The following is a 72089-nucleotide window of genomic DNA, read 5'->3' as shown; positions in this document are numbered from 1 at the left end:
ATTCGAAAGATGATTCTTTGCCATTTTTATTTAAATATCATTTTCAGCATATGTCCACCTCGACTGGCTTGTAGAAAGTCGAATTTTCTATCACTTTTTGCAGCAATGGAGGCCGTATGTCAGTGATAACGTGGCGAATGTTCTCTTGCAAGGGGTCAATCGTCTGTGGCTTATTGATGTAGACCAGAGACTTCACAAAGACCCACAAAAAATTGTCCGGCGGTATTAAATCACATGATCTTGCAGGCCAATTCATGGGCACGACCATAAAATAAACCAAGAGCGGGATGAGTTTCTCGAACTGAATCATGCTTTTCGTAAAAAAATCAATTTGTTGGAGTTGTTCCGGTGTCAGTCTATTCATGATGAAATGAAATACAAATTAGACACAAAACAAGTGACAGTTATCTAAACGACGAACATATCAAACAGTGTTGCCAACTTGAAGTTCTATACCTCTAAAAAAAAAAAAAAGCACATATCAAACAGTGTTGCTAACTTGAAGTTCTATACCTCTAAAAAAAAAAAGCACATATCAAACAGTGTTGCTAACTTGAAGTTCTATACCTCTAAAACAAAAACACTGGTTATTTTGCACGTAGTTCTGCCTTAGCCCAGGCTTAAGTGCGTGGTAACTTACTGATAAAATCATTGTGTTTCACATAATGAACACAAGGTCATGAACGCAAGGTAACAGAAGAATGAACATAGTTAAAATGTATTTTAAGTTATTCTGTTTGATATCGGTGATGCACACTCAAAAATGATTACAAATGCAGCCGATTTAGCAGTATTAATGTTTAAAGTACGGTAGAAATTGAGAAAAGGCTAAGCGAAGTGTGATGAAGGCTTCAATCAGAATACATAATTATCTTTTTAACAGAATATTATTTCAGCATATTGATTTTAACTTTTTTTTACTGCAAGCAATCAATCTCCTCAAAGAAAATCCCCTTCTATACGATGAAATGAATTGTATGCACGAATATGCATATTTGTGATGTATTTGGGGAATGAAATAGGTAAAGTCACGCGAAGATCTTTGACACGTCCAGATATCCTTGACAGCCTCCTGACTATTTGACGGTTTTCGTGCGCTACTCAAGGACTAATGACTAATTATTCATCGGATTAATGAACTCTTCAACATGTTGATATTTTTTGTTTCGCACGTCATTTTAAATCACAGTTTGATTGATACAGTTAAAATGTAGCGGTGAGCTCTTGCTCAGAAATGCATTGACTAAAAAAAATCTTCGATAAAGGAATTATTTTTCCAAGTGATATAATTTTCACTTTGATCGTTTAGATTTAGTTTTTCCCCACTTAAACTTTGAATCTCATATCTTATTAGGAAGCATCACGTAAATTGGCCGTTTTAGTTTTACACTCGATATATGTAAACCAGCAAAACAAAAAATAACAATAATAATAATAATAATAAGAAGAAGAAGAAGAAGAAAAAACAGTCATTAATTATTTGTTGCTGCATTTCTTTGTACAGCATTAACGCATCCTTGATTTCTGGCATCATTTCCATAACGGGGGATCTCCCGTCCCTTACAAATCAAAAATATCATTTGTCATTGTCGAGGAATGTCTCAAAGTTTTCAATGTGGTAGCTTTTTATTGTTTCATCGATGTCGGTACCATCGGTGGTTTCGTCCTCCTTTATTTCTTTGAAAAGCTCTTCAGTGAGCTCTGACTTGTATGAATCGAATAACATTGGTTCCAGACATTTTTCTTTTAAGAAGTAATCCCCGCAAAAAAATGTCTTCATTGACCCAAGCTCGCTTATTTGCTCTCAGAAGTACTGTTCATTGCATGTAGTTGTATTCTCTGGGGTTTAGGTATCGAAGTAGGGGAAAATTTTCTCTGTCTGCTACGCATCCGCGTAAAATCAAAACTCATCACGCAAAACAAAATAAAGACGTCAAAACTTTAACCGCAAATAATAAAATCCGCGCAAAATAAATACGCTTAAAATGATGATCTACTGTATTACGTGTCTTTCAAATAAAACCCAATTTTTAAATAAAATACTTGTGTGGTTCTCAAAAAACCTGACATTTTCCAATCAAATATTTTTAAAATAAAAATGCTTCAAAAAATTTGAAAAAAATTATATTTACTCCTTGTTAGGAACTTATCAAGGGGAAAATGGAAGGTCAAATGGAACTCACTTTAACTATGCTAGACCCCCTAAAACAGGGGGTTAAATTTTTCACACACCAGGAAAGTGACAAGCAGTAAGTTTATCATCGAAGGCTAATAAAAATTAATTATAGAGAAAAAATGTAACCTAAATCCAATTTTCCGATTAAGTTCTAGTTTTTGTTATTTCTAATCCTCTAGCTCAAAAAAGCATTTACCTAATTCTAGAAAATAGTGCTTTAATTTATCTAGTCAGAAATTTAAGGCAACTTCATTTACCTATTCGAGAAACATTAAAATTAGGAAAAAAAAATGTATAACCAAGAAGTTTCTTTTTGAAAGATTCGTCTGAACAAGAAAAAAGAAAAGAAAAAAAGATTAAATAAATATAATTTCTCTACTGCTACATGTTTTATTTATCGTTTGCCAAATTCAGTTTTTTTTTTTAATCATAATCTTATTTTCTAAAACATGTTTCGGAAATAAATTATATTCTACTAAATGTATTGCGTTATAAATAATGCTATCAGAATGACTTTGCTGCGCCAGAAGTATGACATTTTTAGGGACAGGAGAATGACATTTTCCTTGTAATTTTTCCTGTTGCGTAAGCCCAGGATTATAATTAAGCTAACTATTGTTAGTTTTCGATTATAACCTTTTAATCAACTACACACTATATGAGTAGAATTATTACTTTTCTTTTATTTAACACAGAAATTTTTTCCAGAAGAATGACAACAAAAATGTTACATACCCATATTTTAGCTCAAAGTTTTAGTAAGAACACCACACAAATCATGTAAACTTAATACTCTAGGAATCTAACAAAATGGATGATAAAAAATAATAAACAACGTTGTAAGCACACAAAATCAAAAATTCCTTTTTTTAATCTATACTATTTGAACTCATTCCTAGAATATGAAACCCGGGGACAAACTTAAAAATGATATACCTTCATTATTTAAATAATTAAATTTACTTAAAGGATGTCATTTTGCACCTTTATGTATGCGTAATTTAGTACTGCAATATAAATTTGTGGAATGTTGATATAAAATTTTAAATATTTTTTAAATTATCTTTGAGAAGCGAATGGGGACACGCCAAAAGAGTGACTTTCTGCTTATTCAAAAAGTTTTGTAGAAAAAAAAATAAATAAGTTATTGTTTTGAGAAGAATGGAATAACATCGGAATAGTTATTTGTAACTATTAAAAAAAAAGAAAGACAAATCTAGGTCAAATAATTCTTGTGTTAGGCTCCTGAGACATAATATTGTTAGGATTTCGGAGAATCATCCATTTGTCCTTTTATTAGCAATATAGTCGAACCTCCCTATATCGAACTTCCACATATCAAAATTTTCTATCTATCGAAATCCCAGTAAATTTCTATGTTCATTACATAGAAAAATTGTTTCTATATCGAAAAACTCTCTATATATATCGAATTTTTTTTTTCGAGACATTATTAGTCTTTTTTTCTTCTTTAGACTGTTTATCTCATGAAAAATAAAGGTTAGGGGAGAAAATTCTGTTCACTAAAGGTTGCTACGAAACTCATAAGGAATCTGGGGTTGAGGGGTATGTAGATAGGTCTTTGTTTCGTTCTGGAGTTCCTAAATTCCCTCAAGCTGATTTCAAATATCTTGGTTGCAACCAGTAATGCAGTAAAATCAGTTTCAAGTTATCCCTATTGCCTGTTGATCATCATTCCTACTCTTTTTAGCTTCAGTGAAAATCATTCAAGTTAAATAGATTGATTTTTTACTTTTCTCTCGAATACACTGAGAAAAATGAAGTTTTCAAAAATGAGTACATTCATGATTTCAAATTTTCTTGAAACTTTTTGTTTCAAATATGAGTACCCATGTTTCAAATAGTGTGCTGAATTATCTCATACTCAAAAATGAGTACATAATACTCAGTTTTGAAGTTATTTCATATTAAACAATGAGCACAAATGCCTCAAAAATGAGCACATATGTTGTTTTGAGTATTTGAATGTTTCAAATATGAATACCATGTAGTCGGAGCCATTTTGACTCGCGATATGTTCAAATGTGAGTACTTTTTCGTCATTTTTGAAATTGTTGTTTTTAGAGTATACATTCTCAAAACGAAAATCCCCTATTGTTGCGGATCAAGTTGAATTGCCGAAGAATGAAGATGTATGAAGGCGCAAATATGTAATTTCTGTTATTTTTTTTATTATTAACTTTCATTTAATGCTCGTATAACTAGGTTTCATACACGAAAATTAGCTTTAATTTTAATGTTTTAGGAGATTTTTAGGATAAAATAAGATCGTTTCTATGTATCGAAATTTCTATAAATCGATTTTTTTTCCGGCAATTTGCTACTTCGATATATGGAGGTCCGAATGTATATTCATTCGAAATTTTTCCGACCAGCAACAAAACAAGGTTGAACGCCCCGACTAGAAGAAAACTAATAATATTGTAGGGTAGACCCAACCTGTGAAGAAACAGTTTGTAAGTTTATTTATTTTATTTTTTTTTAAATAACGTTCAAACATTTTTCTTAGATGATTCGGCAGCAGTAAACTTCCTTCTGTTCGTAAAAAAAAGAAGAAAAACGACTAAAATGCTGTTTTGTCCACTGGTTTCGGGTGTTTATTTACTGGGTTGGTGCACTTCTTGCATTTCAACAACAGAAAAACTTGCCGCTGAACCGTAATAGTTCTCTCCATTATTAAAAACTAATTAAATACATTAAATGAAATGCTTTTACCGTCATGTGTGCCAAATGCTGCAGGTTTTATCAATTTTATGAATACTCGAAAATGAAATTGCGTTCGAGGGTTCATTAACTGGTCGGTCTACATCATAATTGTCATTTATAATTGTTCTTTTAAAAGTTATTTTGAGCAAATATAATCTGAATTAAACGGAAATTAGATTTATTTGAATTAACTATTACTATTCTACGCTTGACCTAGTTAAAGGATCTTTCGAGATTGAATTTTGTTCACATGTTCCAAATCTACGAAAATCATACTAATATTTGACTTAAATTTAACTTGGAATTGCTGTTGAACACGTTTCGAGCAAGTAAACTATAATCACCGGAGACTAGAATTAAAAAATATGCCATTCATGTTTTCAATTACAGATATAGAATCCAAAAGAGTTGGATTTTCACGCATCCATTTAAAACTTCTCCTAAACCTTGACAAAATGCAGTTATTACGCGTCTCAATTATTCGCCAAATATCTTTTCTGAATGAAATACGCGTTGGTAATTATTTTAGTATTCAAGTTTTAATGTTCAATTTAAAAAATAATTAAAATACATTAAATTTCAATACACAAATCTAATTTCAAAATTCATTGCAAAGCGAGTGCTTTTCGTTTACAAAGCTAAAAGCAACATTTCCCACTTGTATGTTTAGTTTTTCGGCTTTAAATTTGCTTTTTTAGAAGCAGTGCGGTAAATGACTATAGTCCATTTAGCGAGAGCTGATAGTGGACGTAAACAAAGCAACGTGACAATTGGCGTTACCGCTGTCTGCTTGGCGGTGGGATGATTGAAAGCAGCGCCAATCAGATAAGCGAAATGTCCGCGCTTTCAATGCGAACAGCATTGCCAATCGGGCGAGTAAGTCATGAAAGTAGTAACCCTCTTCGTTTACTTCCCTATTAGCTCTCGCTGAATTGAGTATAGTTATGGGCTCCAACCAGCAATGGGCAGGTTTGTAATCGATCTTCTAGGCACACCATTAGTAAATTCTTGAAACCGCATCTTTCGGGAAACACCTTATCATATTTTTCAGTTTTATCTTCGTTTGGGGAAAATGTTAAAAAGGGGAAAAATGCAATTTTCTTCGCATTTCAGCTTTTAATGGGTTTCTTTTTTTTTTTTTTAAGGATCTGACAATGCTGTTTCTCTTATCAGATCGCAGTGTTAATGTTACGTAATCATTTCTTAGCTTTTTTCTATCATATAAGTATATTTTTGCCATTAATTAAGATCCTTAAGATCCTATCAAGCTGATGTGCCCATAACTAGTCGATTAAAAGGAAGTGTTTTAGCTATGGGTACATAACACCATAATTAAGTTTTTGGCCATTCTTTCTCAAAAATATTACTTAGCATTGATGATAAAACATAAGCTAAATTCGGCACACGATAATAAAAAATGCAGCAGTAGAATAGTTCTATTTATTTTATTTATTTATTTTTGTTGCTGCTGTGCAGAGGAACTTTTCAAAAACGATTTTTCAGCTATCCAGGTTTTAATTTTAATGTTGCTCGCATTGATAAGTTAAAATTTGGATATATTAAAAGAAAAATAAGTGCTTTTAAAATGGTTCAAGACTGCTTTTGTGCATTTTCTGAGAAAAATTGAGTTAAGTTATCATATGACCATTACTAGTTTTTAGTATGACCATAATGAAGCGAGTGTGACCATAACTGGTTGAACCAATGTATTCTAACTTATATACAGTTGGCTCTCTGTTTAATAACTTTCAATGGACCACAAAAAATCGCTCTTAAGTAGAAAGTGTCCTTAAATAGAATACATTTAACACTATTGTGGACCATGTGGAACCGGGAAAAGCCGTCGTTAAATAGAGAAAGTCGTTAAACAGAGAGCCAACTATATATATATATATATATATATATATATATATATATATATATATATATATATATATATATATGTATGTATATAAACTAGCAGTACCCACACGGCGATGCCCGTGCTGAGAAGTTAAAGGAAGTCCGTCGAACGAAAAAAATCCACTGCCCCTTCTGACGTGAAATGATCATTTTTCTTCAATAAAAAGGCGTACACACCTTTTCAAAAGACATATTAAAGTCTCTTAGGAATTTAAAACTATTCGCCAAAACACATAAAAATATTAACAGTTGCTTTAAAACTCAAAATTAATCCATCAACTACATAGTTCATTGCTTAACTCGCCAAGCAACCACGCTACCTTAACCCTAGCTTTTAGCGAGTGAAGCGGGTTTTTTCCCCTGCAATTTAAAGTGCTTCGCCAAATAAACAATGCTACAATAAAAACGTTATAAAGAATAACGACAACTAAATAATACAACAAATCAAATTATTCACTTAGATAAGTAGCTGTCTTCAACTATAAGAGTAAAAACAAACGTTGAAGAAATAAAAATAAAGAAACCCAATAGAAAAATCCTACAAAATCAAATTATGTACCTGAACATCGAAAAAAAAACGCATTCAAAAATCTATTCGCTGATCAAAACAGCGTAGCATGGGCATGGTTCCTCGCAGCTATCGACACTGTCGGCCAGCGCCTTCTCGAAGAGTTAGTTAACTTACCCCGCTATCTATTAGGAATTCATAGAACTAAACTTACCCCGCCATCTATTAATAATTCATAGAACTAAACTTACCCCGCCCTCTCTTAGGAATTCATAGAACTAAACAATCAATTAAACGTTTAATTTGCAATTACAACTATTTCGGTCGATCTGAGTTTTAAAAATAGCCTATAGCCTTCCTCAATATATGAACTATTCAACACAAAGATAATTTTTCAGTTCGAACCATTAGTTTCTGAAATTAGCGCGTTCAAACCAACAAACTCTTCCGCTTCATAATACTAGTATAGGGTAAGTTAATATAGATATAAATTTTCCCGTTTTCATATAATTTTTTATTGCTGCTGCACTCCTATTAGTCATAGCGTGATGTTATATAGCCTATAGCCTTCCCCAATGAATGGACTATTCAACATAAAAAGAATTTTTCAATTCGAACTAGTAATTAATGAGATTAGCGCGTTCAAACAAACTCTTTAGCTTTATATTATCTAGCTAAATATAATATCTTAATTAATAAGAAAAATAAAAATAAATATCTTAATTAATAAGAAAAATAAAACAATGATACGTATATATATATATATATTTTTTTACAAATCAATTTTAGCATCGCTTAGGATTATCTCTGAAAAGTATCCTAGAGATTTGACTCATGGCTGACTCGAACCTACGCCCACTGGATCACGAGCCCCGCACGTTCAGGTCGAGCCACCGTGACTACTCATATTGTGCGGTACAAGCATTTTATATTATAATATAAATTTTCCTGTTTAATAATATCAACCTATGTATGAAATTTGATTGCATTCTGATCATTAGAAAAGAGGATATTTGCAAATGGACCACTTTATTTTTTACGTGAGGTTCACGATGCGATGCAGACAACATTAAGACGATTTAAAGATATATGGCTTATAATATTCGTTATGCCTCATAAGTCTTGCATATGTTGCGAAATGCAGTGGTATGTCAATAATTTTCACATTCATTCAGCGGTGGTTTTTGGTTCCTAAAAGGGTACTAGCTAAATTAACGGTACTAGCTATTTCTTGGCCATTAAAAAAACTATACTGAAAATTTTAGCTGCAATTTTGGACATCCCTATTAAAACGTCACCTGATAATTTTTTATCGACAGATAATATTGTTTCAGATCATAATTTTTACAAGTATTTAGCTCATAATTCATCACAAAAACTATTTTAATATTTCCGGAAACGTAAAACATGTTTTTCGTTGTTGAGTAAGAGCACAGTTTTAAATCGGAAAACAAACAGTGCCGTACTCACGGTGCAATTCTCTCCAAATAGGCCAAGTTAATGTCCACGCCTGTATCTAATTAGTTAGTCAACGTTTTAAAACTAAATTTAACCAGGCATTATGATTTTTAGAAGTTATTTTCGTAGTGTTTATAATTTAGATATTTATAAATTAATTAGTTCTGCAATTCAAACCAATCATTTGTACCTCCCTCCTTCTGTCCCCACACAAGATTTCAATTTTTCAATTTTTTTTTTAATCATTTGATTTTATGTTCAAATAAGGACTAACATATCGTCGACTCAGAGCAACAGTAGGATATCTTGGTGTTATTTCTGGGATCAGATATCTTTCTGTTGTTCTGAAGCGACGATATGCCAATATTAAAATTTATTATTTTAAATTATTAACTTTAACATCATTACTGAATGTTGCTTCCACCTTCTTACGTCACTCCCTCACTAACCAATCAAAGTTCCTCTAACTGCAACTAGAGGGCACATAGAACTAGTTGACGGAATTAGCATGTTTTGGGAGCCATTACAACACATTGCATAAAAAAAAAAGTTATTTGATTTTAAGTTCAACTGTTCTCAGAAGGACAGAGAGTTTTTTTTTACCTCATCACTCCCTCATTAGTACCTTACTATTAATTAACAAGTACTCAGGTATAGTGAAAGCTCACTAAGCGTCATCTCTATTCAGATAATTGTAAAAAAGTAAATGGCCATTTTATTTAAACTCGTCACGATACCTTAAAATCAAATTTGGGTAGACAAACAAATTCAGTTGAAAATTGTTCCTAATGATGCCAGCCTCAATGAAAATAGTTACAGTGGATGATTTTTAAATGATTTTTTAAACTAATTACAAGTGGATTTTTAAAAAAATCATGATTTTCCCCCAAGTTAATTGTTTTCTATCCTTCCCAAGAGCACGGAAAACCTTGAAAACTATTGAACAAAACAAAGGTTGATTGAAACGTAATTTAAAAACCCTTGCTAACAATGATTTCAAATAATTTCAACCCATATTGATCACCTACACTGTCATGAATGATTCCATCTTTTAGATAACTGATTGTTATTTAAATTTTAAAGCTGATTCTATCTAGTGTTGCCTAGACCTAGGTACCTAGGATTGCATTTCACTCTCAGTAGCAGAAAAGTACAATTTAAGAATCCTGGATTCAATAAACAGTAGGGGAGGGTGTTGTACCTCGGAACACTTTTCATATTTTAATTTTTACGTCGATTATTTGAATCAAATTTAAAATCTAAAAGTCACATTAGAATACCCCAACCTATTTCTATGCAATATATTTTTTTAAAATTCAGAGAGTTTGAAAATAAAATATTGCCAGCCATTTAAAGTAAAAGCTCCTAGCTGTCCCAAGGTACAACATCCTATTTTACCTTGGGACACATCCGGTTGTACTATGGGAAAGTCTTCATGATTCAGGAAACAGCCAACTTGAACCAATTTTTCACCAAAAAAACAAAGAAACAAAAATATTTTTTTCATGGTAGGGAATTAAATCATGAATAATTAATAATAAATTATGAATTATTATCTGACATGAAATGTGTTTAAAAGACTACATAAGATTAGAACATTGTTCCGTGTTCCTAAACATGTCTTAACTATTAAGAATCATCTTATGTTGTACCTTGGAACGTGTCCTAAGGTACAATATGTTTGGCTGTCCCAAGGTACAATCACCACGTGGTTTAAGAAAAACCAAAATGGTGGTCAATCTAGATGCACTATCATTATTTTCTCATAACCAAAACATTTAAAGTACTTCTCTTTTATAACAAAATAAAATTCAAATGATTAGCTTTATAAATACAAAGACAGAAAATTAAATAAAAATGAAGAAAATATTTACTTTTGAGTCATAAAATTTTTTTCTCTCACAAAATCGTCAATTTTACTTATTTGATGCTGATTTTTACTATGGCACCATTTAGTAGTGAAGGTTACTATTAGAGATTACAAAAACCTGGCTGCTAAAAGTAGATTCTTAGAAGTTAACAGTGTCCCAAGGCCCTCTTCCCTAACAACAGTTTCAAAAAAGAAATAACAAGATACAGCAACGCCATTTATTAAGGTAAAAGAAAAATCAAAGCAGATGTTCAAAGTCACAAGGGTTGCTGTTGTTATTCTGAAGACACTTGGGAGAATCAAGCCCCATTCGCGAAGTGAGTATGGACTTTATTCAGAAAGGAGCTGCTCTCAAGAAAGTGATGCCCTTAAATTCGGACTGTAGCCTCGATGAATAGCAGCACAACCTCCACAATTTGGGCATAGTACTAAAGGGAAGGATAACAACTCTGCAACTACGTTTACTGCTTGCGACCGACCACAGGACTTTCGAATAAAGGACTGGCGTTACGAGAGTGGGCCTTGGATTCCATCATCTTATCTAGAGTCATCTTATTTTCATTACATCATTCATCTTATGTTCTGAACAAATACCCTGCATAACATTAAATGAATCACCTGAAGGCAGAGATATCAGTAAAAGTTGATTTAATTCCTTTCCTTTCTTTTCTTTTTGAATTTTTTTCCGTATTTATTTAAAAGTACGCGATCATTTTAATTTTCTAAAAGTTAAAATTTTAAATGACTGTTACAAACAGTCATAAGTTAACATTAACAATTATATATTTAATATTACATAATATGTAGACATACGTCAAATTATACTTGTTTACCTAATTTTTAAAAAAGTTAAGTGACATTTTTCAGTGTTTTCTAGAATTTTATTAATTTGCTTTAATTCTTTTTATACAAAGTTTACAAAAGAAAAAGAAACAGTAATTCTGTGTAACGCAACATCCATAATGAACAATTTTTTTTAAAAAAGATGAATATTTGTTAAAACTTTTATTTGAAAAGCATAAACGCCGCTGACCCATTCTCTAGCCTACAGTTTTAAAATAAAAAGGTATAATGTAAAAGATATACAAATGGTGAGACGTGTGAACGGTGCTTTACTGCGTTACTGCATTAAAATTCAATACTTTTACAAAGCATTTTAAAATTCTAACAAAGGTCACTTAACAGAAAGTCCTTGCTTTTTATAAACTCGTTTTCAAGATTCATATCAAAATTTCAAAACAGAAGTCTCACAGCATAAACATCAACTCTTTGGCTTGTAATGCATATCGAGTGCTATCACCTACGCTCGTTTTCCACTGTTCTGGAAGGATGGAATACAACGAACCAAAAAAAAAAAAAAAAAAAAACAGTCGCGGGACAGGCCGGCAAAAGCTATGTTTTGATTGAGTTACAGAATCTTATAATATTGAAGGTATATCAAGAAATTGAATTAATTTTCATTTAATGCAGTTAAATTCATGAATTCAATACTATCAACTTCTCAAATACACCTGCGAATAAAAGTGACATTTTTGAATGCGCTCGTAAGTAATAAAGAATAAAACTAGATATCCACTTTTTTTTATAAATGGCAATGCATATGATCTTGTAGTATATGGTAGTTTAACGGAAGTTCTGGAAGTCTTGGATTTTTTTTCAAGCGCGTGAAATGTCGGACCTCTCAAATTTTTAAAGAGACCAAATTGTTGGAGCGCATCTAGCTGGAGCAAATGTAACTGAAACATCTCAAGTTTTTGGCGTTTCTAGAGGAACAGTATCCAAAGTCATGCTAGCATACACACATCGCGGTAAGACAAGCTTGGCAAAGCAAAACAGTGGAAGGAAAGAGAAGCTCAGTAAAAGAAACCGACGGGTGTTGATGTGGATTGTAGTGTCTAAAAAGTGAACAACAGCAGCAAAAGTGACCACAGAACTCAACCACGATCTGAGTTCACCAGTGTGAGTGATTATAGTTAGAAGGACTTCTTTATAAACAGAACATTTACGGCAGATTCCGAACTTTTTCTTCCAAGTGTTTCCATTATTTTGATAACTACCTGTAGATCAGCTAATGTTATTCTATAAAAGCATTGCTTCGGTCGGCCAGTCCTGCGACTGTCACGTTTTTAACCAAATGGCAAAAATTGAAAATTTAAGTTAAAGCGGATTCATGAAATATTTTTGTAACGGTTTAAACTATGCCTTGATTATAGCATACATACACATTTTCAAGTAGATACGAGATCTAAAAGCATGTAAAAATTCAAGAAATACAAAATTAAAAAACATACCGTAAAGTGGGGCTACTTGAGCCTACAAGGGATACTTGAACCCATGAGAGAAAAAAAGTGTTTAAAATTCGTCTTGGCCCTATAAAACTCAATGTATAGACTTAAAAATCTTTCTCCGGGACAGGCAGCAGTACTAAGTAGTGGCTGGAGCATGAAACAAAGTTTTTGCTATTCCCGCCTTTTTTCTGATTGAGGTTCTGATTGCAAGTTGTTTTTAGTTTCTGAAAACTTTCACATTTAAGTTCATGGAAACATCTGATATTATCAGATGTTTCCATGATACTATCATCAAGGTAAAGACATCTTTACCTATCATCAAGGTAAAGATAGTTTTATGTTTGCATTCTATTTCTTAATAAAACAACAGTGTTTCAAGGTTATAGCTATATAATTAACACAGTAACTAATATAAGTTAGTAAAAGTGCACTGGTTGCCTTAAAATGGGGCTACTTGAACCCAGCGTTCAAGCAGCCCCGGACCACATTTCATAACTAAATTATGTTAAGTAAGGTTTGTAATTCTTTAAAACAAAGAGGTTAGTTACTATTATACCCGTTTATTTGCAGATCTGGGGATAAAAAGAACCTGAAAGTAAGAGTAGGAAATAATTCGGATTATTAAGAGGAAAAATTACAATTGTGTCCAGATTCAACTAATTCCGGAGAAATACCTTATAGAGTGGTATCAGCCCATTTTGACTTAAGTATATAAAGTCTAAAAAGGAAATTAAAAGATCTTCCACAAAACAAGCCTGGGCAATTATTTAACTAATTTCTTTTAAAGTCCAAGTCAATCACTGTGTTTAAATAGAAAGTGAAAGAAAAAGCTTAGAAGAAAAGTGTGCAATAGCCTCAACTAAAGCTTTTAATAGTTTGCTTAACTATTAAAATATGTACATTAGATACATTTTTGTGTCATTTCCTAGCTAATTTTGAGATTTAATAGACTTTTTAAGTTTAACATGTACAACAGAAATGTGAATTTATTGCTTAGTTTCCAAAACATGAAGTTAATGTTTTCTCTGCTATAGTGAGTATTCAATTTTATGAAGAAGTTTATTAACTGAACAAAATCAAAAACTTACGTATCTTATTAGTTGTTCAATGTTTTCAACTTTTCTCGTTGCATTTTTCTATATTTTGTTAAAACATGTAAGAGTATAGGCAATTTTTTAATTATATTTTTAATTATAATTTATTATTATATATATATATATATATACATATATATATATATATATATTATTTTTAATAATAATTTATTTTCAGTAAGAAAGAGCTTGATGATTATAAGCTTAGATTTTCCATTCTATATTTTTTCTTCTAACAACTTTTCTTTATTAGGCTTAAATTAAGTGTTGGTGAGCAAATTTCAGGCAGCAAAGGCAAAGTGAAAGCTCCAAAACTTCGAAAACAGATTTGATTTTCCCAAATGCATTTTTCTTTAAAACTATAGTTAAAAACTATATCTAAACCTTCAATTTAGCTCCGATAAACTATAGCATGTTTTTTACTAGATACTGAATATAAACTGTATTGTTTCCAGCGGAGTTATTTATTGATTTTACAGCATTCAGAACAGTTTTTTTTTTAATGGGGAATGTGGGAGTGAGAGTTCAAATAGTCATTTCCCTGAATCATTTTTGAAGTAATTTTTGAAGAAATAAAATACATGCAAATCAAATAAATAATTTCTCTTCAATCAAAATTTTCAACTATATTTTAGGATTATTTTTTATTTATTTTTGCTGATATTCATATATATATATATATATGATATATGATATAAATGCTGAAATTAATATTTCTCAAATATAAATGTCCCCATAAATATATTTTTCCTTGATAAAAGTTGTCGAAAAAACAGGGTTCTTTTATGCCAATAGTAATATTATTTATTCTTCCTTTTAAAAACAGCCACAGAAATTACTTTTTGCTCAGTAAAATGTGAAATAATTATTTTTGTCAAGATTGGAAAAAAAAAAGAAAAAGAAAAAATCGGGTAACAATATTCAACGAAATATTTTCATATATGAACTACCAGAGGAGTAGCGAGCGAAAAGTGTTCGGTTTTAGAGCAATAAAACCAATCCCTTAATCAGCTAGTGTCATTTTTGTCCTAGTGCACATTTTTTGAAGGTGCTGTTTTAGTATATAAAAAAAAACTGAAAATAATGCCACAGGTATGCCTTTCACAGGTATGCTATAAATAAATTCGCGTAAGTCGCACATAGAGAATTCTTTCGAAAGTAGAAAGAAAGTCGGGAAGTGGGTAAATTCGTGTTTTGTTTTGGCGTCGTTGTGATCAAGATTAGACGAAAAACGCTGCCTTTCAAGGCTGTCATCTGGGGGAAGAAACCTGTTGCTCGCCGAACGAATGCAACCAGAATCGGGCCGGCCGCGTGTGGGATGAGACGGGCTTTCATCTCCCGAAACGTGGGAAGAAATTGCGTCAAAGGATTACAGTGGCTTTTGGACGAGCCAAAGGGACCTGCCGAAAAGACGTCATGAGGTAAGCTCTTTCATACCATTTTTACTTTTGGACAACCAAATTGCTCTCAGAACATCTGCCATTTTTAAGTCTTCTGCATATTTGGTTTTCACTTTCGATTTCAGTATTTAAGTTTTGAGCAAACTGTATGCTCGTTTTTTGTTTTTAATTGAAACATTTCTGAGACAGATTTGAGTGGCAAAGATTTTATTTGGAGCGAACTATTTCATTCATTTCAATACTGTATGCCAATTACTGCCGAGTTTTAGGCATCTGTGTCAAGCCCCGCTCAGTGCTATATGTATACTGGGGGATGGAGGAGAGCTATTTATTTAACTCTAAATTTGTTACTGTTGCACCAAGGCCCCAAGCGTATTTACCGTTTGGTATTGATTAAATTGTATTCACATTTATAAATCTGCTATTTGGTCACTCTTCAACGAACATGTTTGAAATCAATCTTCCATGTAAAAAGGCTAACTTTCACTGGAGATTTCAAAATTGGCGCATGGTAACAGCCCACTGTGATGGATTTTTTGCTCTTGAAGCTTCTCTTAACTGTCTGCTTGGATAGCCTTTAAAATGAAGCACTTTTCATAGCTCCAGCACTGCAATCTTAAAAAAGATGGGGGAAAAGATCCAATAAAAAGTCCCGAAGCAAACTGTAGGAAAAGTATTTGCAAATTATGCACTGGGATGCTCAGTCTTAAATATCAAGGTTGGAGCAGCTTTCAACGCAACCCCCCCCCCCCGACTATTGGTGTTGTTCTTATTTGGTTACCCCCTTTCTTCGTCCTAAGAGGAGAGTTCTTTTTTATTTTTTTTTTAAACCCCTTGTGTAATACAACCTTTGAAATTGAATATTAAAGCTTGCAGTTTGTTCAAAGACAAGATTTTTAAACAATAACTCTTTTTTGTTAATATTAATATTATGTCTCAATTACATGAAAAAAGTATAGTTTTTGAATTATTTGTATTCGATGTCACTTATAAAACTGACTTGAACTTAGAGGACACATATGTCCCATAGCGGTGCTTAAGGGGGTCCGGGACACATTTTGAAAAAAATTTTATTATGTACTTTAGAGTTTTGAAATTTTTTGAACTGATTCATCATTTATTTAATAAGCAAAATCATAACATAAATATGAAAAAAAATTATTTTTTTATTTGAATTTAATTAGTTTTTTTCAAAAAAATGGGGTTGCTTTAAATTGCTATAACTCAAAATATTGTTGGTCAATTTTCAATTTTTTTTCAAAAAAGTATGCACAAATATCTAAGCTTTAATTTTCATTCGGCGATTTTAAAAATATTGATTCAATAAAAAATAAAAAATGTTTGAAGAAAAATTTCGAAAAATTCGAAGATACTTTTTTTTAAAAAAATCATAATTTTTGCAGTAAACGTTTTTTTCAAATTAAAAATAAAAATTAAAGTAAATTGCTTGAAAAAGATATGCTCCAAGTTTCATTACTTTATCTCTATCGGTTCCTGACTTATAAGAGTTTGAATGCAAGAAATCGGGAAAAATTGCATCATGGAGAAAAACGCGTTTAAAGTTTTAAAGTTATGTACACATTCGTTAGATGCACGCAACAAAAATAACTATAACTTTCGTTCTATTTAAGATAGAAACAAGATTCAAACGTCCTCTTAAGCAGAAAAAAACGGAGCAATTTTTCAAATTAAAAAAAAAATTGCAAATTTTGAGGATTTTTGTGTCCCCCCCCCCCCGACCCCCTTAAAGGGTTAGTGGGGCACTTCTGTTAAGCATTTGGTAATCATTTATTTCGGCTTCTTGTTTTATTGTGCACGCAAATAAAAAAAAGAAAAAAAGAACATCACCGGCAGTGTTTAACATTTTTCTAGGCGATGTTGCAAACTTATGTAAAAAGACTGCTAAAAATAGAAATGTAAAATAAAATATAGAGTTTTAGGGAAGATGCTTCGATTGCTCTGAGCAATTTGTGGAAGTACTTTTGTTCGACAGATCAAGAACATCGTCGAATGATTTTGTTTCGACGAAGAAACTTTCTTTTCATTTTTTTCATTTCATTATTGGTAGAACCTTTCACTAAATTATTAAAGTTTCTTTTGCTTCAATTAAAACGACGAAATTATTTTATATATTTTTCTTCGTATCACTCTTTTCTATTTTATATGATACAAAGTAGATTAAATCTTTCGAAAAGGGAAATGCTTAGGTTAAAAAAAAAAAAAAGTTCTTGTGCATAAAAACTTAATGCAAATCTAAATACATGGATGTGTAAGCAGAATTCAATAACAGTTCATGTTTCTATATAACTTTACGTTTTCAAAGTAAAATTATCGTTTAGTTTCTGTTACTGAGAAAAATCGACTTTCAGCCATCATCCAATCATATAACAGGGAATGCCTATCCCACCAAGAACATCGGCGCACCCCAATTAAACTAAAAAAAATCCGAAAAGTCACTGATTATTTCCGTGGAATATTTCGAGATTTCACAGGTTTTCATACACTTCCGGTGAAAATCAAGTATCTTTAAAAAATTTCCTGAATTGCTACGAGTTTCACGAAAGCAGACTTCTCCTCTGTTTTGAAAAAAAATTTTAGCTTCCAGTTTAAAGATCAACTGAACATATTTATTAAAAGTATCGGTTTCAGTTCGATCACGACCCGTACTAGCTTCCAATGAGAGCTAATACGTCTCTGGATTCCATAGCTTTGCAAGAATGGCAGGCGAGTTAGATTTTTGATACTTACTTGTAATTATGTCTTAGCTTGGGCCCTGTTCTCTTGTTAAATCCGGAAGGTGCCAAGCTATTAAAATAAACATACAGTTGAACTCTCTTAATACGATCACGTTTAATACGAAATCACGGCTAAAACGAACGCTCGTTAAGTTTGGTTTGCTATCTAATTACATTAAAGATTTCACGCATAATACGTACATTAAATTGAAAGTTTCAGCTAAGACGAACAAAAATTTCTGACCTTTTTACTTAAAATACTCGAAATTGAATAGTGTAATTTTCTTTCCTTTTTTTTTTAGAAGATATTCATTATTTTCTTAGGTACTTGAAATCCAATTGTGCAAAGAGAAGAAAATATTAAATATTTTACATAAAAATAAAGCCCGTGCATTTGTTTGCCTGTAAATATTTCAGTTTACTCGGAGATAAAACTGTCCCTTTCTCAATGTGGATTACAACCTATTCTGCAATTGTCGACTATTATTTTTCCTTTCCAATATTTGTTAAAATCATTCATTAAAAGGAAATATGTGATTTTTTTTTTCTGAATATACTAATAGTTAGATTACAATGTGTGTATTGTAGTATTGTTTTTTTTTTTTAATGTAGGTAAGCATTCCTTCGTTTTTTCACAGCATCACTCATTAGCGGTTGTTACGAATAACGGCTAATACGAACAAATTCGTGGATTTTTGACATTTCGTATTAACCAATTTCAATTGTACTTAAGTTTTCTCTGAAAGTTCCAGAGTACACACAGGATCCGCACGACTGGCTTTAACCGGGGAGATTTCTGAATTCTTCAGAAAGATTCCAAGATAATTCCAGGAATGTTAATGAATTTAAGAGGAAAACATTTTTCAAAATGCAATACAAAGCAAAAATATTTATCCAACAATGTCAGGCTGAAAGTTTCAGTTAGACGATATAGTGTTTTTTAACTTTTCATGTCTTTCTTCGTTAAATATTTGACTCACACACACACACACAAGTTCTCATGATATACCCATACAGGGTGCTTTAAAATGCAAATTCGTAGGAAAGTTAGGTAACAACTATAGGAACCATCATTGTTTAGTAACTTACAAATAAAAATACAAATACAAATGTGACGACCGGCAACAGGCTCTGGCTCTTGGCCCAGCTATGCTGGTTCTAGTCAATTTATTAGTCCCCAATGAAGATCAATCGCCCTCTTAAAGCTATCCACCCCCTGGTTCATTACCACCTCTTCCGGTAAGCTGTTCCAAGTGCCCACATAACCCTACTAAAATAGTAGTATTTCCTTATTTCCAGGTTATCCTGAGATTTGAATAGCTTAAAACAATGACCCCTCGTCCTGCTGTCGGTGCAAAAAATTAATCCATTAACATCATTCATTTTGATAAATTTAAACAACTGAATCATGTCCCCTCTGATCCTCCTTTGCTCCAGGTTATACATATTAAGCCTATTAAGTCTGGTATCATAATCTAAATCTGAAAGTGCCCTTACTAGTCTAGTTACCCTTCTTTGAACCCTTTCCAATGCACAAATATCTTTCCTCAGATAAGGCGACCAAAACTGCACAGCATACTCCAAAAATGGGGTCTTATTGATCTCCTATATAAAGGTAGAAAAATTTTCTTAGATTAAACTGGAACATCTGGAAGAATCCAAGGAAAATGGCAGTGGAGGTTGAAGATCTGAAAGAACACAAGAGAGTGTTCAATAAAAAGCATTTACACTGAACATAATAAGTACAAATGGTGAACTGCATGGTGCATGGAGAAGTGGAGTTAATAACGTTATCATTATTAGACTTGTACAATCAAGGAAATTCAATGACTTCGACCATTGGCGGTGTCGCATATCCATCGCATCAGCTTGTAGAAACTTCAAGCATCTGCTATGACACTACAAACTGCATATTCATCTAGTACGTCATTTTTATTAGCTGTGTTCTATAAATATTTACTGGTACTAGTGGCTTGTATCTTCCTTCATCTCTGCTACCACTTCCCTCTAACGTTTCCGGATATGGGTTCCTCTGCAATTATCGTTAGATGCTATTTATCTCTTCTGAAAGATTGTTGCAACATTTTAAGACACCTTTAATATACAGGGTGAGTCTCATCTGTTGGGCAAAACGTTAAGAGGCTTTAGAGGGGGTGATAAGAAGCAAGAATCATGCAGGAAGATGTGATCGCAAAAGCAATACTGACGCACAACATGCACACACTTTATGCACTGATGGATGCTAAGCAGGTCACAAATTTATCACAAAAAGACGCACCCCATTTTAGTTTTTAAGAAAGGTTCAGAGCAGTTGCTAAAAGTAACTCTAATACACGCGTCGCAACAAATGCGCAACAATCGATAAAAGTTAGTCAAAACCGCTCGTTATTGAGACAGTGAGTGCTTTGATATTGCGACGCATTTCAGCTGCAGGCCGCAAATTTCAACAACCGCCTTAAACCTTTCTTAAAAACTAAAAGGTTGTGTAAAATCGTCTTTGTGTAATAAATTCGTAACCTGTTTTGCATCCATCAGTTTCTGGCTTGGTGTGCATGTAGTGTTTCAGCATTGCGTTTGCGACCATATTATCCCTGTGATTCTTGCTTCTTATAATCCACTATAACATCCCTTAAAGTTTTGTCCAAGAGTTTTGCCAAGACTCATCCTGTATATCATGCAAATGTCCAAAAACCTAGAAGCTACTTAATAACATTTATTCAAAACAGTATCCATTAAACTCAATACAACGTTTTGAATGGACAACCAATTTATCCATAGCATTTTAGAAATTGCTTTTGAGAAAGTTATTTAGCACCGGTGTTGTATCTGCTTCAATAGCTGGTACATCATCGTAAAAGGCTCTTTTTATTGCAGTTTTCAGTTTCGGAACAGAAAATAGTCACTCATTGATAGATCAGGCGAATCAAGAAAATCTGGATCAGTTTCGGCAGCTGAAATGACGTCTTTGAAACACTGTAACAAACCAGATTGAACTCATCGCTTTCAGGATTGTAGTTATTGATAGAGAGGAGTTCTGAAAACTCGGCCTGCTATGACACATCTTTTATGAAAAACAAAATAATTATAGAATTTTTAGAACGTGCTTATGAAAATAGTTATGCATTGGTGTGTATAAAACAGTTTTTCTCGCATATTTCGTAAAATATTACATTACTATTTTGAATTGCGTAAACTTTACAATATTACCCCCAATGAATGAATACATATTTTACTTAAATACAATCAATATTTGTAATTAATTATATACAATTAGTTATAACTTATGATGTTTTAATGCAAAAATACAACATTAAAATTACGAAGTAATTGTCAGAAATGCAGAATGAAATTCAAAGAAAATTCAAGAGTTAAGAAAACTGTGCTGAAAGCAAGAAATACGAAACCACTTCCAAAAACTTTCATCTTCAGGTTTCAGTTTTGAAAAAACGATACAGTAGTTATAGTACAATACAAAAATTCTGCTTCAAAATGCATAAATAGATAAGCTAATTTTCAGCACCTGTAAAAACTAAGCGAGTGTAAATCATAACATTGTTCTTTTATGATTCTTAAATCAAATGGGAAAAATGCATTATTAATATTTGAAAACGCGTTTCTTCAGTAATGGAAACCTTTTTCTGAGTATTTGAGTTAACATGTTGAAGAAGAACTTTATTTTATACGTGAAACTATCCAAAATACCCATACTATACGAAATGTGCGCGAAAATTCTGAATAACATTGAAAAAAAAAAGTAGGAAACAGTAATATTATATTCAATCTCTTTAAATTGCCTGTTGATACTAAGATTAGCAAACATGGAAACGATTCCAAAAATGCGTGTAGAATATCAACCCAGAAACAGGCCCAGACCTTTAAATTTTGGGACCCCTGCAACAAAATCTGTAGGGCTTTACCCCAGAGGTTAGCGGTGCATTTTTGCAACGTTAAAGTCTTGGTGCTAATTTTATTATTATTTTTTTCAATTTCTTGGGCCGTTGGGCCTTTAAGGACGTGCCCCCCCCTCCCACTGCGGGGTCTGCCCAGAAAGTTGAAAGTTGACCTTAAGAATTGATAGAGAATGCGTAGAGAGCACAGAAACCGACCACATAATAGGAGCCATCCCGCGTAAGTAGAGTTCTTCCCGATTTTCGAAAAGTAAATAAATAAAATTTATAGTTGAAATTGTTGGTTTAAATTTAAAACTCAAATGATCCGAATCAAAGAATCTTGAATTTCCTTATACCTCCATTCAATATTATTATTTTATTCTTAATTATGTTAGCTGCAAGTGATAAATACAAAAGGCATCCCATATTTGGTACGTTTATCCTATAATTTCATTAAAACTAGTTTTGTTAAAACCTTTTATTATTTTATTGCACTCTCTACTCACGCCTTTTCAGTCAGTCATTTCCATAAAAACATCGTCATTTGTATTTGACAAAAATGGAAACATTAACTACGTGGACGCTTAAAGAATATTTCACGTATTTCTTGCAACAATGACGATACTAGAAAACGAGATTGCAATCATTGATCACAAACTGGCATTGGAACCACGTAATCTTCAAGCGAAACATTAAAAGAAAGAGACAAACAAAATAAAACAAAACAAAAAATACTACAGGAAGCAAATGCGTTAAATAGTTTTCAATTTAAAACAGTTTTAAAGAACCTGTCATCTGAATCGAGGAGTGCCGTCGCCTGACGTCACAAATGAGAATGTTCCTTTTTTTGCAAAGCCGTCGTTGAATTATTTTATTTTCTTATCTTATTTACCCGAACGAGTCTTTGCATAAATATTTGAGCTCACATTTTGGTGATTTACAGGCTCAAAATCGAGCACATAAAATAATAATAATAATAATAATAATAATAAAGAATTTTAAAAGAATTTTAAAATTCATTTCAGTTTATGTATTTATACATTTATTTATTTGAAAAAATTAACTTTTAGAATTTGAAAAAAAAAAAATCATTGCGGGAAATTTACCGTGTTCCTGGTTCCATTCAAATCGAAAGTAGAGAAAAGTTTTAGTTTGAAGAGTTATCTTTGAATGAAACATTTCATACAACAAAAGAAAACTTTTGTACACACGAAACGTACATTACGTTGTATTGATGTACGTATCCTGAAGCTGTTCGGAAAAGCTCCATCTACAATAGTGCGCAATAAAAATTTGATTTTTTTTTCTTATTTTTAGATGCCTCAGATTCAGTTCAATGAATTTTTGAATTAAAAAAAAACCTCAGAAATTCTCAAATTGATACTGACATGGTTACGAATGCATGAAATAACCTGTTTCTAAATTAAAGTTAGATACATAATAAGCAATGGAGAGCGGAATTTGGGACGAAGCGCCAAAAACATCTTGCGTTTCTCAAAATAAACAAATCGGAAATTGATTTTCAAAATTACAGTACGGACAGAGACAGCAATGTCTTTCATAATAGAACTTCTAACTTAAATTTACTTTTCATGTTTGGCAATAAATTTGTGCCTTTAAATACAGTGATAAAAATATTTTTAGTGGAATATTTTCCATTAGATTATAAAAAATATTTTTCAAATAAAACATTTATTAGATAATAAACATTTTTTTCGTTAAATGAATCGAAATATCCTTAGTATACTTCATAGACGAACTTTAAAATCGATGTATCTCTCAGATAACTCTTCTGAATTATTGTAATAGTATCCACATGGCTCCAGAGTCAAGTTAAGTGCGTAAATGAAGAAAATTAATTTTATCATCATTTAGCGTGAAATTTAAAACTATGACTTTATTCGCTTTTCGGCTAAGTTCTAGACAATATCTCGCAACCAGAACACGTTAAAAGTCAAAACCCCGACCGTTTTAGAGAAAGTTGCTAGAATTTATATAAACAAGATGCTAGTTGAGTCAAAGTTGTTCTAAAAGAAGGTTTCATTGTGATAACGGCTTTTCAAATGTTAAGTGGATAAAATTTGAAATTAAAATATTTCAATATTGAAAAAAATATATCGGCTCTTTGGGATTCATATTTTCTATACGTCATAGATTCAAAATGTTTCTTCCAGAGAAATATGTGGAAATAAAGGTTAAAAAAGTTTTCTCAATTGCATACGTGGTTTTTCCACCTTTTTTTTTATGGAATTGAAAACGCGATATCCTACCGTGTAAGATTGCGTAAATATTTTCCACGTAAAATTACTACTTCTCTAATGAGCACTTTCACGCGGAGGGGGTGGATGGAACGATTGCATACTGTGAAGTCAAGAGTCTGTCGAGATTTAAAGCCTGCAGAATTTCACACCTTTTCACGAACGAATGGGACACAGAGCTAGCGTTTCTAGACGATCACTGTGCCAGTATTTTTTAAGCAAAATCATAGCAATACGATTTTAGGCTGATGCCGGAAAAAAATATTCTAAAACTTTATAAAAGTGATTTTCATTCTTTTGGTTGTTTACGAAAAATTTCAGCAACTTTTACAACCAATAAATGCTTCTATGCCTACAGTTCTCGTAGGGCTAAGATAATTCGACCCATTTTAAGGAAATCTGGTACAAAATTACTTCAAAGCACTTAGGTGCAAACTGCCAAACTTGCACTTTGTCTTACGACTTAACGTCTCATAAATAAGATAACCTTTCCCTTTTTCTACAAATTTAAAAACACCTGCAAAAATTGATAAATTTTACATAACCTGATGGCTTTAAATAACATATTAATGTTAAGTAGCTACTTAGCAGAGTAAACTGCAAACTATAAATATGAAAAGAGTAAGTTATTATTATCGAAGCTTTATTCCAACTAACTATATGATTGCCATTGTAAAACTTTAAAAAGTAGGGGAGACCCTGGCAAGATGACTATGTTAACAATTTTTGTTGTTTATTAATTTATTTTTAGGGATAGTAAAAATAATTTCACATGAGCTGTTAGAGTAGTCTTTTGTGGTATTAAATATATTACCATTTAATTTTTCAAATAAAAACAACGAAGGATATTTTTATTTTTTCGTAACCTTAACAAATCGTCATTTTGCCCCAGTACTGGGGCAAGATGACTTTGACCTTGGGACAAGATGACAACGTTGAAAAAGGTTGAACACATTTTATGTTTTGAATATGTTACCTAGTTTTAAAAATGATAACTGTGTTTTTACATCTTACAAAGTATAAAATTAAGCGTAACGCATTGGAGCGTAATGTTGAAGTGTTAAGTTGTGTAACTAACAATAGACACAAATAAAAATGCCATTTTCATAATTGGAACATTCCTCATGCCACCACTCTTGACTTTTACAGCACTGGATCTATTCTTCTGTTATAGGGTCACAATATTCCTCTTTACAAGCGGGGATCTTATAAGACCATTCTTTGAAGTTGATGCAACTGAATTGCTTGGAATGCATTGAACAGACTTGAACCTAAAGGAACTTAGTTTGAGTTTTTTTTACTCAATTTTTAGCTTTACGAGCTTATTTTCCCTGTTTTTTTTAAATAATCCTTTTTTTCCTATCCGCTTTGCTCCCTGTTCTGACATTTCTTTGATGAGTGTTCTTGTAAGAATATTTGAGCTCAGTTTTCTGCATTTCCTTTTTGTTTTCTCAAATTGTAGCGCCTTAGGCAATGCATTGAAATCAGAAACTCTAACTAAGAGAAAACGGAAAAAAATAAGGCTTTCATCATCTTGCCCGGCTCGTCATCTTGCCCCGGTCTCCCCTACTTAGTTTTGCCAAATAATAAAGAAATACATATAAACAATAATATTACATATAATAAAATTTATTGACCCTTAATTAAAAGAGGTTAATAAATGTTTTTACCGATTTATATAAATATTTATCAACATTTTCTAAAACCGGAGACAAAATCCGTGATTAGAAAGTCAAAACAACAAGATGTTCGTTAAGAACTAAATGAGCCTCCTCATCATTCACGGCAACATTGGTTTTCCAACATTAGCCATTTTTCTCTCTCGATTGCATTAAAATGCAAACTCTTTCCAATATGACTTTGGAAAACTTAAAACTGTTTTTTTCTACAAAGCTAGCCTCTTTCGTGTGAAAAGAAATTAGCTAGTTATAATGAAAACGACACCAAATTCGTTATTTCAAAGTATATTCGATCTGTTCCATAAAGGCTTTTCCTCCGATAAATGTTTAAAACTTAAGGAATTTTGTAAAATATATAAGTGAACAAAAGGAAGAGAAAAAAATTATAGCGTTGAATTATAAACAATAAATTCGTCCAACATAAACTTTCGAATCTAAAAGCGTAAAAAATTAATCAAATAAAGTAAGAACGTACTTGTGTACTACAGTACTTCACAAAGGCAACCTATTTTATTCTCCTAATCCGTCAAAATGCATGTTTAAATTTTTCCTCGTATTGCACTAGATCTTGTAGCTAGCGTAACTGCTATTCCATCAAAGTGGATGAATGATTAGTTACATCTGGCTTCAGATATCTTTCAGAGATCATTGATTGATTCCCAAACACTGACAGATTCGGTCCAGTGGTATATTTTCTTTAATTATTGTTATTTATCAGTAGTTTTGCGAGATTTTCATAGCACTATGACTCATGTCAATTGTAAAGAATGAACCAAAAAGTGAAATATTTGTACATACAGTTCACTTGTCAAAACCTCCATTATCTACTTGAAAAACCTCATTTAGGATTTTGAGTCTCAACTCATCAATCATATTTCCAACTTTAGTTTGTTTACATGCAAGATATCCTCTTAAAATTAAATGTTCTGCATGGTTTATGATCTACTTTTACAAGAAGAAAAAAATCAGAATATTTTAAAAGTTTAAATAAATACTTTTCTGTGGTTTATTTCTTGCAAAAGATCGAGAATTTTAGGGTTAGTTTAAACCGGAACTTCTGCTCGATATTGACGTTCAATGAAGATGGACAGGTCTTTTCCCCAAATCGAACCTATAAAAGTTGTTTTTGACAGTGATGAACTGATGCGAGAAAACTAGCAGCGGAAAACTACAGTCAGTTCTAGATTCTGATAGACGAGAAGGTTCTTTTAACACAGCAAGTTCTGTTTTCATCAGTATCGACGAACAAATAATGCTTTTTTATTAGCATAAAATCTTTGAAGCTCGTTCCATACAAGTCCCATCCTTTCAACTTTTAAAAAAAAAATGGATCCATCTCGAATTGTACAACACAGTTGTACACATTTACATTTCAAGGCAAAAGCCTTTTTTAATACTAAATAGTAGGGTAAAAGACCAAAATGGGGTACGTGTTTCGACTGTACAACGTATATGATTAAAATACAATTAACAAAACTAGACGAAAAATGAAATTCAGGATTCTGGAATTAAGATCATATCAGTTTAAAAGCTCAGAAGAAAAAGCTTAGCAGTGAATTTTAATTTTGAAAAAAATACGGAAAATTTTTGTTACCCGATGCCTTCTCCTTATAATAGGGTACCACGAAAATAACATTAGAAAACAATAGTTTGCATTTCATGAAGTAACTATTTTCACTTCAAGCAAAAAATACTCTTTTTTCAATTACCAGCAAACCCACACTTTATAAACAAAAGTTTTGGGACACTTTCAAAAAATCATTTTTACGGATTTCTCGAGAAATAAAAGACCAATTGCTCTGTAATTTTTTCACATAAAAGATATTCTCTAGCCGCCATTTCCCAATAAAAATTCAGTCTACTATTCATTTAGGGGACCAGCAAAAAATTGAGGGGAAAAAATGTTTTTGATCATTTTTCATTGTAAATAGCTGGGAATAAGCTATAAATTTCAGAAATAAGTTAAAAGCCTATCTAGAGATTATTTTTATATTTTCCTGAAAGTATCTCTTATACTCACGGAGATATAAGCATTTCCTTCAAAAATGCAAATTTTTTTTGAAGGTTTTTGGCGCATATCACGCAGAGTTTTCCGTCAAACGATACTAAACTTTCAGAGCATTTGACAGCATGTTAGTGAAACATAATAAAAAAATTTGAAGTTAAAATATTGAAAATTTAATGGAATATAAACGTTTAAAGCAATTAATTTTTCTCTGCGCATGCGCGAAAGATAGCAATTTATAACGTTTATAATCCAAAGCTCAGATATATCCTACATCTCATTGAAAAATGCCACCTTGATATCTTTAAAATCTAAAAAGTTATCAGCGATCTAATGAGCCGAGTTTTTATAATTCTTGGCTAGACGGCGAATCGTGAGAGATCGTTCGCAAATCATCCGTTTTTATCATGAATCACTCTGCAACGATAGCAGGAAAGTGTTGCCAGTTTGAGAACGACACCTTACCATTCGTAGCCTATCCAGGAACTAGAAATTCAGCTCAATAGATGGCTGATAACTTTTTTAATTTTAAAGATATTGAGGTGGAATTTTTATGAGTTGTGGGATATATCTGTGCTTTGGATTATAAACGTTATAAATTGCTATCTTTTGCGCATGCGCAGTGAAAAATTAATTGCTTTAAGTGTTCATATTTCATTACATTTTCAATATTTTAATTTTCAACAAATTTTATTAGTATATTTCTCTAATATGTTGTCAAATATTCTGTGATATGAGCAGAAAACCTTCAAAAAGAATTTGCATTTTTGAAAGAAATGCTTATATCTCCGTGGGTAATTTTTGAAATTTCTAGCTTATTTCCAGCTATCTACAATGAAAAATGATCAAAAACCTTTTTTGTTTCCTCAATTTGTTGTTGGTCCCCTAAATGAATAGCAGACTTAACTGTTACTGGACATTGACAGCTAGAGTATACTTTTTACATGAAAAAAATTACAGAGCGATTGGTCTTTTATTTCTCGAGAAATCCGTAAAAATGGGAATTTTTGAAAGTGTCCCAATACTTTTGGTCATATAGTGTATACAAGCCTATTGAAGGTATTTTGGACACTAATAAATCTACTGTTCATCCCCTGATCATTTGAAGATGACCTTGCGTGATGAACACACAGCACCCTTTTCATCTTCACTTTCGCATCTCCATTCCTCCTCTTCCGGAGGAAAAAAAAAACACGCTTCGCCGCAGTATTGCGATCTTGCTCCATATTATGCCCTACTCTATACGCTTCTCCAACCTGATTTTCATTCTCAATCCCATGCATCAATTGTATTTAAAACCGAATGAATACTGAAAAAACAAGTGCTAACACAGAAAAAATTGTAACTTATAAAGTTATATTTTTCAACGTATGAGAACGGTGCCTTCTTATTACTGCTGCAGCGTCAAAAAAACACCCTTCAGATCACTGTTTCCGGTCACAACAAAAAGAATTAACTCTTACACAACGAGCTACAACATTCTTTGCGGATGTCAAATGCGTACTGAAAAATACATAGGTACCCTATATTAGGAAGTACCGTCATATTAGGTGACATTTTCCGACTAATGGTTTTAAATAAAGATCTATAAACAATGCATACCTGTCAATTATCTACTGGAAAAAAATCCAGCAGATCATTAAAAAATCCAGTAGAGGTTAACGACGGATTTTTCATTCTTAGTTAAGAAATAAAGAATTTCTTTATTATTCTTCTTAGTACAACGAAATGTTCCTTACATTTAAAACAAAACCAAGAGAAATTATCAAAATTGAGGAAACTCCCGGAAAAACCAGTAGAATTGGCAGGTATGACAATGGCTTTGATGCAAGTTTCTCATTATTATGTTCATTTTGAACCTCAGCATCCATTTAAATGGGTGTGCGTCTCACCAAAAGGCAAACACGTTATTTTTTTTTTTTAATTTATTATTATTGTTATTATTATTATTTTTTTTTTTTGTGCCCGTTTCCCATAAAAGTCAGAACAAGAAATTTATACCATTCTGGTATCGGGTCTGAGGAGGTTAGTTTATGAAAATTTACTTCAATTCACAGAAGAATGAATCAATCTTTAATCTTTGTCTACGGGGAAACCTCTTTTAATTTCTATTAATAAGTTTTACTCTTTATTGATATACTATCAAAATTGTTTGAGTCACTGCCCTTTACTTGAAATTTTTCGATGTTAAAAATAATTTTTAGTGTAGCTGATTTTTTTTTTAAATTAAATAGTTTATAATTCGTACCTGGGGTAGAAAATCGAAGTTTCTAAAACTTCAAAAACTACCTGTTTTATTAAAATAAGAAATCTTTCTACATACACGTTTTATGTCAAAATCTCCTTTCGATAAAACTCTATAGCGAATTGCTCCTGATCTAAGAGCTTATCCTATTTGTTCATTTGAAGCAAATAAGGTGAGCTCTTATATCAGGATTATTTTTGCTTCCAATTTCTCCGTATGCGGTAATGTTATGATCTTTTTTAATGTTCAAAATGAAACGAATTAATATTTAAATCTAAAGAATCAGACATGGATGTTGAGACGTCCTGTCCAAAAGCTTTCGAACAAAAACTGTTTTGGAGAGATAGATAGGCGGAAGATATGTTTCGCCTATTTCATAACCGAATTGACCCAACAGATTTATTTGTACAATTAAGTTTGCTAGCAGTTTCATTTTTTTTTTTTTTTGGCTACTTCCTAAGCAAGCATCTCATAAAAGTTTCAATAAATGTTTACAAACTTAAACTAGTTTCAGGAATTTTAAAATGGACTATAGTATTTTAGGAAGGATCTAAACTTTTTACAGTAAAATTACGAAGATTCTTTAATTTAGCATTTTAGAATAGTAATTTTAATGAGAAAGTTATTTAAGAAACCCAGGACCGTAATGCAAGAGGGAGGTTTATAGGGTTCACACACAATCCAAAATGTTTTTGAAACTTTTCAAAGCTGCAGTAGAGAAATATGGGGCAAAGTAAAATAGTTCAAATAACTTTTTTTTTTTTTTTTTTCAAAATGAACAAATTAGAGATTCGTTCAGATTACGGCACATAAAAAAATAACCATATGTTTTACAATATAACTTGCATTGAAACATTATTTTTAACAGTAAGTTTGTACCTCCAAAAAAAAAAAGGTGGAAATTTTTCACTTCTTTTTTTTCATGGGGCAAAATGAAAAATTAAAAATTTTTCTAATGAAATATTTTCTATTCGATTATTTAAGATATCTTTAATGAAATAAATGAGTAATTAAAAGAATGAATGAATAATTGGAATGAAAACGAAACAATGAACGAATAAATGAATAAAGAAAAAATAAATCAGCTGATAAAATAGTGGATAAGGGAATTATTAAATGAAGAAATGTAAACGAAATAATTAATAAATGAATAATTAAGAAATTTGATAAAAGATTGAATAATTAAATGAAATGAACTATTTCGCTTTGCCCCGCATGTACTTGACTAACTGTACAAAGCATTTAAGATAAAAATAAGCTTAGAATCAAGCAAATAAATACTGCATTGAATATTATTAGGTCTCTACTAGTATTTTTAAAAAAATAACAACTTTACCATTTAAGAACATTAAAAATATTTTTTCACTCACAGCAAAATGTTAAAACACAAGGATCCATTTTTGAAAATAGCTTGTATTATCATATCCTTTGATTTTCAGAGGTATTTTTTTCTTGACTTTTTTTTCTTGTATTACTACATAGTTAATCTAATCTTTGCGGTCTCGCTAACAACTGTTCTGAATTCGATAGAAAAAAACTTATCTTGAGGCCGAATTTATACTCTCTTTTTGCCAAGGAACTGCCCATAAATGATGTCACTTTTTTTTGCCAATATTTCTGATCTCCCTCCTTGTCACAAAGTGTCTAATTTCTCCTTACCCACTCCCCTCTCCTTGTCACGCTGTTTTTAATAAGCACATTGTCATAAAAAATGCGTGATGTCAGACTTTCCCCTCCCGCCCCTTTGTCACAATTTCACGAGCCCCCTTCCGCCGGAAAACGTGACGTCATTTGTGGACAACCTCCAACAGTTTTATTTGCACCAACAGCATTCATTATAGTTGGGACAAACCTAACCTGGCAGACTCGTAATGTGACGTTACCTTCACAATGCTGCTAGGTTAGGTTTGCCCAACTACAGAATAAAACCAAAATAGTTACATCGAGGTTGTTTTCAGCTTTTGTCACGAACTGTTGAGTTTTAACGGAGAAGTATAACGACGAAAAATAAACGGTCAAACCTGGTTGCGTCAGAGTCAACTGAAGCATTCAAACCATCAAACATGTTTACCCTAAGTTTAAAATATCTTAAATTAGCTGGTTGAATAAAAAAAAAAATCCTCGTGTTTATGTTTGCGTATGTTTGCTATGTAAATAAACGTTGTGTAATGAACCACTGAGTTGTATAAGAACTTGCTTATCTAGCATAACTGGGATGGATCGATTTCACATTGGCGTGCACTGTTGGGTCAACAAAAAAGGTAGTAACGCGGTTTTTTTTTAGTAGGAAATTGTTTTCCGCTCAAGTAAATTTTCGGTAGTTTAATTGTATTACTCATTTGATCCAAAAGATCTAATTAAAAAAAAAAAAGATCAATCTAAAGATTGTTAAAACATCGGTCGATGTTTTGCTTTAGAGGTTTTTCGAATCGATGGGTTTAGATATAGTCCGGTCAATTTAGACAATGGAAATAACAAAAATTCCGGAAAAGCTAAATTTTTGTAGAGACCTTGGGTTTAGCATTACAAATAAAGTGCCAAAAGTCCCCGCCAATCCCATGTGAGCTAAAAAAGTTATTCGGGGTTAAAGGTCAAAATTTTAGGTTTTTTTGAATTTCTCAAAAATGGTAAGTTTTATCGAAAAGTACCTCAGACCAAAGATGTAGATCTCAAAATTCTGTATAAAAATGGTCCTTATGATTTTTTTCTCCAAGACCATACCATTTCCCAGATATTGCGTATTCTCAAAAGACAGCCAGTCATTTACAGAATCCCCTCTACTGGCATGGCCTTGAATAACATCTGGCTATTCTAGTCCGTGTGGCGTCGTTCACATACCCAGGGGTGCCCAACCCACTAAGGGCAAAGGCGCACCCCAACTTATTATCGCGGAGATCCCCCCAAAAGCAAGCCTCTCCCCTAAATGAAAAAATACCCCTCAAAACAATCCCTCTAAAAATTTCGATGGCTCAGTCTGAGCCATGACCCCTCCTAGGTGGACATGCCTGACGTACCTGCTTTTTCTTAAGAGTTAAACGTCCAGTTCGAGTGAATAAACGTATTAATTACAAGCGTCTACTGTTGTTTGTGCTGATCAATATTTAAGAACAATGTCACAATTTTGCTTGATTTGCAATAAACTTTTGTCTGAAGGTGAAACTGTTGTGCTGAGCAGTCGTAGAATGCCAACTTTAATCGATGCAAGTGTCGGGAGAAGTTTTGAGAATGCTGATTATTTAAGAAGTCAAGAGTTCGTTACAATTCGCGTGGATTGCAGAAAATCATACACCCGGAAAAGTTCAATCTCTGCAGCAACGTGAGGATGAACATGCCAGTACTTCAAACGTAAGTTTTCCTCGCACTGTAGCGCGATTAAGTGAATTTAGATCCAGCTTTTGATTTTAAAAACACTGCTTATTTTGTGGCTGTGAAGCGGATGAGGAGGCTGAGAAGAAGAAAGCGCAGAATTATCGCAGACAAATTCATAAAGCAGCGACTAAATCATACTCAAAATTAAAACGTGCAAGGGCAGCTTTTGACACACCTCAGAACGATCTTTAGCTAATTTTAAAAGGGATTCTTTGAATGCAAGTGTAGAAACTTTATGAATTTTTCTGCGATAATTCTGCGTTTTCTTCCTCTCAGCCTCTTCATCCGCTTCCTCGCCACAATATAAGCAGTGTTTTTTTTGCAAGAAAAGCTGGATTCAGATTCACTTAATCCTGCTCTAGTACGAGGTGGACTTACTTTTGAAGTACTGACCATGTTCATTAGGGTGGATTGAAAAAAATCAAAATCTGATAAACGCTAAGTAATAGTACGGAAAAGTTGCCTTTTTTTTAGAGATATTTGGTTATACAAAAAGATTTCGATCGCAAAAAATATCTTGAGGTGTCGCTCGCGCCTTGAAGTTGACCATAAATGCAAAAAAAAAAAAAAAAACTGGAAAAAGTTACAAGAATTTCATCAAGTATCAAAATTTGATGCTATCGCTCTTAAGAGCAGGCTTTTTGTGTAGATTACACATTGCATAAGATCATTTTAATAATAAACTGTATTTTAAAGTTCCACACATGCGTTGAATCTTGAATTTGACCAATATAGTGTCAGAATTGAATAACATCGTGTTGCTCCGTACTTAGAGAAAAAAATATTCGAAGTTATAATTTGTAAAAGTTTGCTTTCACATTAATTAATTCTTACATAGATACGGAAAAAATAAGTAATAAAAGCATTTCTTGTCTAGTAAAAAAAAATGTTAATTCTCATAACTTTGGCTCAAAATGTCAAATTTACCTATGATAGGGAACAAAGGTTAAGTATAAAAATTTCAAAATATAAATGTGGCTTGCAACAGCCCACATAAGTCGCCCTTTGAAACAAAAGACGTTGCTTAAGAAATTTTAATGGGTTTTGAGCCCTCAAACTGTAACCACATTAATTACAATAAAACATAAGTTTGGCGTGCGAGTTGAACTATTTTATTTCTCATGACTTGATTGAAATTGTGGCTTGATGGTATTGTGGCTTAATATTTCTAGGTTCTAATCTGACTCGAATAAATCCTTCCCTTTTGGTTAGACAACAAACTGACAATTCTTTTTCTTATTTTACCTATCGTCTCGCTGCTTTAGTATGACATGTGAGGTTTTGAAAACCATACTACTCAGTAGGTACGCCATCAAGCAATTTCCTTCAAAGTTTTATCGGAAGTCCCCTTTTTGAAAGAGGGAGCTGACGAGTTTTACCAGTTCTGCTTATCGATGAGCTCATTGTAGTCTCTCAGCTTCAAAATTGAAATCTGGAATCATAAATGTTCACTGTCCATCTTCGAACTGGTCGTCGTAATCCGTCTCGAAACAAGTTCTCTGATGACGGTCATCCGCAATGTCTAGTGTTATTGTTGGAAGGAAGTACGAAGTTTATTACATTACAGAAAATTAGTGGTTTTTTTCATGAAAATCCTTGGAATTTTAAAAGCTTTTCTGAGTTAAAATTAAAAATATGCTATGAATTTTTTTAAAAACATATAACTTGGAAACGCGTCTTAATGGAAAATAGTTTACGTTGCAATTATTGGAAATTATCAATTTTCGCAAAACATTTCGTTATAAGGGATGTTGAAAAAAGAAAGAGGAATATTTAATCAGGGTGGGAGCTAGTATTGTTTACTAAACGAAGCATTTTTGAGCTCCTATTGCTCTTTATATCCAAACAATAGGAGCTATAGTCCACCTCACACTTCTTGGCGCTCGGAAAAAACAAGAAAAATCAATTATTTTATATACACGCTGCTAACAAAATTGCAAGCAAACAAAGCTAACCTTTTTTTCACTAATGTTTTACTCTAGCAATTCGGGCCTTTCCTATTTTCAATGAGTTTTAAAGTAGATTCGTTCGTAAACAAACGCCAACAATTGTGAGGTACACTATAAGTATTGTTCACAAAGCGAAGCATTTTTGATTGTCAGAAAGAAAGAAATCCGATTAAGGATGTTTACGCGTTTGGGAACTCTCCCTTATACAGAATCATTGGCTTCCATGCAATTTTCCTTTCTAATTTTAATTATTTTGCACTATTCAATTAAGTATTACAAGTAGTTTTCTACAGCAAGATTTTTTGTGTACAACAAGCAAACTTGTGAGACTTTGTCACTTCGTAATGTAAGTTATATGTACCTTGGAGCAGAATTTCTAATCCAAACTAAAAATACAAGCAGCAAATCCAGATGCGTTTTCATGTAAGAAAACAAGGCATAAAATTTAAGTTGATAAACATTTTCTCTTTTAACTTTTTGTTTCTTCTCCTATGCTGGTATAATTTACGTTATTTTTTACGACATATTACATTCATATAAAAATTTACAGTCAGAATCATGCCGAAGTAGGAGAATACAGTACATATACTAAATATTATGTACTATACAAACTACTTTTTACGATTTTAGTTTTATAGAAAAAGTTTTTCTTTTTAATTTTCATACGAAAATTCAATGTTTTTTAACTGCTCTTTCTGAGTATGTTTTCTTCTTTTTCAAAAAAGCAAATTCTAAATAAAAGTTCTCACAGATCAATATCAAAATTTTGAAACTAATACCAATCCATTTTCATAACCTTTCCAGAATTATCACGTTCAAAATTACCTTTTGCTGTTTTCCTAATAATTTTACTTCCTTTATTGCTACAATGTTTTATTGTAAACCAAAACATGATCTTTGATTAATTGTATTGTGTAAAGGCAAATGTGTATTTTATTTTATAAAAGCTAAACTTTTTTCTTGACTTTTTAAAGCTTTGGACACCAATGTTCTTTAAGATTAAGAAACTATTACATAGATAAACTACTAGGGGTTGTAGAAGAGATTTTAAAAAAATTAGGACATAATTTTGAATAGATTTTAAGATGTTTTTAGAACAGTAAATACAAGATTCATCAATTAAAAACAGCACTAATTACAGCATATGCTTGATTTTTTGCTTGTCAACTTTGTTACAAACTGCGTTGCCTAAGACCGAAAAAAAAAGTTATTTTTAAAATTGTTTACCGATGAATAAGTGGAAAGTGTACACGAAAATCGTAGAATATGATTGTATGTATAATCAGTGAATATGCATGTTAACAGTGAAAACTAAAAAGCGTTTTGTTTAATAGGGGGCAGGGGGGGGCATCAGATACTCTATTTCATAACCATCTGCTATGGAAAAAAAAATATTTTTTAAATTTTTACTGAAATTACTTGTTTTAATTTAATTTTTTCTCGACTTATTTTTGTTTTTAGATTCATTTTTACAAGATATTAGACCTACATTGTTTAACAAGAAAGTAGGCTACTAAAAGCTAGCAACTGTCTGATTTTAAGTAAATTTTTAGTCCTAAAAATCCATGAATATATTCCACCCCTATGGCAATATTTTGTAAATTTTAAATTGAAGGTTGATATTTGAGACGCCGCAGGTTAAGTTTAAAACTAGCGGTTGCTCTTGTTAACCTTAATTTACGCCCAAGAATTTTTATCTCACAAAGCAAAACTTCTATCCTCATGTGTGAATTTTTTTTTTTGATGATAAAAGAAAAAACATTTGCAATGTACACATATCCTATGATAAAACAAACTTATTTTAATCAATGCATACCTGTTTCATTTTATTATTTTTTACAAGGTTTGATAGTTGAGACAATCTTAATTTTTAAACTTTCTTTTACCATTTTATAGTATGCATTCAATGTAATAACTAGTCTCTTATGCCATACACCTTTCCATTTAGTATAGAAGATTTCCGTACTGTTTTCATTGTAAAAAAAGCTACTTCTAATAATAGAAAAGTGGTTTAAAAGTCAATTGGGTACCGGTTACTAACTAAAAAGTTTGAAGCCAACAGTTCATATTTTCACATACTCAAATTTCTGTGACCATTCCACTTAAGCTACTTAGTACCACACACACACACACACACACACACACACACACACACACAAATGCAGATCTTCACGGACAAATAATTTTCATCAAACGTAAGTGCACATGAATGAGCTACAAAAGGAATTACGTTTGTGTAAAACAGTTTGTGAACAAGACTATTCGAAAAAAATTGAACCAATATCAGCAAAACTTTCTATTTTTAGTAAAAATGCGCGGCAGAATTATTACGATTTTTTAATATTCAAGACAAAGTTCAAAATAATATAAATTTTAGGATAGATTTTTTAAAAAATAGGACAACTCCGATCCTCAAACTGTAGTATTAAAAACTGAAACAATTATTTTATACCGAGCAGTATTGATTTTTTTATGAAGAAAAAAGCTAATAATTATTTCTGCTAATATCAAAAATCGTTTCACCTAATTTAAAGCAATAAATGGTTTCGAACTTTCCAGGTCTAAAGATTAAATGATTTAATGCGAAAACAAAATAATCGTTTTGAAAGGTGGGTGATTTAAGGAAAACGAAAGCTCTGATTTCAGCACAAAAAGAGCCATTATGTTATCTCCAAAATTTTAGATTCAAGTCAAACACTTTTACCCACTTACAGTTCCTTTTGAGGGGGCGAGTATTAATTTATGGGGTGAGTGCCTTGTATCATCTCTGCGAAAAAGAAAGCAACCCGGTTTCTCCGCCGGAAGCTTTTTCTGATTTTTGTCGCAACTTTCACATTACGTGTGATCGACCAGATGCATTAGGGTTGCTCCGCGGTCACGTGTGGTACAAGTTGGACTAAAATTTCCTAATAATTCTAATAATTTCAAACCTATCCAAACTAATACGAGCTGATGGTTAAAATTTTTCTGACCCGGTGAAAGTACTTGACTCGTGTGTTTTGTTAAGAAGTTTTTTCTAATTTCTATTTTAATATTTTTTTTAATGAAGTTTACCTGTCAAGTGTGAGACACACATTTGGACATTAGTTTCAGAGTTTTTAACTAAAGCAATATATCCTCCGAAAAATTGTGTCCTATTTTTTTTTTAAATCCCCTTTACAATCCATAGTAGTTTATCTATGTAATAGTTTCTTAATCTTAAAGAACATTAGTGTCAAAAAGGCATTGCTTTAAAAAGTTCTTACACATTTATTAATTATATATTTCGCTTGCTTATTTATGAACTATAATTGCTAGTTTAAAAAAAATAAGCAGATAGTTGGGCCATTTCATAGAAAATCAAACATTTTATCCCACACGTGACAGCTGTATAGTTCGCTAATATTTAAAAAAAAAAATGCAATAAACACAGATTTTTTGCTTAAAAAATCACATACGCGTGTGATTTATGGGCCAAAAAATTTTTGCTTATCACATGTTTTGTAATTAAATATAGATCCAAGACAAAAGTGCTTTTTCGTAGAATGTCACATAATAATAAAAAGATATTTTTATAATGTGCGAGTGTGTTGCTAGCTTTTCATTCTTATTTTCACTCTTGTTTCTTCGTCATTCAGAAATTGTTTATTGCAGTTTTGTTTTCCTTAATTTTCAAATGATTTCTTTTTTTTTTCTTTTTTTTTTTTTTGTTTTTTGAACTACTGTTTCTGAATATTTGTTTCCTTCTTCAATCCCTAAAGCAAATCCCAAATGAGAATATCACAGATAAAAATCCAAGTTTTGAAAACAATACGAATACATTTTTTACAACCTTCCCAAAGTTCTGCCCTCGGATCTAAAATTTTCTTTTGCTCTTTGTTATTTAAAATATTTTTTCTAATTTTCTTGTTACGATTTTTTACTCGTAAATCAAAACATGATTATTAATAAACAGTACTGATACTAATCGATCTCACATGCTGTTCTTTGAGCAATAGTAAGGGTAGTAAAGCTTCTGAAACGACTCCTTCGGAAGTTCTACATAAGACGACGAAACCAGAATCTGAAAACTTTTTTCGCACGGAAACTTCACTATTTTTCAAATAAGTGCTAAGTATGGAACAGAAGAATTTACCTTTTTTTTGGATAAACAAGAAGTATCTCAAGAAATCAAAGAATTTTTTCTATTTTTCAAATGTTTCTATTGTAAACCTATAAATCATTTATTATAAAATGAATAACTACAAAAATGTCTTTTTCAAAGAATATTTTTTTTAATTCTTAAATGTAATTACCGAACATTTCTTAGACAATAGAACAATTTTTACTATGATCTTTCGATAATAAAAAGCGCTACCGAATTTTAAAATAACATTTAAATGCAAAATGTTCAAATGCTTCAAAGGCAACACACACAAACACACCAAAAAAAAAAAAAAAAAGAATTCAGTTGCCCTCCACGTGCAGAAAATCTTCATCTGGTCATCGGAACAACTCAAATTTGTGAGCGACTCATATTTTCTAAAGATGGACAAAAAGTTCAGATGGCACAAACAAACACAAAGACTTCATTGTAGCGTCTGAGCACAGATGGTTTGGTGGTGTTTATGTATCCTCTAATCCGGGTAGACTTTAAAAAATAACGGGCAAGAGGGAAGCAAAAAATGCTCTTGTAAAACGTTTCTCTGTTTTTAATCACATTCGATTATGTTTTCTTTTTGGTAATACGTCGACTTTTCGAAATGTCAGTTCTTCAAAATGGGGTGTGTTCCCGTTTATTTCATTAGAAAGATAGTGCGAGCTGAAACCAGCCAGGAGAAAAAAAAATAACTTCCTGTTATTTCGGCGCTTTAAAATGAATTAATGTCAAATGCTTCAATTTCCGTAAAGCTTTTGCATTAGTTTGATTTAAAAAAATTAAAATTCTTATAATTTACTGTACAAGAGAGGGAGAGGGAGTCAGAGTTTTATCTACCAATGTCTGGAAGTTGTAATAATAGTTGGATAAAAAAAAATGGTATTAGTGGACAATTAATCAAATTAAAAACAATAAGAAGAAATAAGGGAAAAAGAAAGCGAACAACTGGAGTGACGACTTATGAATACAGGGGAAATTATAAGGACAAAAGAAAAACCCTCGAATCTTGGCTGCATTCGGTCGGATCGTATGCAAATTTTATGATGGTAAATTAATGGGTTTTTTTTCTTTTCTTTTCTTTTTTTTGGAAATACATAGCTATTTCGTATTCATAGAACGAAGTTTGAATTGCGACATCCCTGTTACGTAGACAAAATTACGTTGACAATTATATTTGTGTGTACTAAAAAGCAAAACTTGCTTGCATTTTGTTCAGCACACTGCACTGCATAGCGATATAAATGCTAAATAAGCGATTTGGGACGACCAATTCTATTTTTACAGTCATGCTGTTAGGTACTAAATTTAAAGACTTTGAAAGAACGAAAGTGGTTGCTTGAAAAACTTCACGACTTACTGTACGTCGAATAGCAACAAATCTAAATATATAATAGAGATCGGTCACTTAGAGCTATATCAAAAATTCCGGCAAATAACTACTACGAAGACGAACAAGTAGGAAATCTTCTCTTTCTGTACGTGGGAAACACGACAATGAAACGAGCTTACTCCAAAGAACAAATATCAAGATATATTCGATGGAAATTCAAGTTACGATGCAGTTCTCGAACTATTCAACATCTTTTACAAAAAGAGAAAAAGTTTCATGATGTAAAACTAATGTCACGACCGACTCTTAAGAAAGTTCATTAGAGACCAAGGGTTGAGCGTGTCAAAAATGCGTTGTTGTGGTTGAAAATGGGATAATGTAATATTTTCCAAAGAGAAGAAGTTTAACTAGGATGGACTAGATGGTTTTGCCACTTCTAGAATGCTCTACGTGAAGGGAAAAAAAATCTCAAAGCGTACATTTGGAGGCGGCTCAGTAAGAGAAGTTTCACAACGGACGGAAACTATATCAATATTTTTTGAGCAGAGCTGAATGAATTCTGAGAGTAATGTTGATGCACTGAGCAATATTTTTTCTAACTAAAAACACCGTTAATTACGAGTTTTAACAATTCGTTCCGGAAGATAATGCCTAATTACGTTTTCTCAACCCGCAAAATCATTGCTTCTTGCTTACTTCGTACAATGACTCTACTGGCCGGACAAAAGGCTCGATCTAAGTTTAATGGAAACTTTGTCAGTTATTCTGGCAAGCGAAGTATGAATAAATGGTATTCAATATCGGAGCAAGCAAGAGCTCATTTTCTCCATCGAAAAAGACGGGGTAAAAATTTCCAAGAACGTTCTTCAACTTCCGTGACATCAAGACTGATAAAAGTGATTGCAAAAAAGTAGCATATTATTAATTGCCGGAGTCTTTCAGGGAAAAACGCTCGTTGTCCTCATAATTTGTCCAGTTTTAACAAATGACATTTCTTTTATTAATCACGGCAAAACATTTATATTTTTTTATTTTCAAATGTTCTGCATTACACAATGGTTTCTAGCATTAAAAGGCATTGCGTGGATAATTTCACAGAATTATTTCAGATTTTCTTTTTCTGTACAATTATGTGCTGTCCTGCAAAAACTCTGTTATAGTTCTGACCACCACTGTAGCAGTCATAGCAGCAGTATTTAACTACAAGATTAATTTAAGAACCATAACTTTAATCATAAGGGCCATTCCACAGAAATGTGCCATATTGTCCCGCCCGTGACATCTCATATATTTCAGTAAAAAGTAATCATTTTAAAGCGTAAGGAAGATAACTTTTTACTTAAGAAATTACACATACGTTTGTGATTCCTTAAGCAACGAAATTAGATTCATTACTCTTTTAAATTATTACTTTTTACAGAAATATATGCGCTGTCACGTGCGGGCTAAAATGTCCATTTTTCCGTGGAATGCCACATAAGTTAATGTGCATCAATTTTAGAACCATTAGTACAGCCATAAGACCATTTCAGAACCATAAGTATAACCACAAGTTAATATGGACCATTTAAGAGCCTTTATTTTAACCTTAATTTAATACAGATCAATTTTAGGACCATAAGTTTAACCATAAGTTATTATGGGAGCCATAAATCAATGTAGTTTACATTTCATTGGAAATTTTCTATATATGAAACCTTTTATCTATTTTTAAATAAATCAAAGATATTCAGTAAATTACCGCCCAATAGCCAGGGCTAAAGCAGAAATACATGAAATGCCGGGCTGATGAGTGCTAAAAGCACGAAACTGCAGTCCTTGGCTGGAAATGACTGAGCTGGCTGTGTATTTCATGTATTTCTGCTTTAGCCCTGGCTATTGGGCGGTAATTTACTGAATATACCATGCCTTACCTTCAATCCTCGAGTTGAACCGAACCATTGCTTCGGTCACTCGTCTGGTCTCCGCTAATTTTATATTAGCTACCAGTTTGTTTGGCACTTTTGGCTTCCTTAAGAGGTTTTCCATCTCCAGCTCCGTCACTTTTCTATGCCGGGCTGATGAGTGCTAATAAGCACGAAACTGCAGTCCTTGGCTGGAAAAGACTGAGCTGGTGGTGTATTTCATATAAATCAAAGATAGTTCAGTTTTTATTTTATCGAGAACGATTTTCTGTTGTGCTACTGTCATTTCATTCACCGTATTATCGAAGGATCATCATGTTGAGCTGATGGTTCCGTAAGCATCAAGCCCCAACTTTTGTTTTTGCCTTTACCTATGCTGCTAAAACGGGCCTTCACAGAAATTAGTATGAAAAGTATTGAATTTTTTGTGTGGGACTCATTTTGTTACACCAAATGAGTTGGGGAAAAGGGGGCACATGTGAGCACATGGGGCACATGTGAACATGGTAGGTTTTACTAGGATAACGTCAAGCCAAAAATCTTTTTAAAAAATCTCAAGTAATAGCAGTACCAGCCCTACCTTTTGACCCAACTTTCAGAGCAAGGATCCAGTTTATGTTCCTGTGGTGACAGCTTCTTTGTTATAGCAGATGCTGATGTACTTTTATCACTGTCTTCTTCGAGTAAAAACATATTTTAAACTAACTAATAAGCTAAATTTAATTATTGCAAAGCATTATATTCGCGTAAATTTATGCCAATGTTTAAATTTTGTAATTAAATTAAAAATTCTCTATTTTTGAAAATTAGTTCTAAAGTAGATGCCGGGCACTTGTGAACGCAACATGTAGGGGCATATGTGAACAGCTCCCATAGCCTCTCCCCAAACATAAATGCTAAAGTGTAAGCTTATTATAAGTGTTAAAAAAGATGTAGAGATTTATAATTATTATTTTGCTGTAATCAGTCTGTAAATTTATTGTTAATTATTATTACATAATTACTAATTATTTATTTAATTATCTTTTTAACTCGGTAATTACAAAAAAAATGTCTAAAAACTTAGTGGCATAATATTTGCACGAAAAATAAAGACAAAATATTTTCCTTTAACTAAAAACTGAAGTTTAGAAATTTTTTTAAATTCATCATCACATTCTGTATGAAGCTTAAACGCACTATATAACAAGAATATACTTTACATATTAAAATATTGTTTATTGTTTAGTCTCATAGGATTTTTCCTTGTCGATCCATTGATTAGAACATGCTATAAAACTTTAAAATTTGACAGTGAGCAGGATTATACAGATCGGAAAAAATATTTTCTAATTGAGAGTTACTGTACAATTCAAACTGACACAATATAGGTTACAAAACCTTGAAAGTAATTAGTATATAGTTGAGTCCCGACTTACGCGAGGGATGCGTTCCAAGATCCCTCGCGTAAGTCGAAATTTCGCGTTGTAGAAAAAGGTATGTATACCATTTTTTTAACATACCAAATTCTTTTAGGCACTTATAAATACCCCATAAACTGCTTTAAAGTATTCCTCAACAATGCATTAGTCACTGACACATAGAACTGAACTTTTACCGTATTTAAAAATTTTTTAAAAAATCTGTTTTATTCAGTATAATATTCTTTACGATGCACAAAATGATCAATGGGAGAGAAAGACACGAAATAAAACAACACGGCACGCGCAGTATGTAATAATAATAAAATGCTACACGATAATAGTACTGTACAGTAGATGCAGTATTAATATTTATGAGTTCAAAAATAAAGATGGTGTTTTACGCTCCATGATCAGATGGTTATTCTTATCTAATACATTTTTGAATATGGTTTGATTCACTTTTTCTTTTTTAATATTTCCATTTATGGCAACCTCTTCCTGATCTCTGTAATCCATGATACAAGAGCAGCTTCCATTTTCATAATAGTACTTACTTTGCTTAGACATTACTCTGCAAGTTTCAATACTGAACCCAAGTTCTGAACTTTTACGGATATCTTTTTGTTATGACTTTTAATTGTACGTATAGAGGTTTCACTTATACTTATTGTCGTGCTACCGTTGACGTTTTGTAACTGTTCAAGCATATCAAGAATCTTAACCTTTTTTGTCAGATACTTTCTTCTTCTTCCCATCTTCAAACTTTGGATGAAACAACGCTGTATGGTGCCATTATATTTCATGAACTTTAATATTTGGAACGGGGATGAAAAAATGAAAGAAGCTGAGTGGTTATTGGATGCACTAACAACGCGATGTGCAGACTTGTATGGTGTGGGAAGTTTTGCTGTCAGTAATGCTAAAGGGATGTAATAACATTCATGAAATCAATATTTAGTGGCCAATAATGAAGCCGATACTTCCTTTAAAAAAAGAATCGTGTTGTAGACGAGGAATTTACGTTAGCTCTAAAATTCGTTACTAAAATTCGCGTTGTAGCCATTTCGAGTAAGTGGAATCGCGGGAGTCGACTGGATACGTTAATGCTTCATTATAACGAGTTTTTTGTTGAAATATGATGCTCGTCCTGCATTTTTCAATCGTGTTCACATGTGCCCCAAGCTTGTTCACATCTACCCCCCTATAGGGGCACATGTGAATAATTGAAGACATTTCTTCAAAATTCTATAAAGTATAAAAATATTTTTTTTTGAAAATCTGAAAAAATTCCATGATATAAAGAAAAGACTATTCAATCATGTGGACCCTTTTTCTGTGACAAATTGAAAATGTTTTCTGAGAAAGTAAGAAATGAAAAAAATAATGTTCACATGTGCCCCCTTTTCCCCTATATTGAAATGAAATGAACTAAAAACAAATTAAAATTAACGATTTTTTTCTTGCCTCAGACGTTATTGCTAAAAGTTTTGCACAGCAATAATAACTGCAGGATGCGGGATATTTGTCTTATCCTTTGAGCGAAATTACTTGCACATTTGCCACATTCCTTTGAGTGAATTCAATTTGTGAAACAAGCAAAATTAAAAAATTTTCCAGTATGTAGTCTTTTATTGCGAAGTGTCATACCGATCAAAAATATTCTCTTTTTGGATTGTTATTAATTTAACGCTTATACTATTCGCATTTGTAATACTGAAAAATTATGATTTAGTAAACTATCATAAACAAGGGAAGCAGGAAAAGCGTTTGCAGATTTCTTTTTCGGACATGTTCCTTTGCGACGCAAATTATGTAACGCTGACGCAAAAAGAATTTTTCGCAATCAATTTCATTTACACAGTGGCGTAAGATGGATTTATGGACAGTACATCTCCTGAAGAATCGATGTAAATTTACTTTCCATGCAAACACGCTTGCATTTTACAATTATATCAGTGTTTCAATTATATCATTCAGTACCTTTGTTTGCCTGTGAGTTTAAATTAACCGGCTTGGATTTTCTGTTTACTTATCACTTTCACTTATAGTCAGTTAATTGGTTTTTTTCTTTATCATAATTAGCATGTATTCGAAAAATAAATAAGATAGTTTTAAGAAATGAAAAGCTATGTTTTTGGGCGGGAAAAAAAAGGTATGAATTTTTTTCCGTAGTTTTTCTTTCCCTAATTATTATTATTATTTTTTTTTAAATGAAAAAGTTACTTGTGATTGTATTATCGGGTAAAATACTAATTAATGATTGTATAATGCAAATCATCTCTTCGAAAATAACAAATGCCAAATCAGTAAGAAAATAATTCTGCTTTTCGTACGCATATAACTAAAAAGAAAAAGCTCTTGGATTGTTTTACCCCTTTGAGAACCAATATGGATGTCCCGAAAGCTCAAGTTTATTTTAGAAATTATCAAATTCAAATGATCTTTTTTTTTTTTTTTTTTTTTGAGGTTTTTGAGACATCAGAATCTTAATATAGTGTGGGACCCCAAATCCAGAAGGCTCATTACCACGACCTTTCCGGATTTCGGGATTCTGACTGGAGATTCTGACTGAAAAAACTGAAAACTCTCCTGTCGGGCAGTATTTATTACTTTTTCCTAGTTTCGCTAATGTTCACGCTAAATTTCTTTTAATTTTTGATCAATCTGATTGAAAGTATACTTCATTTTACTAAAACAAAAGTGTGGCAATTTGCAGCGGCATATAATCCGCGAATGTTGCTTTTTATTATTATTTAATGTGCAGATTGAATAATAAATAAATGATATTTTCACTTAAAATAATTTGTACTTTTGTTCAACAGGCTTTGTATTGCATACTAAAGAGAAGAAAAAAAGAAGTATTGTTAACCAAAAGTGGATATTACACAATTACAGCAAAACGCTTATGTATGAGTAGGACGAGGTAGTGAAAAAACGTTCAATAAGAACGCTGAACTGAACGTACCGTGCTTTAACAAGCAATTGCCGAACGATAACAATTTTGAACTTAAAAAGCTGAATTATATATGTAGGATATATATTCTTTTTTTTTAAATATTTTAGAAAAAGTTCGGGTTTTCGGGTCTTCCGAATTTTGGGATTCCGAATTAGGGGTATCATACTGTATTAGGGAAAAATTGCTTGTTTAAAAAACTTACTGTAATATTGTTTGTTTGATTTCTTCTTCTTCTTTTTTTTTTAAATGCCGTAAGCTTCAATATTCTGCTTCAGAGCTTCGGGTCTTCAAACAGTTGATGGAATTTGAATTTTGTTTTGTCCATAAAACGTTTTCATTTATAAATGCAGTCAAATTACAATACATAGTTAAAATGAAATTATACATTGAACATAAATCTTAACGCAACCTATTTGAATAACATTTCATTTAATCTTAAATGTCTCTTGACTAAAGGATTTCCCTTCAGTGGGTCGAAGTGACAACTTGATTATAGAAAACGGTTGAAATATTTCTAGTCAAGAAGTTATGCAAGTAAATATGCGCAAGCGCTTTCGTGTTGGTTCTTGATGTTGGTTCTTGAGTAATGTAATCGCAACTTCACTTTCGAATCCATTACTTGGTGACTTGACGAAGCGAAAGTGAGACACACCCTAGTATGTTGTTGCCCACGCAGCTTACCATGCTAGAGGAGTTTCGAACAGCAGTTATGTAACAAATGATAGGATCTAGTAAATGGCGGACATACAGCAATAAAATATACATGAGGGAAGGAATTGAATGGTAGAAATATGATAGTTTTTAAGCTGCGAATGAGAAAATAATCGCTTACTGAATCACCTTACAAATCAGGTTGTCTTCGAGTGTTTCTTTTCTCGAGTGATGATAGTTTACTTTTTCCGGTAAGAAAAACGACGAAAATAGCTTCTTTTCTCGAGTAATGGTATTGTCATTTTTTTGGTATGAAAAACGACGAAAATAGATACTTTCGCATATCTGTTGACAATGGATATATCGATTTATACAGGGCAACTGATCTATACAATGAACGTTCTGTTTCTAATTACAGAGGACTTAACACAACACTCATGACACTTAACCTATGGTCCCTCTGTCAGGGGATGTGCTGACTGAAACTTGCTTTTGGAGCAACCTTGGGATCAGTTAAATGGTGAATTCGGAGCAGCCGGGCGAAGTAAAATAGTAAATTTGAAGCAAATTGCAAAAGTAAAAATTTAAGTTTTGCATTAGTTTGGAGTAACTTACATAGGCGGCTCGTACGAGGGGGCAAGGGGGTAATTGCCCCCTCACTTTTGAAGCAAATTGCAAAAGTAAAAATTTAAGTTTTGCATTAGTTTGGAGTAACTTACATAGGCGGCTCGTACGAGGGGGCAAGGGGGTGATTGCCCCCTCACTTTCAAAAGCAAAGGGTGCTTGTCTCCTCACTTTTAAGAATTAAAGATTAACGATCGATGGAAAAATGATCTTTACGAATATAAAAACAAAAAATTCCAAATAAATAGCCTTTTGGTATATTATTTCATAAGAATGGAACTTGGGGAAGGAAGGATTCTACGCTGGTGTCATCCGTCCAGAGAACGGACGTACGAACAGAATTTTGTCGATCTATCGTGTTCCACAAAAGCTTATAAAACAGGCAAAAAAAGCGCAGACGATAATTAAAAAAAAATTAAGATGAAAACTAAACCCATTGAATATATAAAAAACCTTTCATTCATTTTTCACCGAATAACTATGATTACGAAACAGACGATATTTTATTAAGAGAGATAACTTTCTTTTTTTTCTTTGAGAACCAAATTTTACAATTTCAAAGCAGAAAATTATTTGAATTGTTGGGGACGTCACAGAGTTACTCGATTAGTTCTGGCTATTATATATATGAAGATATAAACTACACAAGATAGACATTCACAAAACTTAAAACATATTCAAAAAGGCCTGACAAAAAGGAGGGAAAAAAGAAGAATGGATAAAAAACTTTACTTTAACAAATTACAAGTGAGCTTTCAAAAACTATAAATTAATCTATAATTTTTCATTGGAATGTGTAAATTACTTACTTATTTGGTCTAATATATCGGCACATATGTCATACTAAACTACTTGATTAACAAATATGAAGATCAAGGAAGGACACGATTAAAACTTCTTATTTTATTATGTTTCATATTTAGTCATAATAAACAAATAATAACGACATTAAAGGGGAAAAAATTGATTTAGAGAAATGGTGCCAAAAGAAAAGACATTTTAAAAAAGTATGCAAAAAAAGGATAACAACATAAAATTTGAAAAACTCATTCACAACAAAAACATTTTTTGAACTAGATAATAAGGGTTGTTTAATTAAAAAATCCGACATAACTGCAAAAAATTTAAAAAAGGTTAAGGATCTGGGGAAAGTTCCTGAATTTTGAGAAATTTGCAATGTCTGCATGTTCATTGCCAGTGCATTCGAGTTCCCCGATTTTTGCCTTCTAGCGCCATCTTAAATGTCTTTAAACAGAATTAAAGATCCATTTTAATTCCTAAAATCTTAAGAAACTCCAAGATAGATGTCATTGGCTTGAATCAATTTGGATGCAACTGGATTGACATTTTCGAATCAGCGTGGCAAAAAGACAAACTTACAAGTATTCTCCTACCGCAAATAAAATGTAAAAATGGTTAAAAATAACAGTCAAAACAAAATTGTTGATGTCATAAGAGCTGAATCACATGGTCAATTAAAATGATCGAGTTGTGCAAAAGCAAATGCAAAATGCGTAAAAAAATCATGATCAACTCAAAATATCGTTAAAAAATAGCTCCAAATGCATAAGCCATTCGCAACTATGCAAAAACTGCATTTTTTGCTGAAGCGACTGCAATTTTAAACGCAAAACCGCATGGGCACAGGTTTGTTCGATTTGCTTCGCGCAATTTCTAAAAAAGGAATACAATCGACTCCCGCTACATCGCGATTCGACTTACGCGAAATGGCTATAACGCGAATTTTTCACGAGTAACGAATTTTAGAGCTAACGCGAGTTTTCGCCTACAAAAGGGATTTTTGGATTTTTTTGGAAGTATCAACTTTGTTATTGGCTATTAAATATTGATTTCGTGAGTGTTATTACATCCCTTTAAGTATCACTGACAGCAAAAGTTCCCGCACCAAACTAGTCTAGTGCATCAAATAACCACTCAGCATCTTTTATTTATTTTTTCATTCTAAATATAAATGTTGATGAAATATAATGGCACCTTAGTGTCACCTTCATCTAAAGTTTGTGAAGATGGGAAGAAAAAGAAAGGTTCTAATCAAAAAATTTAAAAAAGGCTAAGATTCTCGATATGCTTGAACAACTACAAAACGTCGACGGTAGCGCTACAAAAAGTATGATTTAACCTTTCATACGTACAATTAAAAGTAAAGACAAAAAGACATCCGTAAAAGTTCAGAACTTAGTTTCAATATTGAAGTTTGCAGAGCAGTCTAGTAAAGTAAATATTATAAAAATGGAAGCTGCTCTTGTATTGTAGATTAATAAAGAGATCAGGAAGAGGAGATGTTGCCACATATTGAAATGATAAAAAAAAAAAAGGCTAAGCACCCGTATTTGAAAATGTATTATATAAGAATAACGATCTGATCATGGAGTATAAATCATAACTATTTTCATTTTTCAACTCTTAAATATTGTTACTGTATCTACTGTACAGTATTATTATAGCGCATCATTTTAATTTTACTACATGCTGTGCATATCGTGTTGTTTTATTTTATGCCTTTCATTCCCGTTGGTCATTCATTTTGTGCATCTTAAAGTATTTCATATTGAATAACAGATTTTTATGTTTTAAATACAGTAAAAGTTCAGTAGTTTATGCAAGAAATTGTAGTGTATGGTTAAGGAATTCTTTCGAGCAGTTTGGGGGGTGTTTATAAGTCTTTAAAAGTATTTGGTATGCTTTTAAAAAATTGTATGCATATATTTTTCTACAACGCGAAATTTCGACTTACGCGAGGAGTCTTGGAACGCATCCCTCGCGTAAGTCGGGACTCGACTGTACAAATATCTTAAATACTAACAAAGTGAAGTTTCCATTGGATGAATTAAACGATTTGTAGGTAAAAATGTTTTACAAGGTGAAGGACCTGAGTATTCGATGGTTACTTATAAAGATTAAGTTAATGATGCTGACGGAAATAGCTAAGAAAAAATGAAAGATTCAATTTTGATCGTATATCAAACTGAATTGTTTTGAATTAAAACACAAGCCGTTTTTGTTCCGCATTCAATGAAAAAGAAGCTTATCGTCGCCTCAGAGCAACAGTAAGATATCTTAGTGTTATTTCTGGGATTAGATATCTTACTGTTGCTCTGAGGCGACGTTATGTTATCAAATTTGAAAAGCGGACAATGTTTTTGTGTTCTTTGATTGCTTTTTATTATGATTATATATGTATATGCCATTAGTATAAGTTTCATTTGCTATAAGTAAAAGTTTTCTTTACAAGAATTACTCGTGAAAAATCAGGGCCGGCTCTGTACGGTTGCAATGAGAGTATCATGCAGCACTAAGGAGCGAAAATTTTAAAAGGGGGAAAATATCTGTTTTTTTTTTAATTATTATTATTATTATAGCCAGATACATACATACTATTCATTTATTTTTTTGTTCATTAGAAATTCAAAATAACAAAGTTCAAATTTTTGCTCCTCTTGCCCAACACATTTTTTGCAACAGTTTTATTCCTACGTATCCCTCAACTCACATTTACTTACTAACGTGTATTTTGTGTTACCGTTATAAGTCTTTCCTTTAAATGCATACCGCTTATTGAATCTTTCATCTGTACCATGGTTGTTCTAAAACTTGAGCAAAATCAAAGTTTGGAACTGATAGTACAAAGCATTAAAAATAAATTTTTGAAAAGAAAGCAAGAATGTACTATGCATTTTGATCATTTCTGCGTTCGGTGTTTTGAAATGGATCCCAAACATAACATTCCAACCAATGAAAAACTTCTTGGTTTCCACTTAATAAAAGGTTCAACCGTAATTCAGTTGACACACGCGTTCACTGGAGAAACACAATTTATTAGCAGACAACTTCAGGGCCAAAGTTATGACAGCGGTGCCAGCATTAAATGCATACGAGGGGAAATTAAGACCTCCATTTTTTACATAAAAAAATTCCGAACACTGCATTCCAAATCCTCAGAAACATATTGAATCTAGTACTGATTGCATAGTTATCTAAAATGGTACTATTTTACCAAATATGTAGCTCATAATTTTTCTCTGGTCCTAGAATGGGGCATGTTTAAATCAAAGTACCACCATATACACTATACAGCCAAATCAAGTGATAACACGCAAGGAAAAACAAATTAATTCCTTAAAAGTTCCAATTCGATTATAAAAATGCAATAAACGACACTGAACGAGAATCTCATGATGCATTTCAAAAATCGTAAGTAACAAAAAAAAAAAAAAAAAAAAACCGCATGGTTATTTTTTTTATGTTCAGCAAACCCAGACACATTATACATAAGTTACATTATCACTACTGTGCAGGAGAGCGTAAAAATGTTGGTCTGTTGCATACAAAGGTTGGGACTATCCCTCTTATAACACTTGTAAATAATTATAGAGGATATTTCAAAAGAATTAAAATGTTATGGATCAACGCGGAAAACGTACAATGCAGTCATAACTGCGCCATTTTTGTACTTACGTTAGTCTGGCTCGGAGGTACTGATTTGTCTTGACGTTTTAGATCAAGTGAACAACTTTAATGCCTTTCAACAAATATTTTTAAAAAGTTTTGAACGAATAACGTTTTTTTGATTGAAAATCAACAAAAGCACACATGCATTTGATTCAATCGTTTAAGATGCAAAAATTTTGCTGATACTAGCTGCGTGCCCGGCGTTGCACGAGCTACTTAAAAAATGAAAGAGATATCCAATTGAAGTTTTTGTATTACTCTGACATCACTTTCTAAAGTGCTAAGGAGTAAATAAATACGCGTAATGCAAGGTTTGCAAAAGACCAGTAGAGCATATTTTTGGCAAAAATCTCTTTAACGTTAATCATAGTTATCAATGATACAGGTTATGAGTATTTTCAATTAGCACAAAAGATGAAAATATATGCATTATCAACTATAATCTGTGCTCAAGTTAAAATGACTTACATCTGATAGACTATACCTGAAATATTTATGTACAATTACAATCAGCTTTTTACATAAAATGACACACACTTTGTTTTATTACGTGAAACTAAAGCACCAAGACTAAATAAATAGCAATAAGCATTAATTTAATACCAAGTCATCAGATTCCAATCTAGCTTTAGTTAAAATCCTTGAGCACAATCTTTATTGTTCAACTCTGTTTCACTTAAAGAATCCAAACATTCTTAATTTAACATGTTCTTTTAACGATCCAAACTGTATTTCAAATATATAAACAGGAAGGAAAAAGAGAGTTTTTACAATTTGAAAAGTTACCCATGTGACGGGAAAAAGGTCAACAAAATAAACATAATTAGTCGTACATCCTAAATGTACCAAAATATGAGGCCGGTGAATGATAAACGTACACTACAATCCATAAACATAGCTAAAGAAACAACTTTCATATGCTGAAAAGAGTTAAGAACGTTGAATGTAAAAAATTAAAAAAAAGACAGACGATAAAATAAAGGCTATTTCCGAATAGAGCAACCAATTTTAAACTAATTTAAAATGAAATTCTAGATGGAAACATTGTTTTAAGATTTGGACAGCAGCCAAAAAATCTCTTTTAAAACAATTATTAGAATTTTACTTGCTCACCCATATGCAAAAATGGCAACAGGAAATAAATAAAAATTCCTGAATAACGTTATGTTAATTAACGTTTTAATTAATATATCCGCTAAATAAAGTCGCACAATTACGAGATTGGTCCCATTGTTTTCTTTGGAAAATTTCGAATTGATCGGTATCTCGTTTGATGCTCGATTCGCAGCGGTTCTCGAGGAGATCGATCTTCAGACAGACAAACAGACAGACAGACGGACGCGAACAGATTTTATTATTATAGTAGATTTTAATAAATATTTTACAATACAAAGTCTCATAAAAAAGTGCTGATGATTTTGAAACTTTTTGCAAGAGTCTTATGCATCGAAGAAAATATTTCATTTATTTTTGAAGCGAAAAATAAGGTAAATATATTTTCTCAACTATACCTTACGCTTACTTTTCAGCTTTTGAAATATTATTTTACAATTTTGCCTGCCGATAGATATGTTTTATCCACTTATCAAAAGTTTAAGATCTCGAGTATTGTGCGCTGCAAGCATTTTGTCATCTCACAATAGCACTTTAAGGTTAGACAGTCACTTCAGAGGCTAAATGTACATAATTAATCGTCATTAAAATTCGCCAGATTGATTCATCGCCGTTTTATTTACAGCAGACTCCCGATTATCCGCGAGCGGTTTATCCGCGGGGCGGATTATCCGCGAATCAATCAACAATCACGAACATGTATTTTCGCAGTAAAAAGCGAATACCAGTGGCTGTTTTTTTTTTTTTTTTTTTGAAAAATTGTACATTTACACTCAGTTGTTTTTGCTTGATTAATTGATTTGATTTAATTTTATTATTATTATTATTATTATTTTTATTATTTTTGTGCGTTCATCATCGTACATACACTTGTTTGTTAAGTTCGGTTGTGCAAAAATACAAAACATTTGTACTGTACTCTATATGTATTTTCACTGTTTGCAGAAAGTGTTATGCATCAATACAGTTAAGAATTGGACAATTTTTACCTGATTTGTCCCCCATTTTAGTCTTTTTGCGGTTATCCGCGATTTTTATTATCCGCGGCTCTTGTGCCACCCAATTCCGCGGATAATCGGGAGTTTACTGTACTCACAATCTCTCAGTGAAAAGAAAACATTTACTTTTTGGTAGTTTAAACCTGCGATCTATTTTTTTAATGTGCATTAAATGATAAAATGAAATTATGCATTATAAATTTTAAATAGTTCAACAATAACCGTTAATACAAAGTATAGTGGTTAAAACCACCATTAGCTACAATGATCGTTGTGAATTTATATCGTCAATAAGTAAAAGTCAAAGTGGGTTGCACAGTTGACGTACAAACATTGCTTCAAAGTTGCAATAAAAATTAAGTGATGGAATTCAAGTATTAAAAATTAAGCCTATAAATATGACAAGCTAAAAATATTTTTTACATGAAATATAGATCCCGAGTAAATCAGTTATGAGAAAATATTTTCTACCATTATTATATTTCATATAGTTATTTATTAGTAAAATTCGTCGAATTATGCTATTATAATTAAAACATTGCAACGACATTTTTAGGCATTTAGTTTGTCAAAGTTGCAAATCAGATAGAAAGATGAGCATACAATCTTTCTAATTGACTGTGATGTTTTCTGGTTAGTTATCAATTATATTTTACTTTCAACTTGGTGTTTGTATGAAACCGCATTTTGTTTTGTTTCTCTTCTAGGAAGATGGTGTTCCACCGCCAGAGGATGTCTGCGGTCTATGCTTTGCTATTCTTCTTCCATTTTTAGAAGCAAGCCTTCCAAAAATCTTTCCTCGAAGAAAACAATTTCTTTGCTGCAAGGAAACGATTTTTTAATTATGGATTCCGGTATCGGTTTGGATTACATAGTAGAGAATCCTGACTACGCGAAGAAGTTAGCTGTGGGTAAGTCGCACTTTTTCTTTAGCTCAATCTATGCTAAATGCAATAAATGCAATATGTATAGCTAAAACTTTGATTTCATCTCACAAAGTGATTGTATGGTTGTATTTCAATCCTCAAATAGATTAACACTTAATCTTCGGGCAGATAATTAAGGCTGTTGAATTTAACATCGGTACTACTGGGATCCGACTGGCAACACGCACTCTGTGTTCTACCTCCACTATTGGTAACCGAATGGCGAGACACTGTGTTCTTTTTCAACTATTGGTAAACATTTCATTATAATAGATTCTTAACAATGCAAAGACTAGAAAAATCAAGTGTTGCTTATTCAGGGGTGCCACCCCCTAAAAACAAGGGCGCACCCACCCTAAACGTCACGAACCACCCCCAAATAAAAAATATCTCTTAAAACAATCCCCCCTAAAAATTTCAATGGCGCAGTCAGCGCCATGCCCCCCCCCCCCCCAGGTGGGCACCCCTGGCTTATCACAACAATACAGATATGGGGAACCTATTTGCCATCGAAGACCGCAATTAAATTATGTAGTAAAGAAAGAGTCCGCTTAGGTTGAAAAACCTACAAAATCAATTCTTATGTAATTATGATTTTGTATTGTTTTATCAATTTGTTGCACTAAGCAAAAATTATAAAATAGTAATAAACATTAAATCGTTAATTAATGATTTTACCCAAGCCAAAAAAATCTATGTTTAAGTAAAGTTAATAATTTGTTCCGAGATTAATGTTTGATCGGTTTTTTGTAAGAAACAGCATATTTAAATAACGCTTCAAATAAGATGATTTACTATTATATATTATGGAACTAGAAATATTTTTAAATATTTGATTTAGACATTTAAAACGATCGTATTAGTTTTACCAATGGATTTTTTGGAATTTAAAAAAAAAATCTTATTGCTATATGCCATTTTTTATGTCTTAATGTTATTAGTAGTGTATGCAGAACTAATAAATTGCAATGTAACTGCATATTTGACTCAAACTTTGCAACAAGAAGCCTTAAGTAAACCTTTAAAACCAGCATCTGAAATTTGCGTTCTTGAAGTAGAATTTATGCCATGAAAGAAAATGTAAACTTTCTGTAGTAAGAACTTCCAAAGCAGGAAAGCAAACATGGTATATGGCTCTTGCACCCATGATTATTCAGTAACATATTAACAGATTTACGTAGATTATTTACATAGAAGGTCGTTTAGTCAGTGGCGTACTGAGCCGTCACACTGTTAAAAATTTTCCGGAAAATTTACGGTAATTGGTACTGGCATCCATGTTGCCAGTAACTATTACCGTAACAATCAAATGTTACTGTAAAATTTTACGGTTTCCTCGGTACGCCACAGCAACAATTGGAGTTGGGATCGCTTACTTTTACGGTATAAATTACCGTAAAAATCAGCGATGCGTTAAGTCCGCCATTTTACAGTAACAATCAAATGTTACTGTAAAATTTTACGGTTTCCTCGGTAGGCTTATTTTTACGGTATAAATTACCGTAAAAATCAGTGACGCGTTAAGTCCGCCATTTTACAGTAACAATTACCAGAAAATCTTCCTGAATTTTTAACAGTGCACGATACCGGGAAAATTCCCGGTGGGCCGGTGCCTTAGTGCGCCGATGCCTTAAACTTTTTTTTAAGGATTTTTTTACCGGATATTGCGGCGCCAGGTACCATAAGATTTATTGCATTAAATAAACAAATAAGGCGACTTGACATTATGAAACTACGTAATATTCCTTTTTAAAATCAAAGTTACCTCCATTCATCGGTTTATTCAAAATCGTTAATGTAAAATGATTTTCTCATTCCCATCCAAATCTACCTCTTTTACCCAAATAAAATGGTGGTAGAGTTTTCATATTTTTTCAAAATGAAAGTGACATCATAGGATTTTTTTTTTTAATTTGAAGTATAAATTCACGAATCATAATAACAACAATAAATAACCATTCAGCTCCGACTTGAACTCAGTGGAAACTATAAACCTTTCCATTAAAATTTTTGACTAATGCCGTGGTTCGCAGATTGTTTTTGATTCAAGGTACCTATTTTGGACATTTAACTTTCGTACGGCGCAGATCTCTGTTTAACTCAGTAACAAGGCCAGGGTTTTAGTCCGAGGGGTCGGGGGGGGGGGGGGGGGAAGCAGAGGTCGATTTTTTTTTTTTTTTTATATCGTCTTCTTACCGCTTCCAACGAAGCAAAAGAAAAGCAAAAACTTCGGATTCACTTAGTGGGGGCGGGGAGGGAGGCTGCAGCCTCATACACACACGCATAGCTCCTTCATAACTTACGGTCAAAAATGAATGAAACAGGTATATTTGCATTGCATAGCTCTTTATTGTTATTCATGATTCAAGAGCGCTGCGCGACATTTCAACAGTAACATAATTCTCTAATTATAGTGAAGTGATTGATTATTTCGTGGTGCCGGTGCCCCCATGAAGACTTCACGGCGGTCTGATTTACAGCCCCCCCCCCCCCCCCAGTTTTCAACTTATCACATTCAATAGCGTTAAATTTGAGCCTTTTCATACGGTCAGATTGTTTTTATTTTTAGCTATTTCATTTTACACTTTTCGCGCTTCCACATACGTTTTCCCTTTCAGACGCTGCTACTTTTTTTAAAGACGCCAAATATCACTACTACTCAACAAATTTTATTTTAAGTTCAAAACATGACCAGGGGTGTAACTAGGAGAAGTTTGACGCCCCCCCCCCCCCCCCCCGTGGGCGTGAAATTAAAGACATGGTTAAAAATTGTTTTCCCAAACTTGAATGAAAAAAGAAAAAAAAATCGAAAATCAATTTTGTAGACTAAAATCAGTGGCAACCACCGTTTAGATACCATAGAAATAAATCGCCCCCTTACCCCAGCTTTATTAAAGATAGCCAAAATTTTCATTTAAGGTAGTTCAATTCCGAAAATGTTCAGGGGATAGCGCCTGGACGCCTCACATCATAAAAGATCGCTTAAAATTTAGTATATTGAACTTATATTTCGGAAGCTTACTGGAGGAGCCACCCTTAATTCAGCCCGCCCCCGAACCCGAAGTTATAAAAAAAAATGTCTACAATTTCGTTTTAGCGCTTCAATTTTAGAAACTTTCCAGCAGAATCTCCGAACAACATCCCTTCTTCTCAAGTTATCAAAGATAGCATACAATTATGCCATTTAAAACTTCAACTGTGAAAAATTTCTATAGAAAAGTTTCGAAACGCATATCCCTTCCTCTAGAGCAGGGCCGTCCAACTGCAATGAGCCCACAGGCCAGAATTCTGGTCACTGATCACCTGGCGGGCCGCAGCTTGAAAAAGTCAAACAATGACCTCTTGCCTCTTATACAATAACAATTAATAGTTGAATTATTGATTATAAAACAATGAAACAGAAGGATTATAAAACAATATGCTTGCACTTTTATGAGAAAACTCGTTGCTATCAGTCAGATCAATATCATCAACAGAAAAGAGCGGAGAGTTGACGAGAGCAAGCTCTCAATTTCTTTTCGGAAATCAACAAAGGCCGTAGAGTCAGTGTGTGGGGTCTTTATTTTTAACCAATTGCAGGTAGGTTTTGTTTATCTGAAATGTTTCTCTCTTCCTTCCCTGTCTCCTCCCGCCAACGCGAGGCAATACTATTTCAAAGAATTGGTTTGAACACCAGCGTGCAGGGTAGGATTGCTTGACCTGTAGATGTCCTGTACCTTTTTCTACCAATACAATGAAAGGAGTAAAAGAGCGATCAAGAGCAAATTTCGGAGACAACGGCTTGACCAAGAATGGTAGTTTCGTATGCTTCTTGAGACCATGAAATGTCGAAAAAAGAAATATGCTGAATAAGAAGTTGGCGGGCCGCCAGTTGAACAGCCCTGCTCTAGAGTGAGCAAAAATTGTCTGCAAATGAGATCTTAGAACTTAAGATTTCGAAAGCTTTCCGGGGACGAAATACCGAACGCCCTGTCTTCACTTTATTGAAGATGATCTAATGTTTTGTAAGACCTTAATGTCGAAATTTTTTTGAAGGAGCATTCAGGCCGTCGCCAACATTCACCAGTTCTCAGAAATGGAGCCACCAGTTTCTGAAAGTGATTTTAAAAAAAAAGCAAAAGAAAGAAAAAGAAGAAAACCTTCGCAGTCTTTACGAATTGAAATAGTAACAATCAATGAACTAAAAAAGGAATAAAAGGAACAAAAAGTATTTTTTCTGCAAAATTTAAAAAGAAAATGAAATCTTTGCATATTATAGAAAAACATCCAAGTCAGAAGTGAACGTTTCCAACATTTTTGAAGGAAAAAAAATATTTTAGTGCATCGTACAAACCCATTACAAGGTTCAGTTTAAGGGGGTCCGGGACACAAAAACCCTCAAATTTTGCAATTTTTTTTTATAATTTGAAAAATTGCTCCGTTTTTTTCTGCTTAAGAGGACTTTTGAATCTTGTTTCTACCTTAAATAGAACGAAAGTTATAGTTATTTTTGTTGCATGCATCTAACGAATGTGTACATAACTTTAAAACTTTAGACGCGTTTTTCTCCATGATGCAATTTTTCCCGATTTCTTGCATTCAAACTCTTATAAGTCAGGAACCGATAGAGATAAAGTAATGAAACTTGGAGCATATCTTTTTCAAGCAATTTACTTTAATTTTTATTCGGCGAATTTGAAAAAAACGTTTACTTCAAAAATTATGATTTTTTTTAAAAAAAGTATCTTTGAATTTTTCGAAATTTTTCTTCAAATATTTTTTATTTTTTATTGAATCAATATTTTTAAAATCGCCGAATAAAAATTAAAGCTTAGATATTTGTGCATACTTTTTTGAAAAAAAAATTGAAAATTGATCAACAATATTTTGAGTTATAGCAATTTAAAGCAACCCCATTTTTTTGAAAAATCTAATTAAATTTAGATAAAAAAATAATTTTTTTCATATTTATGTTATGATTTTGCTTATTAAATAAATGATGAATCAGTTCAAAAAATTTCAAAACTCTAAAGTACATAATAAAAAATTTTTCAAAATGTGTCCCGGACCCCCTTAATAAAAAAATGAATAGATAAATAAACATGATAGCATTATAGGCCACCGTAATGTGTTTTAAATAGAAAACAAGTTGAAATAGTGTGAACGAGATTTAAATGGAGTAATGAATTAATAATAACAAGTTCTAAGTGTTTGAATTCTTAAAAGTGAAAGTAAACCAAAACTTTATCCTGAGATTCAGGAGGCATAATATTTAAATTAAAATAAAGTGAAAAAAGAAAAAAAAAAAAAACACTTAAAATATCACATCACTCCAAAATGCTAAAAGTTTTCTCTTTGGGGCCGCATTCAATTATTTCAAACAAATAAAATTTTAGGCTGGAAATTTAAAATTAACTATCGAAAAACCAAAGCACTCGTTTTTTTTTTAGAAAAGAAAACTGGGGGAGAGTTTTCCACTACACTTTAACAATAATAAAAACATATACGTAAAAAAAGAGAAGAAATTGTTCAGTTTAGAATGCTCTAAAACTCAGTGGTTCTCAACCTGGGGGCGAAAAAAATTGCAAGGGGGAAACGAGTGTATAAAAATAATAAAATAAAAAAAGTAAAACAAGCCATAATTTTCCCTGTTTTGGATTCACATGTCTCGAAATTACCACGTTTTTTTTTTTTTTTTTTTGCGTTTTTTTTTTTTTTTTTGCGTTTTTTGAAGTTTAGAGCGGATTTTTTCCTTCTTTCTAAGGACCTCCTTGATCATGCAAAAAAAAAAAAAAAAAAACTATTGCGCATACACAGGTAAACTAGTTGTGGGAGCTGCTATCAGGGCATTTGGTGACATTGAAAAATGAAATTACTGACTTGTTTCAGGACATTAGTTCAGAGAACTTGGAATTTAAGAGATGCTTTTAAAATCTATTTTCATACACTTCTAAATCATGTTCGGGAACATGCAATCGATCTAAATCTGCGATTTTCAAGCAAATTTGCTAGCGATAATGAAGGACCAAACATGAATGTTGTAAGCTACTTCTAATGCTGTAAGATAATTCCACGTTTGTCCGAAATTTCGTGAGAGCGATTCGTACTACGTGTCAACCTCACCTAGATCCCAGATTATTTCTAATAAATTTGTTTTGTTCTTTAATTTCATATTTTCTAAAAATAAAAGTTGTGTAGCAAAGGAAATTGTCATTCTATATTTTCACTAAATAACCAGCTTCGCTTTAGCTTCAAATTTCGATTGTACTATTTGTACTGACTATATATGGGGGAGGGGGGCATGACCGCATTTTTTTTTGTTTAAGGGAGGGGGGAGGCTCAGAGCTTGAAGGATTGAGAACCTTTGCATCCAAAAGGTGTAATACAACAACCGCATATACATAGACACCATTCTGATCAGGTGTTCGTCTAAATCGAAAACTTTCTGAACTTAAAATTGATGATAAAATTCTTCCATTCTGTGGCTGAAAAGTTTTATTTTTTCAATGTGACAATTTTGCAATCAAGTGTTCGTCTAAATCGAAAACTTTCTGAACTTGAAATTGATGATAAAATTCTTCCATTCTGTGGCTGAAAAATTTTATTTTTTCAATGTGACAAATTTGCTTGTGAATTATGTCTTTACTTGGAAATTTCAAGACAGAAATAGCAGAAAAACGCTGGATTCAAAATTATATTCGTAATCAGGGCCCAATTTCCCAATAGGCAGAGTAGGTAGTTGCCTAGGGCGGCAAAATTTTCAAGAGCGGCATATTGTGTTTTAACCACGCATTTTTTTTTTTTTTTTTATAACCCTTGAAGTTAGCATTTTTTCCATTTTCCATAGTGACATCCTTTTCTTGAAATTTAATAATGTTTACTTTCACCCATCTTATGAAAATGAAATATTTTTCAAACATGGAAATAGATGTGTGTAAAACAATAAGTGTGTAGACAAATAACGTTGTCGATTGAAGAAAATCAAGTGTCAAGCGTTTGACCAGATGCTTCAACAAGATTGGAGTTTGACAAAGATTTTTTTTGTCATAGTAAAATTTATTCAATTATGGTTTCTTCAGTGATTGACGTGTATTTTCTCTTCTGCATTATTAATGTTTAAAAACTTTTCTCTTAATAGTAGTAAGTCTGAGCGGCAAATGAAATTGAGTGACAAGCGAAAAAGGCGGAATAATTTTAATGAAGAATGCATGCTCGTAGTTAAAAACCGATGAACAAAAAAAAAAGAGTCTTCAAAATGTTTTTAAAAAGTGATACATATTTTTCAAGTAGGCAGTTTTCAAAAGCGGAATCTTTGGACTTTTTGGAATATAATCCAGAAACAATTTACAAGTGGAATATGATCGAGCTATGAGGAGTGATTAGAAACGTTAAGTTAATGAACGCAATAACATAGAGGAAATTATTTAAATCGCTGATTCATAGATGAAAACAATTCTGAAATTTGCCGAATGATAAAATACGAGCATGAACAAATATCATACATTCAGAGCACCTAATCGGATGGAACGTTAAGCATCATTAAAAAATAAATTAAAATTTTTCAAAAATAAAAAAGAATCTCAATGTTGCAATTTTGTCTCTAAATTTTCCAAATAAGTAATTTTTGGGGAGGACGCATGCGTTTTTTTTTTTTTTTTTTAATCACGGAAATTTTGCATCTTTTTTTTTTTTTTTTTTTGAGAAGAGGTTGGGAAGTGGGGGGGGGGCAGATTTCAGGAATGCCTAGAGGCGGAGTGAAGCTAAATTCCGCTCTGTTCGTAATGGACTTATTTTACCTCGTACTGAAAGAACGAGTCGCCAAGGTATTCTTTTTGCTCATCTGGGCGACTATAAAAAGTCTTTGGGCTTCTAGTTTCTTCAGTTTCAGAAATCATGTTATACTGAATTTTCCAATAAACTCAAAGAAATTTGTCTGGAGCCTAAATTTTTTCCTGACTCTTAAAAGATTTTGGTTTTTGCCGGTTCCTGCCAATAAATAATGTTGAAACTATACTCACTTCACGTTTGTAACTCTGAAGAGGAAAACGTAAGATGGCTAAACTTTGGTTAATGACTTTTTCCCCGGTGTCATTTTCAAACAATGATGACATCTCCTCAGCTGCAACAAACATGCGGAAATCTGTTGTCAAGTCGTCCTTTACTACCAGTTCAGTTTTCAAACTGCAGCTGTAGAATGCATTATGTTTTTATTTGCGCTCTTCAATTACCATAGTGACCCTAACATTGTTACATGTGAAGATCATAATAACGCACCTATATGCTTATTTCGGGGTGCTAAAAAGTGAATCATGCCATACACTTTAGGATGGGCCGAAAAAAAATCGAAATTCTGCAGAGTATTTAGCCTTAGTGCGGAAAATTTGTCACTCGCTAACACAAATTACTGTGCCAAAGTTCGTGTCTCTGAGTTAATATCTTCCGCTCTGGCAAGAGACTTGAATTTTTGAGAGGAAAAAAAAGAGAATACAGTTGATTCCGGTTAATAGGACTACATTGAGACGGGACCATTTTGGTACTAATAACCGGCTGGTCCGATTAAGCGAACAGGACCTGTGCAGCTTGATCGAACATGCTATACACAAAACATTTAAATGCCAATATGATTGTTGGGAGCCCCACATGTATGGTGAGCATACAAAGAAGAAAAACTGCTGTTTATAAAAAAAAATTCAGATAAAAATAAATTAAAATACAGGGCAGAATCTTTTTACACGCTTTCAACAACGTGTTAAAATCGATACGGTATTTGTTACATTAGTACTTCGTATGATGAGCGTACAAGGAGAAAAAATGCTGTTTACGAAATTATTTCAGTTAAAAATAAAATGAGGCGAAGAATATTTTTAAACTCTCTTTTTAGGACGTGTTCAAACCGATACGGTTTAAGTTACATTCCTTCCTGTCAGTGCGAATCAATTCAACAACCAGATGTTACTAAAAATCTGAGAGTGAAGAAAAATCAATGCTGAAAAGCACCAATCAGCCATTAAAAATTTAAATTAAATGAAAATTACAACGAAAAACTTTCTTTGAAAAAAAAAATACATATTATTGAATGTGCTAACTGAACTGAAAAAAAAATTTAAATTTCTGATTTTTCAGTTTGCTGGAAGAGTGCTCCATGCAATGGGAGTTTCATTAACGATTTTTTTTTCTGCTGTTATTGCTGGGTTTAATTGAAAGCTACAAGAAACCAGTACTAATTCTTATTGCACTAATTATTAAATTCGTTGACTCACTTGAAACTCGCAATTTCTTGATTTTTTTCGAATTTGTCCTCCTGTTCCTTGGTCCGATTAAGCGAATTGTAGGTCCCTGTAAGCAAATAATATTAGGCTTAAGTAATAGGATTTGTTTCGGTTCTTAAAGATTTGGTTAGAATAAGCGGCTGGTCCAATTAACCGGTGGTCTTATTAAGCGGATTCAACTGTATTTACAAAATATTTTAAATTTCGCAGAACGCTAAGCTTTAGTGCAGGAATTTTGTAACTTCCTCTCACAAACTGCTGCACAAAATTTGAAGCCGGTGAGTTAATTATTTCTGCTCTAGTAAGTGGCTGGGATTTTGAGAATTTTATATAAATTCCTCAAATACGAGTGACACATTACAAAGTTACTACATACCAAATACGCTGCAATACTTCGAATTTTTTAATCACCTCAACGACAACATAAGATTACATTTAGAGGATTTAGGGGGAGGGGTCAATGGCCCCCTTTATTTTGAAAAACTATTGCTCTTACATATAAATAGGCGTATTTTTGCGGTTTTTCGATAAAATTTCATTGAGTTCATGCCCCCCCCCCTCTGGGAAAATTCGAAATAATGGGTCTGCCTTGAAGTGAAATAGGCTCTACTTCGTTGTTTATACAGGGAAAATGATTAGGAAGTCACGTGGCTTATATTTTTGTTAGAAACTGTCTGTTGTTCCTTCTGCGTATTTCGAAATATTTTCAATCCACTGAATTAAAAGCTGGAATCATTTGCCTTTTAGAGCAAAATCTTCGCGGACCCCTCAAGTGGGCTACTTGCCTTTTAAATTTTACCGAACTTGCTCGCGCCATCGCGGCATCTCTTCCAGTTTGTTGATGGTGTACCATTAGGTCCTAAACCTTACTCTTCTAAAATAAGAGAAAGCCTGTTTGACATTGAAAAGGGTCCTACAGTTAGTTTTAAGCCAATGGACAATAAGTTGACCCGACGATATTTATTATTGATATCACATGCCAAAAAATAAGGCGTATCATTTCCTTATCTTGTTAATCACGAACTGGGTGCGCTAAATAGGGGAAGGTTGCTGTCAATGAACCGGTTCCATGACTAGACCGCGAAGATATCTCCCGTACCAAAATTTGTGAAGACGCGTAATTAGCTTTAGTATCTTCCTTTGTCTGAAAACAGTCTACTACAGAATCGTTAAGTAGTTTAAATTATTTAATCATATTGCTAATCGGTCAGAAAAGATTTCTACCATTATCTTATAAATTATTGAGATTTTCATTTAGTTATAACGTGTTTTGAGTTTGTTTCACCGATCATTTAAACGTGAACATTGACTTAAAAGAGTGCCTTTTCAAGTACAATTCCCCATACTTCATGATTCATCATGATTCGTCACAGCAGTAACACCACTAAGAATATTCAAAATGACGCAGTTGCTATCATTGGACCACTAGGGGTTTCCACGAATGTGGCCTGGCAAAGTGGTTTATACATGAAAAATCTCAAATATTGTTGTAACTTCAGCTCATTTATCTTTGAAAATTGATCAGTTGTTTTAAAATAAATATGACAATGAAAAGAATATTCTCAGTAATTCCTGAAAATCCTTATACTTTATTATAATTTCAAGGCATTTTTTTAAATAAAATTGATTAAAAATGAAAAACATAATAATACAGTTTCAAATACTTTTGCTGTTCTAAAAAAGAAAAAAATCCAAAGTTAGTAAAATATGGCCCGTGGACAAGTGAGAGCATGTAACGTGCTACAGTAGCTTACAAAAATGGTGGTATGGCCCTTAACGAAGTCTGCCGACAATATAGAGTCCTGAATGCAACTTTAAACAGTCGCATGGAAAATAAAACCAGTTTGTTGTTACCTTAGTCCCTTATCAAAATTTTAGAAGATAAGCCCTCCAAAATAGGAATATGAATAGTGAATCATGCTTTTAAACTAGAGCAGAAGTTTTTGGAATTACTTAAGAAAAATGGGGGGGGGGGGCATTGGCCTTTCAAGAGGCTGTGAAAAATAACATGTCCCACTGATTTTATTGAGACAAAAAGTCTGTCAGTAATTATCTGGTAGTTTGAGACTTACGCTTCTGGTTTCAGTAATAAACTGGTCGTAAATGGTCTCTGACGTTTTAGAGAGCAAGTTCAATCTTAATTCGAACGAAAATTTTCAAAATCGATTTAACAAAATTCTCAACAGTTCAAAAGAGGTTGAAAAGATATTAGCTAAGAACAGTGTTGCACCGGTTAGGGAAATATCAAGTGGTGAACCAGATGTGATGACAACAGTTGTGCGAGTGCTGGGTTTTTTTTTATGTTCCTCTTATCCAAAAGTAAAACATTTTAGAAAATAAATCTCTTTTTCTATCACTTATTATCATTTGTAGTGTTTATTGATCACCTGTTATAAATATTTGTAAGTTACGCATTGATTATTTAATTTGAAAATGTGGTCCATCGATGAAACTCGATGGTCTATCCATAGCAACCGGTAGTCATGTATGAACCGTGTGCTATGTATTTATTCTTAATTTTCATTCTTTATTGCGTATATTTACCATGAAAGTGAATATAATTTTTGAAACAGAAATATATCGAGAAATTGTTCCTATAATTAACGTGAAATTAGAGTTATATTTCCTTCCTAGAAAAATCGAAAACTGTTATGAGGCTCATTGACGGCAACCTTCCCCTATGTCTCGCTGGCTGAAAACAGCTAATAGAATCTTGAGATTGTACACTTCAACTATAAAACCACCAATTGAGTTGTAAACTTGGTCAAGTTTATTTATAAATGTATGTACTCCATCCTGGTTTAGAATAAAAATCAACCATTTTATTCGATACGGACAAAGCATGCGTATGAATTCATTCATGTATCAAGATATTTGTCAAAAATGTATCAATGTAATTGATCCCATCCATTGCTCCGAATGGTATATTTTTTAGTTTTAATAACGCATGGTTAACAAGCTTTATGAGTCATTTTATAATTTTCCCCCATGAATATAAATCAATATCCAGAATTCAGTTCTAATTTTTTGTTCATATTTCCCAGAGTTTTTGTAACCGAATAAATGCTTTGATTTCTAGTCAAACTTGTTTTTACGTGCAATTGATCATATTAAAGTCCTCGTGAATTTTGAATCTCACACGATAATTTAAAAAATAATGGTTTTTTCCATTGAAATTTAGACCACTTGCCAGAGCAGAGGGAATTAACCCAGAGACAGGAAACTTAGCCGTATAATTTATTTACGGAAGTTACAAATTTATATATGTACCTAATTTAAGCTTAACGAAAACAAAAAATCTCAAAAACTGAAGTATCTTACAAGAGCAGAAGACACTAACTCAAAGACACGAAATTTTGCACAATAATTAGTGTTAGGGGCCACAAATTTTCCGCACTTAAACTACATATTTCAGCGGAATTTAGCGTTTTTTTTTTTTTTTTTGGCCCACCCTAATACACAGTTAGTAGCGAGTATTTTCATGCTTTTTCTCAAAATTCAATGCAATCAGTCCTTTAAGAAGGAAAACACTGTTTCAAAAAATGAGGGAATTTCATTTCTAAGCGAAATTATCACCGAAGTTCCCTGTTTTTGGGAACGGAAAAATCCCTACAAGCTTTAAATTTTTACATTAATCAAAGTACAATTCTAAAGGCAAAAGCCTCCGTTTTGTGTCAAGTAAACAGAAAGCATGTGTGTAATGTCTTCAAGCAGAGATATTGCTCTGATTTTTTTCAAAAAAACACTCCCGACATTTCATAGAGGAGAGAAATTAATTTTAGAGGAAGTGAAATACACGAAAATAGTGAGGAAACCGTATAATAGGCATTGATTTCTCCCTTAAAAATATTAAATTTCTGAAAGATGAAATGGAAGATAGCAGAAAAATGCTTTCTGATTTTTAACATTTAGTATGCTCGACATTTTGCACTTAAATAACAATTCAAACACCTAATGTAACATAAGAATCTTATTTATAAATTTTATTAATATTTTAAAAATGTTTTGTTGATTTCCATTTTCTACGATGTAAATTTTAATTAAAAATCGAACGCTTGAAAATACGATTGACACATTTTTTTGAGGAATCTTTCCGATTTAGGCGTTAAAAATACCTCTGTCTCCAAGAAAAACGCAATCGGGTTAGATTGAAACGCAAAGAGAGAAGGAGGAGAGACACAAAACACAATTAGTCGAAGTTCGACCACGAGCGATACTAGTAAATTAATTTGAGAAACAGCTCGGACATCTTTTGACTCTCTTGCTATAGCGTAAAAATTAACTCAAACTATTTGTCAGCTCTTGTATGTTTACAATCATTCGTCCGTACGTGCTAACATAATACGTACAAAATAAAACAAACCTTTCAAATACATAAATCATTTTTCATACTTATCTCTTTCTTTAATTCTAAAAGAATTGCTTTATTTTTTGTTTCAAATTCCAAGATTCGGATTCGGTTATTTTCTCTCAAAGTTCGCAACTCTGCTACTGCATGCGGAGTTCCAGTCGGACTGATTTTTGGGTAAAGGAGTAGTGGCGAATGCCCTAAAATCCCCGAAGTCTGAGCCGAAGTCGGTCATTTTCTCTCCGACTCCGCATACTGATTTTAAGGCTGTAAAGGAGCCCTTTCATCAGTGCTAAAAATGCTCAACACTAAACAAGAAAGCCGTCAGTATAGCTTGACCACGAAAAGAAGGCGGATGACCTTGAAGCAGAAACATCATTTGTATCACTTGTAACAGGTTTTTCGGTATTATTTTGGAATAAGTAGGATATTGACGAGACTGCACCTCTTACTCTTCGGTACTTTCTGGCAGATTCTACTTATTACGAATGAAACAAATGATGTTTTGCTTCAAGGTCACCCGCCATTTATCCGTGGTCAAGCTTTAACCACTCAACACGTGTGTCGACAACGTTGTATTTACTTACGATTTTTCTTGCTTTGTGTTGAGCACTTTTAGCACAGTGCTAACGCCATGTCTCCTTTTCTCCCCAACTGACCTTACATTACAGTTTTTTCGTGGTACTAATCATATACTTATGAACCCACAACTGGTTTAAGGTCTACTACAATAGTTTAGAAACGAAAAGATCTTCAACTGGAAAGTAGGAGAAATACACCCGATATGACGATACCTCTTATATATAATATGGGGTAGCTATTGTATTCTTTTCTATACATGCAGTCGAAATCCACGAAGAAAGTCGGAACTAATTGGTTAAGAGTTGATGCTTTATGTTTTTACTAGAAACAGTAGGCTCGACTGCAGTTGCGGAGGCAATAGGTGTTTGCTTGTTTCACAGTTCCGAAATGATTTTACAGCGCGAGAGTAATCAGTTTACTACAATATTTTAGAAACGAAAAGATCTTCAACTGGAAAGTAGGATAAATTCACCCAATATGACGATACCTCTTAATATGGGGTAGCTACTGTATTCTTTTCTATACATGCAGTCGAAATCCACGGAGAAAGTCGGAACTAATTGGTTGAGAGTTGATGCTTTAGGTTTTTACTAGAAACAGTAGGCTAGACTGTAGTTGCGGAGGCAATAAGTGTCTGCTTGTTTCACAGTTCCGAAAAGATTTTACAGCGCGAGAATAATCAGGTTACACCATTTAATACGTTGAAAGTTATAACGTTTTAAGCAATTATTGACACAGTATCGAGGAACGCACGCGATATGAACCTAATCAACTTTCTTTTACTTCAGAATATGAGGAATAAAGATGTAAAGGTAAAGGTAAAAATGGTGCTGTGTATGTGTGTGATTGCTCAGGTTCATTTTCAAATAATGTGTTCGGTGTCTAAAATATTTCAGACAGAAATATATAGACGGCAGCTGCGCCGGTAATCGGAAAAAATAATATCATTTGTTTGAAATGCAAGCAAATTATTAAATACAAACAATCGTTTTCCAGTTTTCATTTCGTGATACCCATAATAGGAGATATCTTGTTTGAGTTTAGATGCTCAAGTGGTTCAAATTCAAGAATTCTGAATTTCAGTTTGTGCTCATCATCATTATTTTCTCATAATCATCTTACCACTAACCCTACCCAAGTGTGAATCACCGAGTGGAATAAAACTTCGCTTATCGATAGAACACTTAAAAATATTGAACCCGTGTTTTTTTTCCTCGGCAACAAACACCCTTAAAGAAGTGAAATTTATTCCCAAATATTGAATAATTGGGAATTAGAGGGTAAAATACATTCATTTATTTTAAATTTTCATTGCAAAATTCTAATAATGATTGAAAATTTGAAAAAACTAAAACTAAAGTTGACTTGTCTCAGGATTTTTGTTTTTGAAAATACTCTTAATAAGAGTTAACCATCCTGCGCATTATTACCCTTTCACGGTGATTGACCCTAAAACTTAAATTTATCGTGAGAAGGTCATGCTACATATCAATAAAAAGCACTATTTTTTAGCTTTACAATAGCATTTTCAGAAAAATCCTGAAACACATCAACTTCAGTTTGTTTAGTTATTTCAAATTGTCAATCATTATTTGAATTTTTGTAATTAAAATTTAAAATAAAAGTATATGTTTTACACTCTAATCCACAATTATCCAATATTTAGGGGTAAATTTCACACCGTTAAAGGTTTTTGTTGCCGATAAAAAAAAAAAAAAAGTACGGGTTCAATATTTTTAAGTGTTTTATCGATGCGGGAAGTTTTATTCCGATTGGTGATTCACACTTGGGTTGTTAGTTGTAACGGACCAAACCTGTAAAGTTGACCACCCTTGTAAGTTGATTACCTGTCTATGTTGACCACCA

General features: G+C 32.5%; 1 long non-coding RNA gene across 1 annotated transcript; it reads left to right on the top strand.

Moving 5' to 3' along the window:
• Window positions 1-15327: 15327 nt before the first annotated feature.
• LOC129219412 (uncharacterized) lies at window positions 15328-68018 on the top strand. The gene is made up of 3 exons (XR_008580412.1): window positions 15328-15444; window positions 55827-56030; window positions 67928-68018. It is a non-coding gene; the product is annotated as an uncharacterized LOC129219412 (long non-coding RNA).
• The last annotated feature ends 4071 nt before the right edge of the window (window positions 68019-72089 follow it).

Source organism: Uloborus diversus, chromosome 3, assembly GCF_026930045.1.
Source record: "Uloborus diversus isolate 005 chromosome 3, Udiv.v.3.1, whole genome shotgun sequence".
In the NCBI taxonomy this organism is placed as follows: Eukaryota; Metazoa; Arthropoda; class Arachnida; order Araneae; family Uloboridae; genus Uloborus; species Uloborus diversus.
Note: the sequence above shows the minus strand (reverse complement) of the source record. Positions and strands in the feature narration are given on the sequence as shown.